Raw genomic sequence first — 62,304 nt, forward strand, 5'->3', positions numbered from 1 at the left:
GTACTTGATGTGGTATTGGGAAATAAACCTGGTCAGGTGTCAGATCTCTCAGTGGGAGAGCATTTTGAAGATAGTGATCACAATTCCATCTCCTTTACCATAGCATTGGAGAGGGATAGGAACAGACAAGTTAGGAAAGCATTTAATTGGAGTAAGGGGAAATATGAAGCTATTAGGCAGGAATTTGGAAGCATAAATTGGGAACAGATGTTCTCAGGGAAATGTATGGCAGAAATGTGGCAAATGTTCAGGGGATATTTGTATGGCATTCGACATAGGATTGTTCCAATGAGACAATGAAAGGATGGTAGGGTACAGGAACAATGGTCTACAAAGGCTATTGAAAATCTAGTCAAGAAGAAAAGAAAATCTTATGAAGGGTTCAAAAACCTAGAAAATTATAAGGCTAGCAGGAAGGAGCTTAAGAATTAAATTAGGAGAGCCAGAAGATGACATGAGAAGTCCTTGGCGAGCAGGATTAAGGAAAACCCCAAAGCATTCTACAAGTATGCGAAGAGCAAGAGGATAAGATGTAAGAGCAAGTGTGACAGTGGAAGAGTGCGTATGGAACCGGAGGAGAAAGCAGAGGTATTTAATGGGTACTTTGCTTCAGTATTCACTAAGGAAAAGGAACTTGGCGATTGTAGGGATGACTTACAGTGGAGTGAAAATCTTGAGCACATAGACATTAAGAAAGAGGATGTGCTGGAGCTTTTGGAAAGCATCAAGTTGGATATGTCACCGAGACCAGATGACATATACCCCAGGCTACTCTGGGAGGCGAGGGAGAAGATTGCTGGGTCTCTGGCAATGATCTTTGCATAATCAATGGGGATGGAAGAGGTTCCAGAGGATTGGAGGGTTGCAGATGTTGTTCCCTTATTCAAGAAAGGGAGCAGAGATAGCCCAGGAAATTATAGGCCAGTGAGTTTTACCTCAGTGGTTGTTAAATTGATGGAGAAGATCCTAAGAGGTAGGACTTATGAACATTTGGAGAGACATTATATGATTAGGAATAGTCAGCATGGCTTTGTCAAAGGCAGGTCATGCCTTATGAGCCTGATTGAATTTTTTGAGGATGTGACTAAACACATTGATGAAGGTAGAGCAGTAGATGTAGTGTATATGGATTTCAGCAAGGTATTTGATAAGGTACCTCATGCAAGGCTTATTGAGAAAGTAAGGAGGCATGGGATCCAAGGACACATTGCTTTGTGGATGCAGAAATGGCTTGCCCACAGAAGTAAAAGAGTGGTTGTAAATGGGTTGTATTCTGCATGGAGGTTGGTGACCAGTTGTGTGCCTCAAGGATCTGTTCTGGGTCCCCTTCATGATTTTTATAAGTGACCTGGATGAGGAAGTGGAGAGATGGATTAGTAAATTTACTGATTCTACAAAGTTTGGGGGTGTTGTTGATCGTGTGGAGGGCTGTCAGAGGTTACAGCGGGACATTGATCGGATGCAAAACTGGGCTGAGAAGTGGCAGATGGAGTTCAACCCAGATAAGAGTGAGGTGGTTCATTTTTGGTAAGTCAAATATGATGGCAGAATATAGTATTAATGGTAAGATTCTTGCCAGTGTGGAGGATCAGAGGGATCTTGGTGTCTGAGACCATAGGACACTCAAAGCTGCTACGCAGGTTGACTGTGTGGTTAAGAAAGCATGCGGTGCATTGGCCTTCATCAACCATGGGATTGATTTGAAAAGCTGAGAGGTAATGTTACAGTTGTGTATAGGACCCTGGTCAGACCCCACTTGGAGTACTGTGCCCAGTTCTTGTCACCTCACTACAGGAAGGATGTGGAAACTATAGAAAGGGTGCAGAGGAAATTTACAAGGATGCTGCCTGGATTGGGGAGCATGCCTTATGAGAATAGGTTGAGTGAACCTGGCCTTTTCTCCTTGGAGCGACGGAGGATGAGAGGTGACCTAATAGGGGTGTATAAGATGATGAGAGGCATTGATTGTGTGGATAGTCAGAGGCTTTTTCCCGGGGCTGAAATGGCTAACATGAGAGGGCACAGTTTTAAGGTGCCTGGAAGTAGGTACAGAGGAGATGTGCGGGGTATTTTTTTTACACAGGGTATGGTGAGTGCATGGAATGGGCTGCTGACGATGGTGGTGGAGGCAGATACAATAGGGTCTTTTTAAGAGACTCCTGGAAATGTACATGGAAGTTAGGAAAATAGAGGGCTATGGGTAACCCTAGGTAATTTCTATAGTAAGTACATGTTCAGCACAGCACTGTGGGCCAAAGGGCCTGTATTGGGCTGTAGGTTTTCTATGTTTCTATGATCCACTCTCCTCTCCTATCAGTTTCCTTCACCTTTCCAACTCACCTGGCTTCACCAATCACCTTCTAGCTCTCCTCCTTCCCCTCCCCCCAGCTTTTTATTCTATCATCTTCCCCCTTCCTATCCAATCCTGATGAAGGGTCTCGGCTCAAAACATTGACTATTCATTTCGATAGATGCAGCCTGACTTGGTGAGTTCCTCCATCATTTTGCGTGTGTTGACTTGATAGATTGTTGTATTTCAAGGCACATCAAAAGGATAAATTGTATTTCCTTTTTGTTTCAATAGTCAAGATATTGTAAAGTTAATAGACTATGGGAGCAAATTCTAACTCAGGCTCTAATTGATCTTCTGTTGAGAAGATATAGCCATTTCTATTTTTCTTTATGAACATATATAATCTTCTGTAAAGTGGGGACATATTTCCAATAATTAATTTGTTTGTTGAGGTTCTCACTCGCCCATATTCCCCATCACTCCTATCTCTGCAACTTCCCCAAGGCCCAGAGCCCTGTAGAAACTTGCCTCCAATTCTGGTCTCTTGCTGTTCCCAAATTTATTTTATTGATTTATAGAAATGTACAGCACAGAAACAGGCCCTTCAGCCCACCTAGTCCATTTCAGACCATTTAAACTGCCTACTCCCGTCGACCCCCATAGTCCTCCCTATCCCTATCATCTGTGTACCCATCCAAACTTATCTTAAATGTTGAATTCAAGCTTGCATGCTCCACTTGTGTTGGCAGCTCATTCCACACTCTCATGACCCTGTGAGTGAAGAGGCTTCCCCTCATATTCCCCTTAAACTTTTCACCTTTCACCCTTAACCGATGACTTCTAGTTGTAGTCGCACACTATCTCAGTGGAGAAAACCTACTTGCATTTACACCGTGTCCCTCATAATTTTGTATTTCCCATCAAATCTGCCCTTAATCTTCTACATTCCAATGAATAAAGTCCTAATTGATTCAATCTTTCCTTAAAACTCAGGTGCTCCAGTCCCAGCAACATCCTTGTAAATTTTCTCTGTACTCTTTCAACCTCATTTACATCTGTTATTCTCAATACTGAGGCCAAATTTTCCACAGCCTTGACCATAAATTCTAGTTATGTTTCCACAAATCTTCATTACCCCACCTTCAATTCATTAATCACCTCAGAGTCACAGAGCTACACAGCACAGAAATATATCCTTCAGTCTAATTAGTTCATACTGACCCAAGCTAGCCCCATTTGCCTGCCTTTAGCCCATATCCTTCTAAACTTTTCCTAGCCATGTACTGTATCTGTCTAAATATCTTTTAAACATTGTAGCCGTATCTGCATCTTTCACTTCCTCTGCAAATTATTCCATATACCTGCCAGCTTCTGTATGAAGGTGTTACCCCTTTGGGGTTATTTCAAAGAGCAGGGTTTCCCTTTCACTACCATCAATGCTGCCTTCACTCATATCTTCTATCCAAAGATTTAGCAGGGTTTAGAAGGGCAAATATGTGGAGAGTTTGCGAACAGTCGCAAGAAACGTAAGGTTGTGATAGCAGATGATTGTAACTTTCCACATATTGACTGGGACTCCAACACCGTAAAAGGCTTGGATAGGATAGAGTTTGTCAAATCTATGCAGGAACATTTCCCTAATCATGCAACTGAGAGATACTGAGGTCAAGGTTAAGAAGAAGAAGGTACATACAGTACATTGAGGTTCCATCTAGAGAGAGTGTGATACTAGATCTATTAAGGAATGAGACAGGTCAGGTGACAGAAGTTTGCGTAGGAGAACACTTTGCAACTAATGAATCACAATAGCATTAGTTTCAATATAATTATGGACAATGATAGCTCTGGTCCTTGGGTTGTGATTCTAAATTGAAGAAAGATCAATTTTGATAGCATGTGTGGGTTGGGACAGATTATTTTCTGGCAAATGTGTATTTGGTAAGTGGAAGACCTTCAAAAGTGAAATTTTGAGTAATCCTGGCAGAATAAAAGGTAAGGATAACAGTTTTAGGCAGCCTTCTCACAAAGGCTGGTGGGAGTGTGGAATGAGCTGCCAGAACAAGTGGTGGATGCGGGATCGATTTCAACACTTAAGCGAAATTTGGATAGGAATGTGGATGAGAGTGGTACGGAGGGCTATGGCCCAGGTGTAGGACAATGGGACTAGGCAGATTAATGGCTTGGCACAAACTGGATGGGCAGAGGGCCCGTTTCTGTTCTGTAGTGTTCTATGACTCTATGACTTTAACCTTGGTTTTTGAGAGATACTGAAGCCAGGTTAAGAAGAAAGAGGTACATACATAGCCAGTATAGGCAAAAAGGAACAAATGAGGTACTTGAAGAGTGTAAGAAATTCAAGATAATACTTAAGAAGGAAATCAGTGAATTTGAAGGGCTTCTATGGATTCATTAAGAGCAAGAGGATTGCAAGGGATAAATTTGGTCCTCTTGAAGATCACAGTGGTCATCCATGCATGGAGCCAAAAGAGATAGGGGAGATCTTAAATGGATTTTTTACATCTGTATTTACTCGGGGGATGGACACAGAGTTTATAGAAGTGATGTCACGGACTGTATGCAGATTACAGAGGAAGAGCCATTTGCTTTCTTGAGGCAAATTTGGGTGGATAAATCCCCAGGGCCTGACAATGTGTTCCCTCGGACCCTGTGGGAGACAAGTGCAGAAATTGCAGGGGCCCCAGCAGAAATATTGATGCACCATCAATAACTCTGAGATGTGGGTTAAGGTAGGCTTTTATTGGCTGGAAGAAAGCACAAGCAGCAAGTGACCATCACACAACATCCTGGAGACTGAGGAAGGATCTGTGGCTCCAATGGCCTTTATACCGGGGTCTGTGGGAGGAGCCACAGGAGCAGTCAGCAGGGGGGCGTGTCCAGACAGGTATATGTAGTTCACCACAGATATTTCAAACATTCTGAGCAACAAGTGAGGTGCCGGAGTATTCGAGATAGCTAATGCACTCCATTGTTTAAGAAAGGCTCTAAAAATAAGCCGGGTAATTATAGGCCAATGAGTCTGACATCAGTAGGGGGTAAGCTATTGGAAGGTTTTCAAAGGGGAATGGATATATAACAACTTCGATAGACATGGACTGATTAAGAGTTGTCAGCATGGCTTGGTGCATGGTATGTCACATCTATAGAGTTTTATAGAGCATTTTGAGGAAGTTACCAGGAAAATTGATGAAGGTAAGGCAGTAAATATTGTCTACATGGACTTTAGCAAGGCCTTTGACAAGGTTCTGCATGGGAGGTTGGTCTAGAAGGTTCGGTCTCTTGGCATTCAGAATGGGGTAATAAGTTAGATTAGACATTGGCTTTGTAGGAGAAGACAGGGAGTGGTAGTAGATGAGTGCCTCTCTGACTGGAGGGCCTGTAGCTAGTGGTGGGTCGCAGGGACTGGTGCTGGGTCCATTGCTGTTTGTCATCTATATCGTTGATATGGATGATAATGTGGTTAACTGGATAAGCAAGTTTGTAGATGACACCAGGATGGGGGAGGGGTGTGTATTGGCCAGCGAGAAAGGCTGTCAAGGCTTGCGGTGGGATCTGGACCAGCTAAGGAAGAAGTCTGAGAAATGGCAGATGGAATTTAGTGCAGATAATTGTGAGGTGTTGCACTTTAGGAGGACAAACCAGGGTTGGATTTACATGGTGAGTGGTTGGGCACGGAGGACTGTGGTAGAACAGAGAGGTCTAGGAATACAGACCCATTATTCCTTGAAAGTGGCATCTCAAGTAGATAGGATCATAAGCAGAACTTTTGGCACATTGGCCTTCATAAATCATAGTACTGAGTAGAAGAATTGGGATGTAACGTTGAACTTGTATAAATCAAATCAAAACCAAATCAAATCAACTTTAATTGTCATTCAAACTTTACATGGATACAGCCGAATGAGACAGCGTTCCTCCGGCGCCAATGTGCAAAAACATCCATGCACATTTAAAATAACGAGAAGGGAAATAAAAGAACATTGTCACGTAAGAAAACATATTTTTAATCCAAGTCCCTAAGCAGCAATTCCTGCAAATGGATGGTTCCCTGAAGTCCAGCCTGTAACTCCATCGATCCAACACTGGAGGGCAGCACCAACAGGAGAGGGCACCCCCGACCGAACCCAGAAGCCACACTACAACGCAAGCCCGCAGCTTGAGGCCTAGTCTTCGCTACAACCGAGGCCACACTGCTGTCTCATCGCCTGTCTCACTACCAAACAACAGGAACAGGTCAGCGGCAATCAACGTCCAACAGGGTCTTGTGACTGCAAAAGGAACGTCCAAGACAGTCACTTTACCCATGAGAGAGTGGGCTGTATCCATTACTCTTGGTAGGCTTTTACATTCAAGCCAGTTGGTATTTTTATACCAGGCCAAGCTGCAACCCGTCAATATTCTCTCCACCATGCATCTATAGACTCGGTGAGCTGAATGGCCGAATTCTTTTCCTAAGTCTTATGGTCTCTGTGGTAGTAAGACACAAGATTTTAAAATTCCTGAGAGCACAGTTACACAAAAGATCAAGTTACAGTTTTATCGATTCATAAGGAAATGACAGCAATGATCACAATATAACAGGGTGTATGACCCTGAATAACTCTAATGATTTTCTCATGATGCATTGTGGCATTAAATTTTAAGCAACAAACACACAGAGGTCTATTTTTTGGCTGTGGACAACAAAGAGCTCTTAGCAGTTTTTTTCTTTAAGCAAAGCCTTGATGCAAAGAACATCAGGGTGCTTCTTGAAGAGTTTTCAGCCAGCTCCCAGACTTTTAGATTCAGGTTTAATTCAGGTTTACTACATATACGCCAGTGTGAAATGAAATTCCTTGCTTGTGTGATGTTCACAGAGCAAATGGTGCACATAATGATAATAAATGCCATAATGAATACAGCCATAAGATCAGTGTACTGGTTAGCACTTTACAGTGCAGGTGACCTGGGTTCAATTCCCTCTGCTGTCTGTAAGGAGTGAGTTTGTACGTTCTCCCCGTCACTGAGTGGGTTTCCTCCAGGTGCTCCAGTTTCCTCCCACAGTCCAAAGATGTACCGGTTCGTAGGTGATTAAGCTAGGATTAAATCGGGAATTGCTGGGTAGCAGGGTTGGAAAGACCTATTCTGTACTATATCTCAAAAAATAAGTAAACACATAAAATGCTGGAGAAACTCAGCAGGTCAGGCAGCATCCACAGAAATGAAAATAACAGCCAGCGTTTCAGGCCGAGATCCTTCTTCAAGACTGAAAAGGAAGGGGCCAAAACAAAAAGGTGAGGGAGGGGAAAGAGTACAAGCTGGAAGGTGACAGGTGAAGCCAGGTGGGAGGGAATGGTAAAGGGCTGGAGAGCAAGGAATCTGACAAAAGAGGGGGCCATCGGAGGAAGGGACCCGAGGGAAGTGATAGGCAGTAACAAAGAGGTAAAAGACCAGAGAGGGGGATAGAAGAGGGGGGGAGGGGAAAAATTTTACCAGAAGGAGAAAGTGATTGAAGAACTGTCGGTTGACGGCATGGATCAAGTGGAGAATGAAATGTCGGAGAGGCCCATGACAGGTGGAGAGAGAGGCCCAGAGCTATGGCAGAGAATGAGACAGGTCACCAGGTATCTTTGCGAAGTGGAAAGAGTGGTGTGTATCCTCAGTGGGTCATTATTTCATTATGTGTAGGGATTGGAAAATACTCCCTATCCTAATTACTTCAGCACATTACTGAACCAATCACTCATGCAGATGTACCTCACTCAACTCTTCCTTGCTCAGGATGAATGTCTTATTTCAATTAGTCATGGTGTCCATTATTTAGACTAATACTTCAGATAAAAACAGTCTGTTGGTGACAACTTAATTGATTCCACTATCTTCTTTCCTTCATTGTTATCCCAACCAGCATGACAGGCTCATTTCATTTCTCGGGTCCTACAGATAGAATGTAGTGTTGCTGACTTATCCAGAAATCTTTATCTCCATCAGTTCCAAACTCAATCAGCACTGCCATAATATTAGTCTAATTTCATTTTTTTTATTTAGACAAGTGGAAGATAACTCCAGCTCACGTAAAAACATCTACAACTTTTGTGGCTGACCCACAGTAAGACTGATGAATCACCTCAGGATTCCTCATAAGACCATAAGGCATAGGAGAAGAATTAAGCCATTCAGCTCATTAAATCCACTCCGCCATTTCATCATGGCTGATCCAAGATCCCATTCAACCACATACACCTGCTCTCTCTCCATATTCCTTGATGCCCCAACCTATCCACTTCTGTTTTAAATGTATTCACAGACTTGGCCTCCACCGCAGTCTGTGGCAAAGCATTCCACAGATTCACCACTCTTTGGCTAAAAAAAGTCCTCCTTACTTCTGTTCTAAAAGATTGCCCCTCAATTTTGAGACTGTGTCCACTAGTTCTGGATACCCCCACAAGAGGGAATATCCTCTCTACACCCACTTTATCTAGTCCTTTCAACATTCGGTGGGTTTCAATGAGATCCCCACACATTCTTCTAAATTTCAGTGAGTACAGGCCCAAAGCTGCCAAATGCTCCTCAAACATTAACCCCTTCATTCCTGGAATCATCCTTGTGAACCCTCTCTGGGCTCTTTCCAATGACAATACTTCCTTTCTGAGATAAGGGGCCCAAAACTGTTGACAATACCCCAAGTGCAGCCTGACTAGTGTCTTATAAAGCTTCAGCATTATCTTCTAGTTTTTATATTGTATTCCACTTGAAATAAATGCCAATCTTGCATTTGCATTCTTTACCACAGACTCAAGCTATAAGTTAACCTTCTAGGAGTCTTGCATGAGGACATCCAAATCCCTTTGCACCTCTGATCTTTGAATTTTCTCCCCAATTAGATAATAGTCTCTTTTTCTCAGACAATTGGAGGGTGCAATAGTTCGATCTAAAACCAGTGTATTATGCCTAAACAATGGCAACTACAATGGGATGAGGGAGTACTTGGCTAGTGTAGACTGAGAACACAGACTATATGGTGGGATTGTTGAGCAGCAGTTGAAGACATTCAAACAGATTTTTCGCTGTGCTCAACAAATATATATTCCAGATAAAAGCAAGGCAATAATGGTGGGGAGAGCCAGCCTTGGATAACTAAGGAAATAAAAGGAGGCATTAAGCTAAAAGCTTGTGCATATGAAGTCACCAAGAGTAGTAGGGAACTGGAAGATTGGGAAAACTTTAAAAAGCAACAAAGAATCACTAAACGAGCAATTTTTTTTAAAAAAGGGAAGCTAGATTATGAAAATAAACTAGTACAAAATATAAAAACAGTTAGTAAAATTTTTTATAAAGCGGAAAAGGGTGGCTAAAGTGAACGTGGGTCCCTTGGAGGATGAGAAGGGGGAATTGATATTGGGTAATGAGGAATTGGCAGAGGTTTTGAATGACTATTTTGTGTCAGTCTTCACAGTGGAGGACACATCTAACATGCTAAAGATGCAATGGGAGATGAGGACTACAATACAATAGCTATCATTAAAGAGGTCATGCTGAGTAAAATTGTGGGCCTGAAGATAGATAAGTCTCCTGATCCTGATGGAACATATCCTAGGGGTACTGTAAGAAATGGTAGAATTTGTAGTAGAGGTTTTGGTGGTAATTTACCAAAATACCCTGGAATCTGGGCAGGTCCTAGCGGATTGGAAGACAGTGAATGTCACAGCACTGTTCAAGAAAATATGTAGGCAAAAGGCAGGCAACTATAGGCCAGTTAGTTTAACATCGGTAGTTGGGAAAATGCTTGAAGCTATTATTAAAGAAGAAATAGTAAGACATCTGGAAAGAAATGGATCCATCAGGCAGATGCAGTATGGATTCAGCAAAGAGAGGTCCTGTTTGACAAACTTACTGGAGTTCTTTGAGGATATGAGCACAGTGGATAGAGGGGAACAGATGGATGTTATTTACTTGGATTTCCTGAAGGCATTCGATAAGGTGCCTCATAAAAGACATCCATAAGATAAGGATTGCATAGAGTTGGGGGTGATGTATTAGCATGGATACAGGATTGGTTAACTAATAGAAAGCAGAGAGTGGGGATGTACAGGTGTTGCACTGGTTAGCAATCAGTGGTGAGTGGTGTGCAGCAGGGGTCAATGCTGGACCTGCAACTGCTCACGATATACATTAACGATCTGGAAGAGGGGACTGGGTGTAGTGTATCTTAGTTTGCTGATGATACTAAATTGAGTGGAAAAACAAATTGTGCAGAAGATATGGAGAGTCTGCAGAGAGATACAGATAGGTTAAGTGAGTGGGCAAGGGTCTGGAAGATGGAGTGCAATGTTGGTAAATGCGCGGTCATCCACTTTGGAAGGGAAAATGAAAGAGCAGATTATTATTTAAATGGTAAAAATGGTAAATGTGCAGAGGGACTTGGAAGTGCTTGTGCAGATTATCAAGAAGGCAAATGGAATGTTGGCCTTCATTGCCAGAAGGACTGAATTTAAGAGCCCACTCTTACCACCTGCCGGCAATCTGACTGGAAGTCCAGGATCCAGCTGCACAGGGCCGGGTGAAGGCCGAGGTCTCTGAGCCTCTTGTTGAGCCTGGAGGAAATTATGGTGTTGAATGCTCGACTGTAGTCCAATAACAGCAATCTCACATAAGCATCCTCCTTCTCCAGACGTATAGAGTTATGGCTATTGCATCATCTGTCGATCAGTTATTGTGGTAGGCAAATTGTATGGGGTCCAGTGTGGGTGGTAGCATGCTGCAGACGTAGTCCTTGACCAGCCCCTCAAAGTATTTGCTTATTATTGAGGTGAGTGTGACAGGCGCCAGTTGTTTAGACATATTACCTTGGTCTTTTTAGGTATAGGAACAATGGTGGATCTTTTGAAGCAGGAGGACACTCTACACTGGAAGAAGGAGAGACTAAAGACATTTGCAATTTTCCAGTCCTCTGGGACCATGCCAGAATCATGTGATTCTTGAAAGCTCATGACCAATGCATCCGTTATCTCCTCAGCAACCTCTCTCAGGACTCTGGGATGTAGTCCATCTGGTCTAGGTGATTTATCTACCTTAAATCCTTTCAGTTTGCCTAGCACATTTTTCTTTGTAATAGCAGTGGCACTCACTCTTGTTCCTTGACACTTGTGGACCTATGGCATATAGCTCATGTCTTCCACAGTAAGGACTGAAGTACCCATTAAGTTCTTTGTCCCCCATTACTACCTCACAGCATCATTTTCCATTGGTCTAATATAAACTCTCACCTCCCTTTATTTCTTTACATAACTGAAAAAACTTCTGGTATCTGTTTTATATTATTGGCTTGTTTGCCCTCATATTTCATCTTTTCTCTTCTTATAGCTTTTTAGCTGCCTTTTGTTGGATTTGAAAAGCTTCCCAATCATCCAACTTCCCACTCACTTTTGTCACATTATATGCCCTTTCCTTTGCTTTTATGCAGTCCTTAAATTACTTTTTCAGCCATTGTTGCCTACCCCTGCCATTTGAGAACTTCTTCCTCTGTTGGATATATCTACCTTGCGCCTTGTGAACTATTTCCAGAAACTTCAGCTATCTCTGCTCAGCCGTCATCCCTGCCAGTATCCTCCTCAAATCCACCTGGGCAAACTCCTCTCTCATGCCTCAGTAATTCCCTTTATTACATTGCAATACTAACACATCTGACTCCCTCTCAAAATGCAGTATGAATTCATTCATATTGTGATCACTGCTTCCTAAGGTTTCCTTTGCATTAAACTGACTAATAAAATTGGGGTTATTACACAACACCCAATCTAAGATAACCTTTTCCCTAGTAGGCTTGAGCACAAGCTACTCTAAAAAGCTATCTCATAGGCATTAACAAATTCCCTCTCTTGCAATCTGACACCAACTGATTTTCCCAATTCCCTTGCATATTGAAGTTCCCCATTACAATTGTGACATGTCCTTTCCAGCTCCCTTTGCAATCTCAACCCCACATCTTGGCTACTATGTGGAGGCCTATATATGATTCCCATATGGTTTTTTACCCTTGCAGTTTCTTAACTCCTCCCACAAAGATGACAAGATAGGCCAAAGCCAGCATGGTTTTCTGAAAGGAAAATCCTGTCTGACAAACCTACTGCTTTTCTTTGAGGAAATTACAAGCAGGGTAGACAAAGGAGATGCAGTAGATGTGGTGTACTTGGATTTTCAGAAGGCCTTTGACAAAGTGCCACACATGAGGCTGCTTAGCAAGATAAGAGTCCATAGAGTTACAGGAGAGTTACTGGCCTGGGTGGAGCATTGGCTGATTGGCAGAAAAAGAGAGTGGGAATAAAGGGATCCTATTTTGGCTGGCTGTCGGTTACCAGTGGAGTTCCCCTCAAGTTGGTTTTGGGACCACTGCTTTTTACAATTTATGTCAATGATTTGGACGATAAGATTAATGGATTTGTGGCTAAATTTGCCGATGATACAAAGATAGGTGGAGAACCAGGCAGTGTTGAGTAAACAGAGTTTAGGTGAATGGGCAAAGAAGTGGCAAATGAAATACAATGTTGGAAGGTATATGGTCATGTACTTTGGTGGAAGAAGTAAATGGGCAGACTATTTTTTAGATGGGGAGAGAATTCAAAATGCAAAGATGAAAGAAGACTTGGGAGTCCTTGTGCAGGATACCATAAAGGTTAACCTCCAGGTTGAGTCAGTGCTGAAGAAGACAAATGCAATGTTGGTATTCATTTCTAGAGGTATAGAATATAAGAGCAGGGATGCGATGTTGAGACTCTATAAGGTACTTCTGAGACCACACTTGGAGTATTGTGTGCAGTTTTGGGCTCCTTATTTTAGAAAGGATATACTGACGTTGGAGAGGGTTCAGAGAAGATTCACAAGAATGATTCCAGGAATGAAAGAGTTACCATATGAGGAACATCTGGCAGCTCTTGGGCTGTATTCCCTGAAGTTCAGGAGAATGAGGGGGGATCTCATAGAAACATTCCTAATGTTAAAATGCCTGAACAGATTAGATGTGACAAAGTTATTTCCCATGGTAGGGGAGTCTAGGACAAGAGGGCATGACTTCAGGATTGAAGGACATCCATTTAGAACAGAGATGCAGAGAAATTACTTTAGTCAGAGGATGGTAAATCTGTGGAATTTGTTGTCACGAGCAGCTATGGAGGGCAAGTCATTGGGTGCATTTAAGGCAGGGGTTCTTGATTAGCTCGGGCATCAAAGGGTATGGGGAGAAGACAGTGGAGTGGGGATGACTGGAAGAATTGGATCAGCCCATGATTGAATGGCAGAGCAGACTTGATGGGCAGAATGGCCTACTTCTACTTCTATACCTTTTGGTCTTACGGTCTAATGGTCTTATATCCTTTGTTAAACTCCAAACTATGACCTTCTTTCAGCTACGACTTAGTGATGCCCACAACATCATACTGACCAATCTCTAATTGCGCCTCGAGTTCATCTACCTTTTTCCTAATGCTACGTATTTAAATACAGCACCTTCAGTCCTGCATTCTTCACCTCTGCGGTACAACTTAACTCTTTACTCCGTCTGCAATTGTACCCAATCATTGGCTTGTCCTTGCTTACATTCATATTACATAGTACGTCATCTACTTGTAAGCCAGCTAGCTCATCTGCAGCTCTATCATACTGGTTCCCATTCCCCACCCCCCACCCCCACCATTTCAGTTTTAACCATTCCCAACAGCTCTAGCAAATCTGCCCGTAAGAATATTGATCCCCCTAGGATTAAAGTGTAACCTATCTCTTTTTTACAGGTCACAACTGTCCTGAAGAGGTCCCAATGATCCATAAATAGGAATAACTGCCCCCTGCTCCTATTCTTCAGCCACGCATTTATCTGCCACCTTATTCTATTTCCATCCTAATTGTCACGTGGTACAGGCAGTAATCCCAAAATTACTACCCTTGAAGTCCTGCTTCTCAGCTTCCTTCCTAACTTCCTATATTCTGCTTTCAGGACCTCCTCCCTTTTTCAACCTGTCATCGGTACCAATACGTACCATGACTTCTGACCGCTCACCCTCCCTTTCAGGATATTATGGACCCGTTCAGAAACATCACGGACCTTGGCACCTGGGAGGCAAACTACTATCTATGTTTCTTTTTCACAACCGCAGAATCACCTATCAGTCCCCCTAACTACAGAGTCTCCTATTACTGCTGCCATCCTCTTCAGTTTCCTGCCCTTCTGACCCACAGTGCCAGAGGCACAGCCACTGCTGCTTCCCCCAGGTATATCTCTCACCCCCCCCCCCCCCCACACTCAACCATACTCAGAATGGAATACTTATTGTTGAGTGGAGTGTCCATAGGGTGCTCTCCACTATCTGACATTCTGCCTTCCTTCTCCTGACAGTCACCCAGTTATTGGTCTCCTATAGCCTTGATGTGACTACCTCTCCGTAGCTGCTGTCTATCATCTCTTCACTTTCCCTAACAAGCCAAAGGTCATCAAGCTGCAGCTCCAGTTCCCCAACACTATCTCTAAGGAGCTGCATCTCAATGCCCCTGGCACAGATGTGGCCACTGGGGAGGCTGGAAGTCTCCTAGAAATCCCACATCTGACACCCAGAACAGAACACTGGCCCCGCAGACACACTCCCTTTTCTCTCAAGAGTTAATCCAGGAAAAAATAAATAATAAATAAGGAATGAACTTACTTACTTACTTTGCCTCTGTCTGTTCTCGCCAAAGCCTTGTTGAACCAACACCTTACTACTCTGACTCAGACTACTCAGACTGCTCCTACTCCAAGATGACTGCTCCACTGGGTGGTACCTCTATTTTATAGACACTTGCTTTTTAAAACTCTTCAACAGACCTGCGCAGAAATTCTGCTGTTGCATTTGCGCAGAAGTCCAATCAACGACTTCCATCAAGAAACTTCCTACTTTTTATAGCTCTTTGCCAGACTTCATGGGAACACTTCTTTTGTGTGCGCACAGTACTCCAATCAACTCCTCCATGGCGATTGTCCTCAAAATTTGAGAGACTGACATTAGCATAACAACTTAATGGCCTTAAGGTTAGGTCTTGTGATGTCAGACCAGCCACCTGTAAGACAGGCAAGAAAGGAATGGTTGGATTCCTGACCAGTCTATCACAATCCATTTTAATGTTTTTAGTGGCTCGTCTCATGGCTTTCACTTTCCTCTGGGTTTGGCAGTCCGCTGTTGTAAACAACGCACCACCGTGCCCATGATTGCAATGAGCAGGTGGGAAATTTTAAGATGACAGCTATTCATTTAATCCAACACCTTCAGAGGCTGTTTAATAACATTTTGACAAGCTTGAGTGAAACTGCCCTGGGGAATACCCAGGGCTAAACTCATATGCCAAGAAGCAATATATTTTCTTGTCTCTCGAGGCAGTATCTCAAAATAGTATTAGACATGACTGACAGACCTTGTCATATTCTACACCTTGGAAGGAAATTAGTGCTCTGCCATTCATTATATTTTACTTTTATACTCTTGATGTTGGCACAAAATAAAAGCTTGAAAACAATTATCTTGACTTTGTAGTGTTTACATGACAATTTCCTACACATTATTTGGGAAGGCTGCTACATTCAAGTTCCAGTTGCAGATAATCCTGAAGTGGAAATAAGGTGTTCCATTCTTCTTGTCAGATTGAATGATAAAACCATAAGACATAGGAGCAGAATTAGGCCATTTAGCCCATCGACTTCTCTCCATGGCTGCTTTATTATCCCTATCAACCCCACTCTCTTTCCTTCTCTCTGTATCCGTTGACACCCTTACTAATCAAGAATGCCCGCAAGAAAATGAATCTCAAGGTGGCATATATGTGCTTTGATAATAAATTAACTTTGAAGTTTTAAACTTTGGACCTATTAACATCCACTTTAAATATATTCAATGATTTGGCCTCCACAGTCTTCCGAGACAATGAATTCCACAGATACACCACACTCTGTTCTAAAGGGGTGCCCTTCTATTCTAAGACTGTGCACTCAGCTCCTAGACTCCCCAAACACCACTTAACATCCACTCTAAACAGACCTTTCACGTCCTTTCAGTATTCAGTAGGTTTCAATGAGATCCCCTCTCATTCTGCTAAACTCCAGGGAGAATGGTCCAGAGCCACTAACTACACTCATACCTTAACCCACCTGTAGTCATCCTTTGGTGTGTTGGTTGTCAGCACAAACAATGCTTTTCACTCTATGTTTCGATATAAGTGTGATTTCAATCTGAATCTGAACCTAGATATGAATCTAATTTCTTTGCTGTTAACCAATTTACTACTGCACTCATTGTGTGTGGTGAACTACATATACCTGTCTGGACAGGCCCCCCCCCCGCTGACTGCTCCTGTGGCTCCTCCCACAGATCCCGGTATAAAGGCTATTGGGGACACCGCCCCGGCCTCAGTCTCCAGGATGCAGTGTGGTGGTCAATTGCTGCTTGTTCTTTCTTCCAGCCAATAAAAGCCCATATCTCGCCTCACGTCTCCAAGAGTTATTGATGGTGCATCACTGTGAAAGATTAAATCTATTTTTATGTGCATGTACAAGGGACATTGTATGAGCATCCAAAATTGTGTGTATCTATGTCTGTTTGTTTTCCTATATAGAACTTAGAACAGTCAAGCTCAAGGACAGACCATTCAGCCCACAATATCTATGGAAGGATAGGCAATTGGAAAAGATATAGAAAATAGATGTGATCAACAAGTGAATTAACTCTGGACCGCTGATCATGGAATTTCGTGGAAGTCCAAAAGATGGCTCATGAGGCTGTCCATTGGTTGGATTAGTTAAATGCAAACACTATTTCTCCATTCAGTCCCAATATGGACATATTTGTTGGTGTAGATGGGCACAGCAAACATCTTTGCATGGCATTTTGTGATAGAGTTTCCATGATTTCTATATTAATGGTGATCTTTCAGGCAAACCCATTCCCATTGATGCCTTTCGTTCATTTGTTATGTGCTGTGTTGTATGACGTGGGGATTATGATCTTTCCATGACCATGTTTGTTATTGGGCAATTTTTCTACAGAAGTGCTTTGCCATTGCCTTCTTCTGGGCAGTATCTTAACAAGGTGGGTGATCCCAACCGTGATCAATACTCTTCAGAGATTGTCCGCCTGGAGCCAGTGGTCGCATAACCAGGACTTATGATATGCACCAGCTGGTCATACGACCATCCACCACCGGCTTCCATGGCTTCATATGACCCCGATCGAGGGGCAAAGCAGTGCTATACCTCCTATAAGAGGAGTGCCTTATATCTCCTTTGCTAGAGACGTATCTCCACTTTGCCACCCACTCATTGACATAATCTTGCTCTAAATTCTTTATGCTGTTGTTATGAGATGTGACTAAGCTGCACTGCCTCGCCAAACTGAATGGCTGACCCTTTGGAAATTTAAATAAGTTGAGCTATTTTTCATTGTAATAAACTGGGAGATACACTTGTAAAACCAATATGTCCCACAGAATAGCTGTGTCAATCCTGGTGACCCCATCAGGAAAACAAGTTTATCTTACCTTACTACTGTGACTTCCTAATGAAGCCCCCATAATGGAACAAGATAGGACATCTGGTTGAGTGATGCGGCAACAACAATCTCTAGTTTAACATCAGCAAACCTAAAGAGAAAATCATTGACTTTGGGAAGGAGAAGATGGATAAACAAACACCAGGTCTACAACCATGGATTGGCAGTGGTGGAGGTCTGCAGCTTTACATTCCTGCATGTTATCATGTCAGATCACACGTGATTAGGAAAGAGGAGTTAGAATGCACGGTAGTTATGGAAAAGATTGAAGGGAAGAAAGCAAGAGGAAGGCAAAGACAAATGATGATGGAGACAGCAGCCAGAGAACTGGAAATGAATACCAATGAATTGATCCACTTAACCCGAAACAAGAGTGTGTGGGCCGTGGCAGTCAAAGCTCAGACTGGGCATGGCACCTGATGATGACGAGTAGGTTATTATGGATATTATTCTATAGACTTATTGAGTATGCCCACAAGATAATGAATTTCAGGGTTGTATATGGTGACATATAAGTACTCTAGCAATAAGCTTACTTTGAACTTACTGCCTGTAATTGAGCTGACTGAGTTTACAACCCTCAGCAGATTCTTGTGATCCTCTGCATTGAGCCTGCTTATCAGGTGGTGATGCAACTATTCATAATGCTCAATATGGTGCATCTGTAGAAGTTTACTAGATTATTTGGTGAGATACCAAATCTCCTCAAACTCATAATGAAGTATAGCTGCTGCTGTGCTTTCTTCATGCTTGTAGCAAAATGCTGGGCTCAGGGTAGATCATCTAAGGAGCTGTTGCTCAGAAACCAGAAGCTGCTCACCCTTTCCACTACTGATCCCTTGATGAGGACTTGTGTGTGTTCTCCTGACTTCCCCTTCTTGAAGTCCACAGTCAATTTCTTGCTCTTGCTGACATTGAGTGTAAGATTGTTGTTATGACATCACTCAACCAGCCAATCTATATCTCTCCGGTATGTCTCCTTGTTGCCATCTGAGATTCTGCCAACAACAGTGGTGTTATCAGCAAATTTATAGATTGTGTTTGATACATATGTGGCTGAACTTGTACAGCAGTGCCATTATCTACATTACCCAACATCTCTTCCTTCCCTCCAAATCCAAAAACATTAATGGATCTTGAACAAACATTTGTGATGTGGTGTCAAAGAATGTAAGGAGAAGACAGGAGCAGGGTACTGTATTGGATGATTAGACATGTTGGCATTGATGGTAGAACAGACTTAAAGGGTTTGACACACAAAATGCTGGAGGAACTCTGCAGGCCAGGCAGCGTCTATAGAAAAGAGTACAGTTGACGTTTCGGGCTGAGACCCTTCGGCAGGACTGTACTCTTTTCCATGGATGCGCCCTGGCCTGCTGAGTTCCTCCAGCATTTTGTGTGTGTTGGTTGGATTTCCAGCATCTGCAGATTTTCCTTGTTTGTCAAAGGCATTGATACTGTTTCTATTTTCTCTGCTTTACTTAAGCTCAACAACATACAGAATATAATGTCCCACTTAATAGACACCTCATCCACAACCATTCGATCTCTCAACCTCTGCACAGTAGGAGCAGTTTCAACTGTCTACTGGATACCACTACTACATCAACTCAGGCCCAGGGGGCCAGTGTTGGGCATGATGACGGACTCTCCACTCCTCCCTCTCCCTCATCAGTGTGTTCAGTTCATTTACATTAGCCGCACCGCTATCTTCTAGGAGCGTGTTGACCATAGTCTTGGGAGGGTGCCCAGGGTTCACCCTCCCATGCTTGGCTCCCATGTGATGACTAGGCTGGCAGGAAGCTCAGGGTGGAGTAGACAGTGCCCTGCTAGTTGCAGTCTTCTCACCTCGATTTTAGTAGTGAGCATCGGTAGGTCGTCATAAAGCTCGACGTTCATCAAGTGCTGTTGCCAACTCACATCGAGCCATCCGGAGCATTCGTGTATAGCAACCATCTAGTGACTTTCGCATGGTCTTGGTGAGTGTCCACATCTCGCATCCATACGTGAGAATGGACTCTATGACTGCTATGAAGATCCTCTTTTTGAGCTCTCTGGTCAGGTTCAACGTCCAGAGTTCCTTCATGTTGTTCATAGCCCTCCATGCCAGCGCCTTCCATATCTTTATGTCCTTCTCTGAACTCATCATTCTTGACCCGAGGTACTTGAAGTCTAAGACTTTCTTAATGGTTTCATTTTTTACGGCCTTGAGAGTACCTTTGTCGCAGTTGAACGCCATGTACTCTGTCTTTTTAGCGTTTAGGTGAAGTCCAACTTTATTGCACTCAAATTCCACTTTTGTCAGTAGCTGCTGTGCTTCCTCCATCTGGTCAGAGAGCAGGACTATGTCATCTGCAAAATTGACATCAGTGAGCATAACTGGTCTGACCCTTTTGGTTCATCCTGGTCTTATGGTAAAGCCAAGCTTGTCATGATCTTTGGTAGCTTGAAGTAGAGCGTAATCAAGGACGATTATAAAGATGTAGGGTGCCAGAGTGTATCCTTGTAGCACAACAGCTAGGAGCTCGAACACTGCTGTTTCTCTGTCTGGTGATACAGCTTTCGCCATAGTCTCAGTATAGCTGGACTCTATTACTCTCAGTAGATGGTCTGGCACTCCGTAAGCTCTCAAGATCTTCAGCATTTTACCTCGGCAAATGGAGTCAAAAGCTTTGTGAAAATCGATGAAAGTAAGCACAGCTGGTAGGTTGTTTTTCTTGACTTCCTCGATGATTCTACGGAGAGCAAGAATTTGCATTACTGTTGTGCACTTCTGCTGAAAACCATTCTGACTGAATCTTAGCTTAGGATCAAAGGCAGTGTGAATCCAGTTCAAGATCATCCGATTGTATGGCTTTGCTAAGATGCAGGTCAAGCTGATACCACGGTAATTATCTGTCTTCGTGAGGGATCCAGACTTGGGGACAGGGATAATGTTTGAGAGTGACCACTGTTCTGGTTTGTCGCCTTTCATCAGTGCCGTATTACATATGTCCAGCAAGATGTCGTCCAGGTCGCAGTTCTTCAATTATGTGCCAGTATTGAAGTGACAGCTTTGTGAAGTTTACCGTAGAAGGTCTCCACCTCCTTCACCTCGCTGCAGTGGTGCAGGGAGTAACAGATGATGACAGAGGTTGCCGGGTTTCCGTCGAGTTCCGCAGTAAGAATTCTGTCACTGACTGAGACTATGCCCCTCAGTGACTTCTTCACCTTGCGGTTCAACATCAGCCCTACCCCGCCTTGTCGGCTCTCTCCATGCGGACGAGGTGATGAGGTGCACATGACGGTGTTCTTGCATCTCCAGGATGGAGATCTCGTATCTGCTTGCCTGTGATGCCAGCTCTGTGCATCAAAGCAAAAGGTGGATGGTTTTTGCGTTGAAGGTTGAGATGATCGTTTTTACCTTACAGCGCAAAAGAGGTGCACTTCGCTCGGCCCCCTTGCCGGACTCAACCCTCCCCGTGGGGTCTGAGGTTGTGTCTTCATACTGCCTGTCTAGGCCGGGGTCTGGGCGTTCCGCAGAGTTCCTGAGCACTCCCGGCTCTGGAAGTATAGGGTTTGCTGGGTTGTATGTCATCATAATGCCTTACAAGGCGCGAAACGAAAGACTGTGTGCCACGCCACTCCCCATACTTCAGTAGGTGGCCGTTGACTCATGAGGAGTTCATCTGCCCTTTGACAGGTTTTGTTTTTAGTCCTGCTGGGTGCCTACACACCTTCCTCCCTGGTTAACCGAAGTGCACCGGGGGGGTGTGCCGGCTGAGTCGCCGACAACCCGACCTGAGACAGGTAGTACTGGGCTACGTGGTACTACTAGGAAGGCAAGGCCTTAACCTGACAGTCTCATAAGAACAAAATGGCGTAATTGTGTGATCAACGCAGAAGCCTACAGAACCTTCAACTCGGTCAGTTCTGACCACAGAGTAGTGTCAATGCAAGTGAGACTGAGCCTGCAGCAGTCTAAAGCCACGGGTCCCAAGGAAAAGATAGACTGGAAGGCATTCTCCTCACAACCTATTCTTCAAGCCCAGCACACTGTGAAAGTGAGAAATCACTGGCCCACTGGAGAGGGAGGAGGAAGAGACTGCCACTGACCGCTATCAACGGGTCATAGATGCACACACAGATGCAACAAAAAGTCTGCCTACTGTGAAGCGTATCAAAAAGAGCCGGATCTCGAAACATCCTGACATCGTCGCAGCAAGAAGTGTGGTCAATGTTTGTCATGCCGAACTTAGAAGGAGCGAAACAGAAGAGCGAAGAGACAAACAACACACACAAAATGCTGGTGGAACACCGCAGGCCAGGCAGCATCTATAGGGAGAAGCACTGTCGACGTTTCGGGCCGAGACCCTTCGTCAGGACTAACTGAAGAGATAGATACTAAGAGATTTGAAGGTAGTGGGGGGAGGGGGAAATGCGAAATGATAGGAGAAGACCGGAGGGGGTGGGATGAAGCTAAGAGCTAGAAAGGTGATTGGCGAAAGTGATACAGAGCTGGAGAAGGGAAAGGATCATTGGACAGGAGGCCTAGGGAGAAAGAAAGGGGGGGGGGGAGCACTAGAGGGAGATGAAGAACAGGCAGGGTGATGGGCAGAGAGAGAGAAAAAAAACAAACAACTAAATATATCAGGGATGAGGTAAGAAGGGGAGGAAGGGCATTAACGGAAGTTAGAGAAGTCAATGTTCATGCCATCAGGTTGGAGGCTACCCAGCCAGTATATAAGGTGTTGTTCCTCCAACCTGAGTGTGGCTTCATCTTGACAGTAGAGGAGGCCATGGATAGACATATCAGAATGGGAATGGGACGTGGAATTAAAACATGTGGCCACTGGGAGATCCTGCTTTCTCTGGCGGACAGAGCGTAGGTGTTCAGCGAAAGGGTCTCCCAGTCTGTGTCGGGTCTCACCAATATATAAAAGGCCACACCGGGAGCACCGAAAGCAGTATACCACACCAGCTGACTCACAGGTGAAGTGTCGCCTCAGCTGGAAGGACTGTCTGGGGCCCTGAATTGTGGTGAGGGAGGAAATGTAAGGGCAGGTGTAGCACTTGTTCCGCTTGCAAGGATAAGTGCCAGGAGGGAGATCGGTGGAAGGGATGGGGGGGGACGAATTGTCAAGGGAGTTGCATAGGTAGCGATCCCTGCGGAAAGCAGAAAGTGGGGGGAGGGGAAGATGTACTTGGTAGTGGGATCCCGTTGGAGGTGGCGGAAGTTACGGAGAATTATACGTTGGACCCAGAGGCTGGTGGGATGGTAGGTGAGGACAAGGGGTACCCTATCCCGAGTGGGGTGGTGGGCGGATGGGGTGAGGGCAGATGTGCAGGAAATGGGAGAGATGTGTTTGAGAGTAGAGTTGATGGTGGAAGAAGGGAAGCCCCTTTCTTTAAAAAGGAAGACATCTCCTTCGTCCTGGAATGAAAAGCCTCATCCTGAGAGCAGATGCGGTGGAGATGGAGGAATTGTGAGAAGGGGATAGCCTTTTTGCAAGAGACAGGGTGGGAAGAGGAATAGTCCAGGTAGCTGTGAGAGTCTGTAGGCTTATAGTAGATATCAGTAGATAAGCCGTTTCCAGAGATGGAGACAGAAAGATCAAGGAAGGGGAGGGAGGTGTCAAAAATGGACCAGGTAAATTTGAGGGCAGGGTGAAAGTCGGAGGCAAAGTTAATGAAGTCAACGAGCTCAGCACGCGTGCAGGAGGCAGTGCCAATTCAGTCATCAATGTTGTGAAGGAAAAGAGGGGGACGTATAGGCTTGGAACATGGACTGTTCCACAAAGCCAACAAAAAGACAGACATAACTGGGACCCATGCAGGTGCCCATGGCTACACCTTTGGTTTGGAGGAAGTGGGAGGAGCCAAAGGAGAAATTATTGAGAGTAAGAATTAATTCCGCTGGACGAAGGAGAGTGGTGGTAGAGGGGAATTGGGCAGATAAATCTCCTGGACCAGATGGAATGCACCCTCATGTTCTGAAGGAAGTAGCTGTGGAGATTGCGGAGGCATTAGCAATGATCTTTCAAAAGTCGATAGATTCTAGCATGGTTCTGGAGGACTGGAAGATTGCAAATGTCACTCCGCTATTTAGAAAGGGGGCAAGGAAGCAAAAAGGAAATTATAGACCTGTCAGCTTGACATCAGTGGTTGGGAAGTTGTTGGGAGTTGATTGTCAAGGATGAGGTTATGGAGTACCTGGAGGCATATGACAAGATAGGCAGAACTCAGCATGGTTTCCTTAAAGGAAAATCCTGCTTGACAAATCTAATGCAATTTTTTGAGGAAATTACAAGTAGGCTAGACAGGGGAGGTGCAGTGGATGTTGTGTATTTGGATTTTCAGAAGGCCTTTGACAAGGTGCCGCACATGAGGCTGCTGAACAAGATAAGAGCCCATGGAATTATGGGAAAGTTACATACATGGATAGAGCGTTGGCTGATTGGCAGGAAATAAGAGAGTGGGAATAAAGGGATCCCATTTTGGTTGGCTGCCGGTTACCAGTGGTGTTCCACAGAGGTCCGTGTTGGGGCCGCTTCTGTTTACGTTGTATATCAATGATTTGGATTATGGAATAGATGGCTTTGCGGCTAAGCTTGCTGATGATACAAAGATAGGTGGAGGGGCTGGTAGTGCTGAGGAAACAGAGAGTCTGCAGAGTGACTTGGATAGATTGGGGGAATGGGCAAAGAAGTAGCAAATGAATTACAATGTTGGAAAGTGTGTGGTCACTTTGGTAGAAGAAATAAATGGGCAGACTATTATTTAAATGGAGAGAGAATTCAAAGTTCTGAGATGCAACTGGACTTGGGGGTCCTCGTGCAGGATACCCTTAAGGTTAACCTCCAGGTTGAGTCGGTAGTGAAGAAAGCGAATGCAATGTTGGCATTCATTTCTAGAGGAATAGAGTATAGGAGCAGGCATGTGATGTTTAGGCTCTATAAGGCACTGGTAAGACCTCACTTGGAGTACTGTATTCAGTTTTGGGCGCTGACATTGGAGAGTGTTCAGAGAAGATTCACCAGAACGATTCCAGGAATGAGAGGGTTAACATATGAGGAACGTTTGACCACTCTTGGACTGTACTCCTTGGAGTTTAGAAGAATGAGGGGGGATCTCATAGAAACATTTCGAATGTTGAAAGGCATGGACAGAGTGGATGTAGCGAAGTTGTTTCCCATGGTGGGGGAGCCTAGTACGAGAGGGCATGACTTAAGGATTGAAGGGCGCCCAATCAGAACAGAGATGCAAAGAAATCTTTTTAGCCAGAGGGTGGTGAATCTGTGGAATTTGTTGTCATGGGCAGCAGTGGTGGCCAAGTCATTGGGTGTATTTAAGGCAGAGGTTGATAGGTATCTGAGTAGCCAGGGCATCAAAGGTTTTGGTGAGGTGGGGGAATGGGACTAAAGGAGAAATTGGATCAGCTCATGATGAAATGGTGGAGCAGACTCGATGGGCCGAATGGCCGACTTCTGCTCCTTTGACTTATGGTCTTATTACATAAATACTCTGAAGATTTCAAAAATAAAATGTACTCCTGATATTTAAATTGCCTTGCCTCTCATTTGTTAGGTGAGTATTGTTCCTGATGCAAAATGGGGTTGGTCTTACTGCTTGTAAGCTATTGCTCAGGGGAAGCTACATATCTATGTTTCGGGCTGTGACCTTTCATCAGGAACTGTAAGTTCAGCTGCTTCATAGATGCTGCCATGATCTGCTGAGTTTAGAAACATAGAAAATAGGTGCAGGAGTAGGCTATTCGGCCCTTTGAGCCTGCACTGCCATTCAGTATGATCATGGCTGATCATCCAACTCAGAACCCTGTACCTGCTTTCTCTCCATACCCCCTGATCCCTTTAACTCCCTCTTAAATATAGCCAATGAACTGGCCTCAACTGTTTCCTGTGGCAGAGAATTCCACAGATTCACCACTCTCTGTGTGAAGTTTTTCCTCATCTCGGTCCTAAAAGGCTTCCCCTTTATCCTTAAATTGTGACCCCTCGTTCTGGACTTCCCAAACATCGGGAACAATCTTCCTGCATCTGGCCTGTCCAATCCCTTTAGAATTTTATATGTTTCAATAAGATACCCCCTCAATCTTCTAAATTCCAGTGAGTATAAGCCTAGTCAATCCAGTCTTTCTTCATATGAAAGTCCTGCCATCCCAGGAATCAATCTGGTGAACCTTCTTTGTACTCACTCTATGGCAAGAATGTCTTTCCTCAGATTAGGAAACCAAAACTGCACACAATACTCCAGGTGTGGTCTCACCAAGGCCTTGTACAACTGCAGTAGAACCTCCCTGCTCCTGTACTCGAATCCTCTTGCTATGAATGCCAACATACCATTCGCCTTTTTCACCACCTGCTGTACCTGCATGCCCACTTTCAATGACTGGTGTACAATGCAACGCAGGCCTCATTGCACCTACCCTTTTCCGAAATGGCCACCATTCAGATAATAATCTGCTTTCCTGTTCTTGCCACCAAAATGGATAACCTCACATTTATACACATTAAATTGCATCTGCCATGAATTTGCCCACTCACCTAACCTATCCAAGTCACCCTGTATCCTCTTCATAGCTAACACTGCCGCCGAGCTTCGTGTCATCCGCAAACTTGGAGATGCTGCATTTAATTCCTTTGTCTACATCATTAATAAATATTGTAAACAACTGGGGTCCCAGCACTGAGCTTTGCAGTACCCCACTAGTCACTGCCTGCCATTCTGAAAAGGTCCCATTTATTCCCACTCTTTGCTTCCTTTCTGCCAACCAATTCTCTATCCACATCAATACCATACCCCCAATACTGTGTGCTTTAAGTTTGCACACTAATCTCCTGTGTGGGACCTTGTCAAAAGCCTTTTGAAAATCCAAATATACCACATCCACTGGTTCTCCCCTATCCACTCTACTAGCTACATCCTCAAAAAATTCTATAAGATTCATCAGACATGATTTTCCTTTCACAAACCCATGCTTTGTCCGATGATTTCACCGCTTTCCAAATGTGCTGTTATCACATCTTTGATAACTGACTCTAGCATTTTCCCCACCACCAATGTCAGGCTAACCAGTCTATAATTCCCCGGTTTCTCTCTCCCTCCTTTTTTAAAAAGTGGGGTTATATTAGCCACCCTCCAATCCTCAGGAACTAATCCAGAATCTAAAGAGTTTTGAAAAATTATCACTAATGTATCCACTATTTCCTGGGCACTCTGGGGTGCAGCACCCCATCTCCAGCACTTTGTGTGGGTTGCTCTGGATTTCCAGCTTCTGCAGATTTTTAGCTGCAGAATCTCATGTTTACATAACTATGTGACATTTCTTCTCCATGTTCATCAACTTTGGACCAGATTGAGAGTCTGTGCTGTTTCTGTGACATATTTTGAAATCTGCTTTTTAAGAGAGTTTAACAAGATTGAATGACTGATATAGGGAATGGCAGATGCTGGAATCTGGACCAACAAACAAATCCTGATGCAGGACTTCGACCCGAAACATTGACAATTTCTTTCTTCCCATATATGCGGCTTGACCCACTGAGTTCTCCCACAAGATTGAATGGCTGAACCTTTGGAAATTTAAGTTACCTTAGCTATTTTTCATTGCAATAAACTAGGAGATGCATCTGCAAAGACAACTAATCCTTCAAGTATAGATTCATGAGGAGATTAAATAAGATGAAAAAATATGTGTGATGCAGGTCAAATTCAAGAAAAAAAACTGATTTAATGTTTCAGATTGTAAATATTGTATCAGAAACAGAATCAGAATTAGGTTTATTATCAATGACATTTGTCATGAAATTTGTTGCTTTGCAGCAACAAGGCATAAAAGTTACAAAATAAATAGTGCGGAAGACAAAGAGTGAGGTAGTGTTCATGAGTTCATAGATTGTTTAGATATCTGATGGTAGATGAGAAGGAGCTGCCCTTAAATCACCAATTGTGGGCCTTCAGGCACCTGCACCTCTTCCCCGATGGTAGTAAAGCAAAGAGGGTATGTCTCAGATGGTAAGGGTCCTTAATAAGGGATGCCACCTTCTTGAGGCACTGCCTCCTGAAGATGTCCTCGATGGTGGGGAGGACTGTGCCTGTGATGAAGGAGGCTAAGTTTATAATCCCCTGCAACCTCTTGCAATCGTGTGCATTGTAGCTTCCAGGCTGAGATGCTACTACTATATATCCATAGAATGCTCTCCACCCTACATCTGTATAAATTTGCAAGATATTTTTATGACATACCAAACCTCCTCAAATTCATAAGTAGAGCAGTTAGCGTGCCTTCTTTGTGATTGCATCAATGTTTTACGCCCAGGATAGATCCACTGAGATACTGATGTCCTAGAACCTGAAATTGCTCACCCTCTCCATACCTAACCACTCAATGAGGACTGGTGTGTGTGTTCTCTCGACTTCATCTTCCTGAAGTCCTCAGTGAAATCCTTGGCTGGTTGTTGTTGTTACACTACTCAACCAGCCAATCTATCTCACTCCTTTGCGATACAACAGGGTTCTGAGCAAGTAGAGGCTTGAAAAATGGGAAGGATAGTATAAATCAAACTGGAAGATGTGTGATCAGACGGCAGGCAAGAGAGATAAATGACTAAAGGAATGATTGTACGAGGCTAAAGTGGTGGTGACAGGGTTCAGAACTGCAGGTAAATCTGAAGTAGATTTGAATGGAAGGTAGATTCATGTAATTGTTACCAGTCATCTGCTAATAAAATGGAACTGGCTGTTACAATCTGAATTTAATGAGCTCCATTTTCAGTCCAGATGATTGTGAAATGGAGTATCACTGTTTCTCAGGCCTCTTTCGTGCTTCATTGGAATGGTGTGGAGTGCCAAGGGAGAGGTCTGGAAAGGGCCTGGGGGGGGGGGCAGTGGGGCAAAAGATTAAATGTTAAGCTACTGGAAGCCCAGGATCATGCTAATGCAGGGGTTCCCAACCTTTTTAATGCCATGGACAAATACCATTACGTGAAGGATCCATGGATCCCAGGTTGGGAATTCTTGCTCTAATGGATTAAGTGAAAGTGCACCACAAAGCAATTATTCAATGTGTGTTTATTTTTTTTCCTAATGTAAGCTTCTGTGAACAGTAAAGAATTTAGTACGAGTTCATATCACCGTGTTTTGAGTGGAGAGAAGTTAATAACTTTCTTAAGGGCTCTTTTTATACTCTAATTGTCATACAGTTATAGGTAAATACAGTGTGGATACAGGTCCTTCAGCCCATTCCAACCATAATGCATCATCAACATAGACGATCTAAGTAGTTCCAATTGTGTTCCTTCTTGTAAAATTGTCTATAATTTATATCTGTTTTTCTTGTGAATACTGCATTTATGATGCCACATACCTATAATGCTGCTGCAGATAGATTTTTCATTGCACCTGTATACACATGTGCTTGTGCATAAGACGATAAAGTGGACTCTGACAATTAGAAGAGTGCTTATGAATATGAAAGATCTTGGTAGTGTGATTTGACTGGAGAGGTGGTAACCTTAGGATGTGTTGGAGTCAATTGGCAAAATCTGGAGGGGGTAACTTTTTGTAATGCAGCGATGTTTTTGATCTGACGTGCACAGCCGGTAAGTGCAGCAGAGGCAGATTGAAAGTGCCTTTCAAATGGATGATCATAAAGAAATGAAATTCTACAGGACCGTGAAGAAAGGGAAAAAGACTGGAGTTAACTGGGAAAGACTTCCTAAAGGGTTGGTACAGGAATTGTGGACTCAATATCTCTGATACTAGAGTAGTGTGATCAACTAAGTCAAGTATGATGTTCTCCGAAGGGGGTGACAATTGGTGGGTCCTCAGGTGGCTGTAGAGGCCCATCGGGTATCCACGTATTATGGTGCAATGTGGGCAGGCCTAAGTGGTGGCTGGAGTTAGGTCATTTGGTTGTTTAGTCTCTCCTTTCGCAGATGCCGCTTATTTTCTGTGGCACAGCAAAGGTTACTCTCGTGTAGCACAGAATTCTTTCATATGTATTTATTGAGTGCAAAGTCTTCCCAGTTTTTAGATTATAAGTACCTGGGGAAATCATGGCGATACCCAGCCAACATCAAGACATTCATCCTTTTCTTCTATGTATTAAATACAGGTTGCTTATCAACTTTGCAGCATAAAAATAGTGGAAGATTTCACTGCTGGAAGGTGTAGTGCTGACACCAAATCAAATAAGCTTTAATTGAAGTTAGATTTCACCATCATTGATATTTCTGTGAGCAGTATCACCACTCAAATATGACTCTTGAAGGCAGCAGTCGCAATTCATTACAGCTGCTGTCTCTTTACTGTGTAACAGACAAAAGAGGGTACAAGCTCTTAAAGATATGGTCTCCAAGACAACCAGACATCAATTATACAAATTGTGGGTGTCATGGAGAAGAAGCTGGAGAGGGCATTCAGAGAGGACCAAAGGCTTCTGAGATGGAAACAGGCCCTTAGATCCAACTGGCCTATGCTGACCAAGACACCCATCTAACCTATTCCCATTTGCCTGCATTTGGCCAATCTCTCTCTAAACCTTTTCTATCTGTATACCTGTCCAAGTGCCTTTTAAATGTGGATAACGTACCTGCCTCAACAATGTTCTTCAGCAGCCCATTCCATGTACAGACCACTCTCTGGATGAAAACAAGTTGCTCCTGAGGTTCCCATTTAATCTCTTCCTTCTCACTCTAAGCCCATGTCCTCTAGCTCTTGATTCCCCAATCTTGGGAAACAGAGACCACTGAATGTTATAGAGAATATATTAATGCTAAGAGGGAGAATCGATGTACTTTATAATGAATTCCAAAAAGAAGTGTCACCAGAGTTGTAAAAATGCTGGCTTGTTCATGCTGATCTGTAGACACATGCTTCACATAACACTTCCCACACAATGCCCACAAACGTAGGATATGGTTATTTGGTTCATGTTCTCCACTGAGGCAGGAATCACCAGGCATACAGGGAGACGGTACAAAGCTGCCAACCCCATTTGAATTTATTTCTTCAGTTTTTGCATCAATTCCAATATCTGACTGGGAAGGGCTTCTGAGCCACTTTGCAATATGAATAAGGTACTGGTTTTGTGCTGCAATTCCAATTTACAATTTCCAGGCTTTGCTGATGGTGAAGGCTGATTTTCTTCTCCCCCAGTACTCATACAGCTTGGTCACCTGGACATTCCATTACAGTGTGCACCTTGCTCCTGACATAAACCTTAGACTAGATGGTGGACGTTACAAGTACCCACACAGAGAATCGTAGAGCAATACAACACAAAAACAGGTCCTTGAGCGCACCTAGTTCATGCCAAACTATTCCGCCGAGTCCCATCAACCTACACCTAGACCGTTGCTCTCAATATCCCTCCCATCCATGCACTTATCCAAACTTCTCTTAACTTTTGAAATTGAGCCCGGATCCACTACTCTTGCTGGTAGTTCTTTCCACACTCTCACCATCCTCTGTGTGAAGAAGTTCTCCCTCATGTTTCCCTTTAAATATTTGCCCCTTTACCCTTAACTTATAACCTCTAATTCTAGTCTCATCCAACCTCAGTGGATAAAGCCTGCTTACATTTACCCTGTCTAAACCCCTCATGAAATCATACCACTGCAAACATACACAATGCAACTGAAATGGTTGACTCAAAGGGCAGCAGAGCAGCTTATCAGTTAGTGTAAGACTACTACAGCGCTAGTGAACTGGGTTCAGTTCCATCGCTGTTTGTATACTCTCCATAACTGTGTGGGTTTACTCCCATATTCCACAAACACACAGGTTGGTAGGTTAATTGGTCAAATAAGTATAACTAGGCAACATGGACTCATAGGGCCAGAAAAGGCTGTTACAATACTGTAAGTCTAAATAAATAAAGTAATTGATGAATGATTTTCCTTGGACCAGGTATTTGGGGTAGATTTTCCACTGGAAGCATTATTTTGTTTAAACCACTAACTCACAAGCAACACAAACTAGTCATGAAATCAATTAATAGGTGACAGAGATGACATTGAAGCAGAATGAATGCAAGAATTCCTTCTGTAAGTGTTGCGATGTGACTGGTTTGCCACATGATGTGCTGCGTGAGACTGTTCAATTGACTACCAACACTGAGAAGAGGCAGTCAGTGGAAGATCTCCCACAATTTCCTATGATAGCACACTTTGCAACAAATGCCTGTGTTCTGGGAGACAACTGAACCCAAGGTGGAAGATCAATTCAGTAGACAAGTTACTTTTAGTACAATTGAAAAAAGACAACAGGCTGTGTGATAGTTTAAGTATACGGATAACTAAAATAATTTATTATTTTTCTGTGTGTGTGATGTATATATTTTATTAAACAGAGAATGTTCCTGAGATACCAATCCACAACATGTCAACAGCAGTTCTAAACAAACTGTGGTAACATCAATCCACAGCATGTCATCAGCAATCCTAAAGAAACTATGGTAACATTGTAAAAGATTCAATTTAATTAGTTGGCAGTTTACAACAAAGAATCAGCGCGGAAAACATGGAAAATTAAACTAAAAAGTGCAGAAATTGAGGTGATAGCCCAAAAATTATATGTTGAAGTAAACGATTAAAATGGCCAATGTGGACCAACTTACACGTGAAACCACAAGATCTCATAAAATATATTAACCCGTCCTCTTGAAGACAGAAAGAGGGAACGTACTGAACATGCTCATAACTTACTAGTTGCATACTTTGCCAAGAGATATTTTTCCATACTTGCCATTGGATTATCAATGTCAAAATCAACCTTAAACAAGGGCTTTTGTCCTAGGGCTAAATAGCCCACGATAATACAGATCTGTGCAGTGAAGCCCCATATAGTGAATGACTTTTGCAGATGCCGATCTTTAAACGTAAAGAAGTGCAGCAACATCCCTGAGTTGTATGAAGTAGAAGAGTGCTCCTCTGACTTTAAGAAGTGGTACAATGGAAGGATAAACACGTCACTCACTTCATCAGCATTGGGCTGTGGCTGGAAGGTATCTGAGATAAATGCCACCACCGGCGTCACCAAAATATCATCCTGTGGTGGGTCAGAAAGATAAATATTATAATAATGTATATATATTCTTTGACTCCCTGCCCATGATGATTATTTCCCCCCAAAAGCTGGCCAAACCTAATCATACACTATCGAAGTGACTTGTGAAATTCAGTTTCCATCTCCATCTCCCATTATCTCTACAGTCTCCTTCCTAACCAGCCTTTTGATATACAGAATATCAATCAACAGACATGAAGGACAAATTACTCACAATTCAGCCCAACTTGTCTATGCTGATGAAGATCCCTATCTGAGCTGGTCCCATTTGTCTCTGTTTGGTTCCTTTCCTATCCATGTCCAAATGCCTTTTCAGCAGCTCTACCACTTCCTCTTGCAGCATGATCCACCTACCCACCACTCTGTGAGTGGAAAGGTTTCCCTCAAGTCATTTCTTACCTTACAATAAATCTACGCCATTTAGTTTCCAGCTTTGGGGAAAAAGTCCATGACCATTCACCTTTTTATGTCCTTCGTGGTTTTATACACCTCAATAAGATCACCCCTCAGCCTCCTACACTTCAAGAAAGAAAGCTTCAGCCTATCCAATCTCTCCTTATAACTCAAGTCCCCTCGATCCCGGCAACATTCTTGCTGACTCTGGCAAAACTGCTTTCTATAGCCCTTTAAGTGCCACCTAGACTTCCTCGCATTTATAACCCTTATTCTGGCATGTAGAGTTAGGAGTTACGGTGAGAGTAATTAGTTTGACCTGTGAGTTTATTTCTCCTCTCTACCAGAGTAGCACCCCTGTACTATAATTCACTAAGAACTAGCCATAGTCTAGCTCTGGTCCAGATGCCTGTAAAAGCCACTGTTACCTTGTTGATGACAGGGACCAGCTTGCAGATAACTTCCACCTGATCTGGAGGAAGGCCGATTTCTTCTTGAGCTTCACGGAGAGCTGTATCTATGTCACTTCTGTCTTTCTTTTCCTGCTTCCCACCAGGAAAGCAAACCTCCCCTTGGCTGCTGTGCAACTTTAACACAAAAACTCAGTTAGAGAGAAATATCTTTGGGAGCTATTTTAGAAGTTTCCTCCACAGTATAATGATTATTATAATCTACACATCTGCACAATAATATTAAGCATAACAGACTATAACTGTATTTTTCTCATACATTGCTAGTGATGTAAATATTTAGCTGTATCATTTATTTCTGTCACTCATTTCCTAAATTCAGTTGGTCTTACAGGGAAATGTAATTGAAGAGCACACACAAAATACTGGAGGAACTTAGCAGGTCAGGCAGCAGCTCTGTAAATGAATAAACAGTTGACATTTCGGACTGAGCCCATTCAGCAAGACTGGAAAAGGAGAAGGAAGATGCTAGAATAAGGTGGGAGGAAGGAAAAGAGTACAAGCTAGAAGGTGATAGTTGGAAAAGATAAAGGTCTGGAGAAGAAGGAACCTGACAGGAGAGGAGAGTCGACCATGGGAGAAAGGGAAGGAGGAGGGATACCAAGGGAGGTGATAGGAACGTGAGGTGAAGAGGTAAGAGGGGAGCCAGAGTGACAAAATGAAAAAGAGGGAAGTGGGAAAAGGGAAAAATGACCAGCATTTGGAGAAATTGATATTCAAGCCATCAGGCTGGAGGGTACCTGGACAGAAAATAAGGTGTTGGTCCTCCACCCTGAGAATGCCTCATCATGGCAGAAAAGAAGGCAGAATGCAACTGAGGGTTCAGTCTTTAATGTCTGAACCAAACTAGTGCAACAGGACCAAGACAAGATTACTCCTCTATAGTGTCTGTAGCTGTAAAGTTGGCCAGCTTCTGGGTGTGGAAAAGGCAATTAATCTGAAGTTCCAAAGTTTGAAGTAAATTTATTATCAAGGTACATATATAGTACGTTACACTACAGCAAACTAGTTATGTGCTTTACCTGTAATCTGGAGGGCATATTTAACGAGCCTGCACTGAGCTTAAATCTAGTCGTGGTAAATTGGGGATTCAAATTCAGTTATTCTAGTAGTGGTGATAATGAAGCTGTTAGTTTGTAAAAAATAAATCTATCAGGTATGTTGATATCAGGGATGGAAAACATGCCATCTTACCCAGTTTTCTGCAAAAACTGCTTAAGACCACAGCAATGTAGGTGTTGTGTACCATAATTAATGAATAAAGTTCATGGACAGTGCACACTGGTAGGAACAATCAAAAAAGTTTTCTTTCTAATATTCTATTACCAGTTCCATATTAACTAAAACTCTATTTTCTCATTCTTTTTCAGAATCTGTTGTTGCTGAAGCAACATAACTAGCACAGAATTACGCTAGTTACAAGGGATTAGTGCTCATTACTGAAAATGGCACAGAATCATCCTTATGGCTTGCAGAGCGTTGTAGACTCAGACAGTTCCAACACAGGTACAACCCCCACCTCACCATCAAAGACATCTTCAAGAGATGATGCGTCAGGAAGGTGGCATCCATCTCTAAACACCTTGTCATCCAGAATATGTTCTCTTCTCATTACTACCATCAGGAAGGAGGTACAGGAACTTGAAGCTCTAAACACCTTGTCATCCAGAATATGTTCTCTTCTCATTACTACCATCAGGAAGGAGGTACAGGAACCTGAAGACAAACTCTTAATAATTCAGGAACAGCTTTGCCATCAGATTTCTGAATGATCCATGAACCCATAAACAATACTTCATTTTTCCTTAGCACATTTTTTTTGTAATTGACAGTAATTTTATGTCTTTGCACTGTATTGCTGTTGCAAAACAACAAATTTCATATCATAAGCAGCATGGTAACGTAACACTATTACAGTGCCAGCAACCTGAGTTCAATTCTACCACTGTTTGTAAGGAGTTTGTAAATTTGCCCTGACAGTGTGGGTTTCCTCCCAAATTCCGTACATATGTGTTAGCAAGTTAATTGGTCACATAGGTGTAATTTGCTAGTGTGGGCTCATTGGGCCAGAAGGACTTATGGTGCTGTATCTCTAGATATAATTATCAGTCTGTAATAATAAAGTTGATTCTGAATCTGGATTCTGCACCACCCACTGCCAACACTGCAATGGTGCAACCAACGAGTGCACTATTATGAAAATTGTCAGTCTGACACTGGCTGATGTTGCATCACAGATATTATACAGCAATAATTAAATGCTCTCTTCACTTTTTAGCTGTTTGTTATCTTCAGATATGCAACTTGGACATGTTTTTTCTGGAAACTTAAAATACTGGTTGTTGGAAATTACAAATGAAACACTTTTCTATGGTAGACAGCAATACCATATGACTGTAGGAAATAAATCAGGTGGCAATTTTACTGCAGGTCGTACTTAATCATGCAAGTTTTCTACTCTACCCTGAAAGCACCATCATCAGCAGAAAATGATCCAAACTGCACATCTCCTGAATTCTTGATATAAAATATATGCTTCAAATGCTATCTGTAACTCTCAAGTGCTGTTGCCTTTAAATGTCTCCAACCTGCAGTTTACATTAAGATGATAAGTAGTTAGGTTTACAGACTGAATGCAACAAAACTGTCATTATATGTAGTCAACACCCAGCCAAACTACAGCACTTTTTGGATTTCTGCTGGCACGGTTGCACACAAGATCCCATCATGGGCTATGTGTTTTGAGTGTGGATTTGGCAATGGAGATGAAGAAGAGCACACCAACTTAGACTAAATGCTCATGGTCTAAACTTGCCAGGTATTTCTGCTCAAGGTCCACAAATATGCAAGGTGGATTCTTCTGTAATGGGAGTGGATGAATGTGAGAATCAGAACACTTTAAAAATAATTTTTTTACAAAGTTTATTTCCATCTCTATAGCTTGTTAAGTTTAACAATTGCAAGGATCTGAGAAGATGGCAGCACAGGTAGTTTAGGTGGTGAAGAAAGCATATGGGATGCTAAGGTATTGAAGATTATGGGCTAGGTGTTCCAGTACCCAGGGCATGCCCTTTTCTCACTGTTATCACCAGGTAAGAGGTACAGAAGCCTGAAGGCACATACTCAGTGATTCAGGAACAGCTTCTTCCCCTCTGCCATCCAATTCCTAAATGGACATTGAACCTTTGGATGCTACTTCACAGTTTTTAGAAAACAGTCTTTCTGTTTTTGCATGTTTTTTAAAATCTATTTGATATATGTAATTGATTTTCTTGTTAATTTGTTATTTTTTTTCTTCTCTGCTAGATTCTGTATTGCATTGAATTGCTGCTACTAAGTTAACAAATTTCATGTCACATGCTGGTGATAATAAACTTGATCCTGATCTGATCTGATTCTGATCTAACATGGGATTAGCACTGGTAGGTATTTGATGACCATGCACTGAAGGGCCGTTTCTGTGCTATTATGCGCATCTAATAGATTAACTTTTTAAAGTGCTTATAGATTTTTAAAAAGCATTTTAAAGTGTTAGAAGTGGTTTAAGTTTTATAATTTTTTCACTAAATTTAAGACTCTGAATGCATCATTACTGAAAAGGCAGTTCTGACATTTTCATCAGACACCTGTCAAATTGTCTAAGACTGCAAGAAATCAGAGTTATGAACACAGCCCCAGACCCTCAGGAAAATGGTACTCTCCTTCAGTGATTTGGTCTACACTTCCTGTTGCCTTGGAAAATCAGCCAAGGATCCTCCCACCATTCTCTCTTCTCTCCCCTCCCACTGGACAGCAGATACAAAAGTTTCTGAGAACACATAATACCAAGCTCAAGGGCAGCTTCTAACCATTGTTGTAAAACTTTTGAACAGACCTCTCTTGCTATAAAACTTTTGATCACAATCCCAATCTAGATTGTCATGATCTTTGGAGGTTATTTGCATTTCATCTCCTCTGTAACTATAACACAAGATTCTATATTCAGCTTTTTGTACTTTTTCAGTGTACTTATATATGGCACAATATGTCTAGAAGGCATGCAAAGGAGAGCTTTCCACTGTATGTGTGCAGCAATAAACCAATTATCAATTCCAAATTTTCTCATTTTTTGACCAGATTAGGGTTCGATCACCCCACACACCACTTTCTTATTCTGCAAGGCCCATAGAATTTTCCAGCTGGAAAAAGCCAAGTATTTTTTTCTTATCAAAATCCTTTACAAACACAGATGATTCACCAATACTCAAGTCTTTCCCACAGAAACTGGGAAATAATGTTTTTTTTAAATATTGATTTTAATAATTGGGAAATCTGTGCACTTTATTAAACATCTTTACTCACGATTCAAACCATCCATTTTATATGAAGTCAAAAACTATAATCTACTGGAAAAAGATCACATACAAAACTCACCTTTTTGAAATGCATAATAAATACATCTAAATTATGGCACCAACTTTTCTAATTTAGTTTCTGAGTTAAGATCAAAAGCGCTGCAATCTAAATCCTCTTAATGGGATTACCTGCTGACTTATCAACTGACTAGTTCTAGTAATTTTATGATTCACATCTGTAATATTCTATTAACATTTCTCAACTGACTCATCTTGAAATTTATTCAAACAGTAATATACCTGTGAAATTTTTGAACAATCCACACTATTCAAATGTTTAAAAATATACATCGTAAATTAGTACACATCTTGCGCGCAAAGATCTTGTTTTAATTTTATGTTAATTGAACACCAGCTCAGCTTCCTTCTTTAGATCATTTACAAAACCTCTACAAATTAAGAGAAAACTCAGCTAGACCTTTAGTTAATAACCATTATAGCTCAAAAGCAAAATCAATGTAACAGCAAATTCAGGAGGAGGTTATGACAATGTTGACAGGTGAATACTAAGCAGAGGAGGTAATGCCTTCAGTGCAGAAGGCTTCTGAAAAAGTATGGAACACATCAACCTTAGATGGTCAGAGGGGAACATAGATTATTTAAAATGCAAAAATTCAACATTTATCCAGTTGGGATATAGATCAATCAGGCAGAATATGAGATGTTGTAGTTCAAATTTGCATGCAACGTCATGATGGTAGTTGAAAAGGCAGAAATGGACAGTCAATGTAGAGAAGGCTGAGGACAGACAGGCCTGTGGAAATGCTGGACAAAATGGTCAATGTGGAGAATGTTGAGAATGGACAGGTCAATGTGGAGAAGGCTCAAGACAGACAGGTCAGCATGGTGAAGGTTGAGGATAGACAGGTCATTGTGGAGATGGAGTACAGATAGGTCAGTGTAGTGAAGGCTGAGGACAGCTCAGTGTGAGAAGGCTGAGGACAGACAGGTCAGTGTGGAGGTGGTGGACAGACAAGTCAGGGTGGAGAACCTGAGGTTAGACAAGTCAGTGTGGAGGTGGAGGACAGAAAGGTCAGTGTGCAGATAGCTAGATAGTCGTTCATTAGATTCTCTCTCTTCACAGACGGTGCCTGATCCAATGAGTACTTCGAGCATTTCCTGTTTTTATTCCAGCTTTCCAGAAGCTGCAGTATTTTGATTTCACCTTAATAGTGGTCTATCCTGATGTATAATTATATATTTTTAAGTGATTTCTAAAAAAGAAATATATAATGACACATAAAACATATTTCTACAATTAAAGAGCCTGTCAGGGATTAGAAGGCTCACTGCCCATCCATTAAAAGTGTTGGAAATGCAGGCTACCGCACCGGTGAATTAAATTGCTTATCTCTGTGGCTGACTGGCCACAAATGCCCTATCATATTAACTCAGACATTGCTTACACTTTCTATTCACTTGTACATTACCTTCATGGATCTGACTGTGAGCAGTACGTGGAGCTCCTCGTTTCTTATCAATAGAGGCACAAGCACTGAAGCTCTGGGAAGAGTCAAGTCTGAGTATTTACTTCCTATATCGTACAACTTCAACGCGTGCTTGGCCCTCTCTTTAATAGAGGTTCTAATGAAAAATAAAATAAAAATAGTCATGCTGAATCCTGAATTGAGTTTTAAGTATCTGACTAGAAGCTATGGATTAAGGCAATGATATTGTGAAGAGGATCTTCTGAAGAGGACGAATAGAAAAGCTTTCTGGTTCCAATGATAAATACGGTTTGAGAATATAAATCAAAACTGTGGATATATCTGCTGTTGGAGGTGGGAATGAAAAGAAATGGGACTGCTGGGAATGTTTTGACAGCTGGCATGGATCCAATGGGCCAAATAGCCTCCTTCAATGTAAGAGAATGTGAGAAGCATGATTGCTGGCAAAATCCATTCAGAGTTTTACATATAGCATTCAGGCAGAAATCAGAGAGAGACCCATACAGATGAATCTTAAGCATGTCAGATTAGTGCATTCAGTTTGTCAGAACACCATATAAAGGAAGCATTTTCATGGCTCTCATGTCATTGGGGAGCGGGGGTGTTCAGCTAATTGGTCCAGAATGCAAACATTTTGCTTTAAGCAGTAGTTATCAAATAAACTCATCAGTTAATGATATGGTAACAATTACCCTGCTGTTTTCTAGCATTTCAAATATACAATTAGAGACAGCACTCTGGAATTTTAGTATCCTCTGCAATCTTAATCTGCAACTTTCTCCATAAAAGTGTTAATACTGTGTTTAAAGGTTAAAGCTGGTGAAATTAAATATTGGCTGTGCACTTCAGCAAGAGAATAGTCTGGTATCTGAATTAAGTATAATTTCTCCATCCTCTTGGAGCATGGAGTCATTAATCTTTCTGACTGAATACCGTTGTAACACCAGGGACGTGGTATAAAGGAGAAGTACACAGCGGCTGTTATTCTCACCAAAACTGTATGTAGAGAAGCTGAAGTTAAACAAGGGATGGTTCTCAAACTTACAGTAGAAAGTAGAGGGCTACGTAGGAGAAGGATTAGATTGATCTTAGAGTCAGTTAAAAGATCCGCTCAACATCATGGGCTGAAGGGCCTGTACTATGCTGTAATGTTCTATGTTCAATGCTGTTATCATTTTTCATTTGATAAATATAAATATAATGGTGGTGGAATCTTTGCCTCATTTGAAGAGCCATTTACTTCCTTGCACTTCAGGGTATACCTTCTGATGGTCAAGATAAAGACCTCTGCCACTTACTGCCAGCAGCTGTTTTCCCCAAATGAAAGTAAGTTCCTTGCAGTTACCACACTTTGAAATTAGGAAAAGTCATTGATTACAGAGTTGGTAGGTCTCAGAATCAGAAAGATCTGGGTTTAAGTCCATTTCCAAACACTTTACTCTGATTCTACGATGTTGTAATAAAGAAGGACCATAATATTGTGTTGGCTGTCTTGTACGAGACTCGAATTCAATTGTTAAGTGGCAAGCTCAATAGCAAATGTACACATACTCTTAATGATGCGCTGATTTACAATTATCCCTCACCTAATATTATTTTAAAAATTAACTCTTTGAGATAATAACTAGATTATTTCTTGGTACCTGCTAAATCATTTCCTATAATATATTGCTGACCACTCTGTAACTGGTTGTAATTGGGGTGACACTATAGCGTAGCAGTTAACATAATGCTATGCAGCACCAGTGATCTATGTTTAATTCCCACTGCTATCTATGAGTCCTGAAGAAGGGTTTCAGCCTGAAATGTCAACCGTTTACTCATTTGCATAGCTGCTGCCTAACATGCTGAGATCCTCCAGCAATTTTGTGCATGTTGCTATCTATAAGGAGTTTCTACGTTCTCTTCGTGACCACATAGGTTTTCCCTGCCATTGCAAAGACATTCAGGCTAGGGTTGGCAAGTTCTGGGCATGCTACCTTGGCACTGGAAGCATAGTAACACTTCTGGCCTGCCTCCAGCTCATCCTCAGACTGTGTTGATCATGGATGCAAATGACACATTTCACTGTATGTTTTGATGTACATATGTCAAATAATGCTAATTTTAAAAAATCTTTAACATGCTTTGACGTGTTCTAGGGGTGTAAAGGCAAAGTGTATTTGCAAAACAAAATTGAATAGCAACATTTTGATTGTTGAAATGCATTTCCCACAAAGTAACAATCCTCTGCCACTGAAAACGGGATGGATTCACTTCACAAGCCAGTTCAATATGAAGTAGTACTAGATAATGGTGATGATTTTAAACACTTCATCATTCCTCAAATTTTTATGACTACCAGAATTTCTAATCATTGTCATCCATGGTTATTCTCCAGTGTCCTCAATGAACTCAAGCTATGGAAAATGGTAAACATTGCAGCTCTAGCAGAGTCCGGTATGAAGAACAGCAAACATGAAGATGAGGGTTTCAGTAGCAGGTGGGTTGAGGCAGGGGTAGATGCAAACACAATCAGGAAGAAGATAAAGGAGTCACCCACATCACCAGGTTCAGGAAGTTATTATGCTCAATCATCAGGCTTTCAAATCAGAGGGAATAACTTTACATGCCCCATTGCTGTACTGTTCCTATAACCTATGGACTCACTTTCAAGGACTCAGCTCATGTACTTGATATTTACTGCTTATTTATTTATTATTAGTTTGTTTCTTTTGTATCTACACAATTTAGTGTCTTGCACATTGGTTGTTTGTCCGTCCTGTTGGGTGCAGTCTTCCACTGATTCTATTATGTTTCTTGGATTTACTGAGTATACCAACAAGGAAATGAATCATTGTGTTGTATATGGCAACATGCAGTGCCTATAAAAAGTATTCCCTCCCCGAACTTGGAAGTTCTCATCTTTTATTGTTTTACAACATTGAATCACAATAGATTTAATTTGGCTTTTTTGACACTGATCAACAGAAAAAGACTATTTTGTGGTCAAAGTGATCTAAATTGATTACAAATATCAAACACAAAATAACTGATTGCATAAATATTCACCCCCTTCAAGTTAGTATTTAGTAGATGCACATTTGGCAGCAATTACAGCCTTGGGTCTATATGGATGGGTCTCTATCAGTTTTGCACATCTGGACACTGCAACTTTCCCCTATTCTTCTCTGCTCAAGCTCTGTCAGATTGCATGGAGATTGTGAGTGAACAGCCCTTTTCAAGTCCAGCCACAAATTTTCAATTGGATTGAGGTTTGGATGCTGACTTGGCTACTCAAGGACATTAACTTTGTTGTTTTTAAGCCATTCCTGTGTAGCTTTGGCTTTATGCTTGGGGTGATTGTCTTGTTGGAAAACAAATCTCCCAATTCAGTTCTCCTGCAAACTGCCTCAGGTTTTCCTCCAGTATTTCCCTGTATTTTGCTGCATTCATCTTACCCTCTACCTTCACAAGCCTTCCAGGGCCTGCTGCAGTGAAGCATCCCCACAGCATGACGCAGCCACCACCATACTTCATAGTAGGGATGGTGTGCCTTTGATAATGCTTGGTTACGCCAAACATAGCATTTAGTCCGATGGCCAAAAAACTCAATGCTGGTTTCATCAGACCATTGAATGTTCTTCCAGCTGACTTCAGAGACTCCCACATGCCTTCTGGCAAACTCTAGCTGAGATTTCATGTGGGCTTTTTTCAACTGTAGCTTTCCCTCTGCCACTCCCTCATGATGCTGCGACTGGTGAAGCACCTACGCAAGAGTTGCTATATGGCAGTCTCTCCCATCTCAGCCACTGAAGCTTGTAACTCCTCCAGAGTTGTCATAGGGAGACCTTGTGGTCTCCCTCACTAGTACTCTTCTTGCATGGTCACTCAATGTTTAAGGACAGCCTGCTCTATGCATATTTTCTGCTGTGCCATATTCTTTTAATTTCTAGATGATTGACTTAACTGTACTCCAAGGGATATTTATTGACTTGGAAATTTTCTTGCATCCATCTCCTGACTTTTTTGCAGAGTTGCTTGGGCTGTTCTTTTGTCTTCATGGTGTAGTTTTTGCCAGGATACTGGTTCACCAGCAGTTGGACCTTCCAGATACAGGTGTATTTTCACTACAATCAATTGAAACACCTTGACTGCATACAGGTCTCCAAAAACAGATCTCCATTTAACTAATTACGTGACTTCTAAAACCATCTAGTTGCGTCAGTGATTTAGTGTGTCATATTAAAGGGTGGGGGGGCGTGAATATTTTGCAATCAATTATTTTGTGTTTTATATTTGTAATTAATTTAGGTCACTTTGTAGAGATCTTTTTTTCACTTTGACTTGAAAGAGTCTTTTTTTGTTGATGATTGTAAAAAATAAAGCTATATTAAATCCACTGTGATTCAATGTTGTAAAACAATAAAACATGAAAAATTCCAAGGTGGGTGAATACTTTTTATAGGCACTGTATACTTGCATGGATAATAAATTTACTTTGAACTTTGATGAAGAGGATATGGGAAGGAAAGATAGTTTCAGTGAAAAAGACTATACAGGGAACTTGCTAGTTTCTCTAATATGGAAGGAATTAATGGGATAGGGATAATCTACCCAATGGAAGAAAAGCAAAACAAAACTTCAGAACTAAATTATGGTGAACGTAAAGATATAATTGCACAGATACTAAATAATAAAAGAAAATTCAGAATATAAAAAAGATGATAGAGAATTCCAAGGGCAAACACAAAATACTGCAGATAGTTACATATTTCAGGGAGATTAATGTTCAAAGTTCAAAGCAAATTTATTACTGAAGTAAGTGGTGGGCTAGGTAGTAAAAGAAATAATGATATTTAAGACAGAAAGCAAGGAGGCACATATAAGTAAAAGACAGGTAAACCTGTGATAAAGGAATATAGTAATATGTTAATTTGAATTAAATGAAGTAGACTAAGAGGAATTCCACATACACTAACACTGGCATGGATGTCACAGTTGTGCTGTATATGTACTACAGAATCAAACTCAGCTAGGACTAAGCCTTCAAACCAGATGCTACCCATAAAAAATAAAGCGATAGCAGATATAATCTCATTCACAAACAGATTACTGAGAATAATGCCAAATCATAGTCTGAGTGCTAACATAATTCCTTTATTCAAGAGACAGACTAAGTCCTCAGAATTATAATTATCTGATCATCAATGGCAAAAATAATGAAAGAGACCAAACAATTTAAGATATAATACAAAAAATCTAGAAAATTAAGATATACAAGAGTAGTCAGTGTAGAACTTTTCAAAAATAATTATTTCTAGTAATAAATTAAAGAACAAACAGTAGAAAGGAAATGTAGTAGTTGTAAAATATGTTTTTTTCAGAATACCTTGATAACATACCACATGCATGATTATGGTAAAGTTGTGACAATAATGACTATTGTCCAGAGGAAAGATATGACCTTTCATCCAGAGGCAGCAGTTGAACTCTCACCACAGCTGCTGGAGATAAACCTAAATTTCAGACTAGGAAAAGGTAATGAATGGTACATCCTGGTGATGGAATCACAGTCTTCAAGTTTTACATTAGCAATTTGGCCTCAGGAATTTGAAGTACAACTTTAAAATTTGTAGATCAGTAGATTACCGTAGATTCCGGACTACAGAGCGCACCTGATTTTTAGCCGCTGGCACTAATTTTAGAAATAAAATCATTTTTTTAAATGTAAAGGCCGCACCGGATTTTAGGCCGCACCGGATTTTCGGCCGCAGGTGTCCCACGTTGTAATATGAGATATTTACACAGAAAGATATTACACGTGAGGATTTTTTTAACTTTTAATTAAATCCATATGGTAACAAAAACAAATACATATTGCAAATGCTTTTTTTCGAACCGTGCCCGTACGCGGCTACTTTTAAATATACGTTGCGTATACTTCTTTACTGAACAACATTCCAATATCTCCTAACGACTGGTAAAAAATATATATACTGCAGCCTACCAGGAAAAGTTATTGATACCTTTAACTTAAAAGCAGAGTTCGCTCGGATCCAAAGCCGCTCGCGTAATGCCGCTCCCCCCCTCCTTTCCGTTTCATCGCAAACGGCATTTAAAAGCAGATTTCGCTCAGATCCAAAGCCGCTCGCGGAATCCGCTCCCCCCCTCCTTTCCGTTTCATCGCAAACGGCATTTAAAAGCAGATTTCGCTCAGATCCAAAGCCGCTCGCGTAATCCGCTCCCCCCCTCCTTTCCGTTTCATCGCAAACGGCATTTAAAAGCAGATTTCGCTCAGATCCAAAGCCGCTCGCGTAATCCGCTCCCCCCTCCTTTCCGTTTCATCGCAAACGGCATTTTCCCACAAGACGCCGCGAAACCGGGTGTGTCGTCATAGCATCCCGCGATGTAGTACAGAAAACAAATATAGTTTAAACTAAGAGGGTAGGTAGCACAATGCTTCGAGTGTTTTCCATGTTGATGAGGGTGAGTACAAATGACTGATTTACAATAATTTAATTGTGAAAGTGCGCTTGATTTATCGTACAATTTCATTGGACCTCTGTGAACTACTCATCAATTTTATTGGTCTACTGTTACGAGGCAAAATGTTTACGAGGCGGCATGAAAAAAACCTTGCATTAGCCGCTCTGGATTATTGGCCGCAAAGTTCAAAGCTGTTCAAAATGTGGGAAAAAAGTAGCGGCTTAAAATCCGGAATCTACGGTAACAACTTGTTAGATGGAGTATAGGAAAAGATATTGTTAATATGAAGGAGGACTTTTTAAAATACTAGGTATTAATTTTATATTTAAAGGAAAAAGTATTATTAGTTGTATTGAACCTTAGACCAGATTTAAGTGCATAGTTCCAATCTCCATTTATTAAGGAATTGCAGAAGGTGCAAAAAGACAGCAAGGACTATCAAAACAATAAGATGTGAGTCTCAAGGAAAAATGAACAGATTCAAGCTGCTATCTTTGATCTGATGGATGTCTTTATGACGATGAAGGAGACCTATACATCGGAGGGCACAAACGTAGACTGTGAGGCTAGGCTTCCAGTTGTCACTTTAATTCTCCATCTCACTTCCAAATGACTCACCTCCTATACTGCTCCAATGAACTCCAAAATCAACTTGAGGAAAAGAATCTTATTGTTCACCTAGGCATGCTACATATGCCAGGGCTCCACAATGAATTCACTACCTCAATGTGACAGAACTGCCCAGTTTTGACACAAAATCAACAAACTCAACATTCCTCTTTCCACAGATGATCACTGACCAATTACCAATTTCCACTGTCCTGACATTGTTTTCTCTCCCTTTCATCTCCTGCCCTAAAAAGATCAGTTGCAATGAACCAGTCCTCACCAACTTCACAGAGCACCAAACAACACCATGTGTGTCACTCAGTGTCTCTTAGTCTAGACACACTATTGCAGACACTCCTTTTGCTCTATCCAATGGTCTCCTTTCTCTGCTGCTTAAACCTTGATTGCTTTCCAATTTTGACTAGTTCTGATGAAAGGTCAACAACATGAAACTTTAATCTTTACCTAGAGTGTACTTACAGTATAGAACTCGCTATTAAAGGGAATGTTTTTAGTAAACAGCATAGACATATTTCAGCAGAAGGTAGAAACAAATATTTGTAAGCAGAATGAACAAGAAATGTCCTCAGGAAAAGGCTTGGCCCAAATCATCGACTCTTTATTCCCCTCCATAATGCTACCTGACCTGAGTTCCTCCAGCATTTTGTGTGCATTGCTCAGGATTTTCAGCAACTGCAGAATCTCATGTTTGCGAACAAAAATGCTGACCAACGAAGGTGAAGGAAGTTCATGTGCAGCATGTATCCAATGAACAATATCGTCTGATGTAAGCTATTCCCTCTTGCAGAGAATTAAAATTAGATCTAGGTCATTCAGAATCAAAATCAGGAAGCACATTTTTGTGGGCACGTGGGATTTTATCTTAAAAAGGTTAGAAATATAGAAACATAGAAAATAGGTGCAGAAGTAGGCCATTCAGCCCTTCGAGCCTGCACCACCATTCAGTATGATCATGGCTGATCATCCAATTCAGAACCCTGTACTTGCATTCTCTCCATACCCCCTGATCCCTTTAGCCACAAGGGCCATATCTTACTCCCTCTTAAATATAGCCAATGAACTGGCCTCAACTGTTTCCTGTGGCAGAGAATTCCACAGATTCACCACTCTCTGTGTGAAGAAGTTTCTCCTCATCTCGGTTCTAAAAGGTTTCCCCATTATCCTTAAACTGTGACCCCTCATTCTGGACTTCCCCAACATCGGGAACAATCTTCCTGCATCTAGCTTGTCCAATCCCTTTAGAATTTTATACGTTTCAGTAAGATACCCCCTCAATCTTCTAAATTCCAGCGAGTATAAGCCAAGTCGATCCAGTCTTTCTTCATATGTAAGTCCTGCCATCCCAGGAATCAATCTGGTGAACCTTCTTTGTACTCCTTCTATGGCAAGAATGTCTTTCCTCAGATTAGGGGACCAAAACTGCACACAATACTCCAGGTGTGGTCTCACCAAGGCCTTGTACAACTGCAGTAGAATCTCCCTGCTCCTGTACTCGAATCCTCTTGCTATGAATGCCAACATACCATTCGCCTTTTTCACCGCCTGCTGTACCTACAGTTGCTTCATTCTTTCAAATGTGTAAGGTTGAGACTGACACTTTTTTGTTGGATGGGTAAAAGGGATCAACGGGATAAGAGACAAAGGCAAGTAGAGTTGAAGTCAACCGAAAGAGTGAATGGCTTCCTCCTAATACTAGAGTTTAAAAATAGACGTTTCACCTTTACATTTCACCTCTACAACTCCTCTTTGCATTCCACATCCTCTTGACTTTTCAACCAACTTATACCTACCTCCTATACCAGCATGTATAAAGCATGTCTTGCTCCAAATTGCGATCAACCAAAATTCCCTTATTTTCAATTGCTTTCACTTGCATCATTGCCAATGATTACAATCTCTTTTTTTTATTTGCTCTTCCGTCAATTCCATACCCGACAAAGGCTTTTTATGAAGAACTGCAGTACTTGATCAGCAAATCATCCTAAACAAGCAAATGTCAAGAAATATCACCATCACCCTCTTTATACTGAATCACCCAACAGGAAAAGGTAATTTGGCCCATCATTCCTGCGTTGGCACCTTGAAAGAATTATTCCATCTTGCTCTTTCTATAGAAACATCCCAATTTTTAAAAGCCTAGATAAACTGGGATGTGGAGAGGATGTTTTCAATAGTGGGAGAGTGTAGGACCATAGGGCTCAGCTTCAGAACAGAAGATCACTTTAGAACAGAGATGAGAAGGAACTTCTTTAGCTAGAGGTTCGTGAATGTATGGAATTCATTTCTACTGGCAGCTATGGAGGCCAAGTCATTGGGTATTTTAAAGTGGCTGTTTATAGGTTTTTGATTAGTAAGTGTGTCAATGGATACAGAATGAAGGCAGGTGAATGGGGTTGAGAAGGAAAATAAATCAGTCATGATCAAATGGTGAACACACTTAATGGGCTGAATGGCTTAATTCTGCTCCTATGTCTTATGGACTTTCTCTGTAACCTCAGAAATCTTTTTCAAACACATGCAAATCCACTTTGAGAGTTGTAATAAAATCTATCCTTTCAAACGGTTTAAAATATTTTATTTATAAGAGCCTTTCCCTCCCTTTACTGTTTCTTGTTCATTTCTCCAGGCTACGACAACATATACTTCATCTAAAGCTAAAGAGCATGCAGCTTCATAACACACGTTGCATTATATTTATGTTATATTTCAGATATCCTTCCCTTTAAAATCAGTGTTACTACAATGGATTATGGATTTTTTGTTTTAAACACTATGTGTGTTGATATCTACTTTGCCAGGATTAATACTGATTCCACTTCCAAAAGCGTCAATACTATTTGGAACTGCTCCTGAAATTCAAAGTACAGTTGGTCCAAATGGGACAGTCATTACCCTCACACCAACTTCATTCTTGACAACGTCTGTTCATAAATTTCAACCCTAAGATTACTCAATGAGTCAAAAATACAAGAGACAACAATAGAATAATAGAGCTCAATATTAATGCTCTCTCTGTTCCAATAAAGCTGAATTCAAGTACTATGCCAATTCTTTTCTTACTTATTTAGTTGGAGATTAACATGCATAATTCAGCATTAAACCAATTAAAAATGCGATGGTTTCTTTTTAAGAATGAAGCTTAAAAATGGCTTCATCTAAACATATTCGAAGCCTAAAATCAAAAATTCATGCTGCCTGAATATTTAAGTAAAATATAACTGATGTTTTTTTGACTATAAAAATAGGAGCTTTTTAAAATTATACATCGTATAATAACATATAACATATCCAGACATTATTCTCACTCTATTTTTGGCATATTGTGTGTGTCATAAATGTGAAGAATTTGCTTAAAACGTTCTACTGGTTGTTGAAAAGAAGAACAATAAGAATTCTAGAGCTTTTCATTGACATGATCTCTTATTCTTTCTGTTTCATGTTTTGAATCTGTCCTATCATTCATCCCTTTATTGTTTCGACTATGATCTGCATTCCAGCAACTTATCTCATTCAATCATTCACAAACTATCAAACTGTACATTGAAATAACTACATTTAGATAGGGTTCCTGACCTGGGGTCCATGAACCATGGCATGGAAAAAGGTTGGGAACCCCTGATTTAGATGAATAGACACTGATGTTAAATTAGATATGCACTGCAAACTGAACATTGTACTTTTATACTTGAACAAAATGTGTTTAATGTAGCAGAATATCCTGAGGCCTTTCAAGTAAAGACACTACAGCACACCAGAAAATAATAGAAAAAATGATGAAAATCTTGATCAGTTTTAAGGAACAAGGTGGTGAATTACTTGCCAAAATAAAAGTTGTTTCTGACCTTACAAATCTGCTACCAGGCTAGTCTAGTTATGCTGAACCCAGAAATTTAACGGCGGAAGATCTATGAGTGTATAAGAATCTCATTATCTAGCTCTTGACTGTCAAGAATATTAATTGTCATTTTATCAGTCCAGGCTTGGTTGAAATCTAAGCAAAATGCAAGCACAGACTGCCTCATTTTCTGAAGATCTGTAAATAGAATAGAACAATCTACAATCCTCAGCTAATGTACCCACAATTGAATTTGTGATGTAGCAAGCTCAGCAATGAAGTAACTTAAGATAATTACATATCTGTTCAATATACTGAGGAGGTTTCTCAGCTAATTCAGAATATACATCAGGATTAAAACTTTAGTTTATGAAGTCATAAGCAGAACAGAACGGATAAACATAATACAGTGGCTTCCGGTTAATTGGGTCTTCGGTTAATCGGGGCAGCTGCTTATTTCAGACAACTCTTAAAGAACAAAAACAAATCAAGAAAATAGTCAGCATTCCCTTTGTTTATTTGGGAAACTATTTCACTTAATTGGGGCAGGAGACTATTGCCAGTTTCTAACTACAATCAGTCACATGCACTTACTCGGCAATGCTTTGAGCAAACAGTTTTTAAATAACATCAACTTGAGTTGCATGCGTTTGTGTTCAAAAAGCAACAATTTTTGTCACTGATAGTTGGCAAGAAATAAGCAGTAAGACAACTCAAAACCGTTTTGCTCACTGCAGTTTCAAGCATTCAAGCTTGGAGATGCCAGAAATGGTCAGGAGTGAAAATGAAATTATTCCACTAGGTCAACAAGTTTAAGAACTATGAAGAATTTAAAGGTACAGTACTGGCAATCATCTTCAACGTTACAATCAAAATGAAGATTCAGAGGAAGCAATCGTCGACAATTGAATGAAGGCAGTCCATTATCTACACTAGGTGCCTGTGCTGGTTTTTTATTTACAGTCAAAAGAACATGATGTGGATGGATTCCTCCATTGGTAAGTATTAGGGACTAATACAGTTTTACAGTACAGTAGTATTGATAGTGTTCTAATTTGTGCTGTATTTCTTTAAATACATACATTGTTACTCAGTTTGTCTTTTTTATACCTTTTTAACTACTTCCATGAAATTTCAGCTAATTGAGGCAGCTGTGTAATTGGGCCAAAATATACTGGTCCCAATGCATCCCAATTAATCAGAATCCACTGTATATTCTTTTGGAAGGAATGTTTTCAGTGAATTGTGGGTTTTATGGGTATCAATAGTGATAAGCTTTATGTTCCAACTTTTACTGGAAACTAATCTTAATTTCCATAGCTACCATGCTGAGATTTGATATCATGTTTTCCAGCCATCAGCTCAGGTCTCTGGAGTTTTAGCATCAGACCACTACTGCTAAGAAAACGTAGCTACAAGGAGAGAAGCAGAGACCTTGGAAGGGATTTCCAGGTCTTTCAGTTTTGGCAGATAAAGATGTGACAATCAATGATGTAATGATAGACTTGGCGATGATTTGGGCCAAAATCACAGAGCTTAGACATTTCACAGCCAAGCTAAAATGTATTACAATAGATGGATGAATTATTTATTTATTCAGATATCCAGCATCTTAAGTTTTGTTTCATGTTCTAGTTCCGAGAAGGCTTGATAGACCAGCTGCTCATCACTTAATTTTAATGATTTTAGGTTCCTGAAGTTTAAATCGAGGAAGGGCAGCGTGACATGAGGGGGAAGGGTCAAGTCCACAAGTGACCAAAGCAGGAATGATAGTAGCCACAGGTAGGCTAACGTGAAGGTGCAGTACAAAGGTGAAATGTGATTTCCTTTTTGCTAAAGCAGTTATGTTCCAAGGTTTTCCTCAGGTTCAAACCTAATACCATGTTTGCAAACAACCTGATTTAGTCTCAAGAAGAAACTGGCAAGAAAAATAGAGTCAGTAGCTCTGAACCGTATTTTGTGCAGGGGATAAAGAGCAGCTTTAGTATTCTTCAGGTGGATAAAATGTCTACAGGACAGTGGAAATACCACTGGAACAAATGGAGAGGTAGAGAGAGAGAAAATATACGGAAACTGATGCTGAATTTCCAGACGATTTCAGCAGAGGCTTCCACTTGGTGATGTGAGCCAATTTACATGATACGACTGATATTGAAATGCATAAATTTAATTTAACCTCTAAGCACAAAATTCAAATATACTGAAATGAGCATCTACTGTTGAATCAATGTAAATTTAACTTAAACAAGTAAAATATATTTACATAAATGATTAGTTGACCACAGGCATAGATTTAAAAAAAGGTCTTGGTGAAATTATAATGAGCCTGGTGAGGAGAAAACGTATCAATGCGTCTTGCCTTCCAGAAAAAAACCAGAAAATATTAAAAGCATTCAGATTAGCTCATATGTGCAAGAAGAGATAATAGCTAAAGTTTCAGAATAAAGACCCTTCATCAGAACTGGGAAGGAACCAAAAGAAATCTGGTTTTACATGAATGAAAGGGTTAACGTTTGAGTAGTGCTTGATATCTCTGTACCTGACCTCTATGAATGCAGGGGCAGGAACATTGAAACATACTGGACACTGAAAGAGTAAATACTGATAGAATGAAATGAGGAGAGGATGTTTCCATTAGTGGGAGTCTCTGATCCAAGGGCACAGTCTCAGGATAAAGGGATGTCCCATTAAGACAAGGATCAGGAGAAATGTCTTTAGCCAAAAGATGGTGAGTCTGGAATTCATTGCCTCAGAGGCCAATTCACTTGTATGTAGGTAGAAATCCATAGGTTCTTGATTGTAAAGGAGTTAAGGTTTATAAAGAGAAGGCAGAACAATGGTGTTGAAAGGCAAACACAAGGAAATCTGCAGATGCTGGAAATTCAAGCAACACACACAAAATGCTGGTGGAACGCAGCAGGCCAGGCAGCATCTATAGGGAGAAGCGCTTTCGACGTTTCGGGCCGAACCCTTCGTCAGGACTGACAAAGGGTCTCGGCCTGAAACGTCGACAGTGCTTCTTCCTATAGATGCTGCCTGGCCGGCTGCGTTCCACCAGCATTTTGTGAATGGTGTTGAAAATCAGCAGCCATGATTGAGTGGCACAGCAGATTCAATGGGCTGAATGGCCTAATTCTGACCCTGTATCTTGAGAAAGAAAGTTGTTTCACTTCAGAAAAAAATGGGTTATGCTTTTGATAGAATACAACCAGTATGACCATTGGAGTAAACTATAAACAAGAGCAATTTTATCGGATTTATTCCTGGGAAAAGGGGACTGCACTAAGCAATGGGCAATGATTAAGACTGGTCTTTACTGACTGGATTTATAAGTTCTTATTAGGACATTCAAAATTCTGAAAGGTAATCAATCGGGAGACGTTACGAGGTTTTTCCTGTGATTGGAGTTTTGTACTGAAGGGCCGACCCAAACCCAATATTTCCCTCTACAACCCCAGACTCCTCCCACTTCCTCACCCTCAAGTCCTTCCCTCCATCACTTCAAACCGGTCTCATGCCAAATCCCCTCTCTCCAAACTCACTGCCTTTACACCCCACTACCTCTTCATTCCCTATTCCCCCGTGATCTCGGTTACCGGGCCTGGTGACCAGCCCTCCCCTAGCGGCGCCCGGTTATCCGGCTCGGGTTTTCCCTCTTCTCTCGCCCGCGGCTTCATAAAGCAACGCCATATAGATATAAATAGACAGAGGAGACCTTGCCGGCTGGTACTCGGCCATCCCTTCGCTAACCCTCTCTTCTCTTCCTCCACAGCGACTCCGAGAAGCACACGGGGGACAAAGGGACTACCGTGAGGGAGCGCCGACTCCAGCCGCAGCGCCCCTCCCGCTCCAGCAGAGCATCTCAACAGCCCTTGATTGCATAATGACCCTCTCTGACAACCCCCCCCCCCCCGTGCCTCAAGGTTATCTCAATGATATTCCCAAAGTAATATACACCATGACGCTGCTGCAGAATTCACCCTTTTGTCTCCAGATGCTAATACCTCAATGCCCACTTAAAGAGAGTCCTCCATTAAATCTCATGCTCAGATGATAGTACCTCCCTTACAACCCCCACCTCTTGCAGCGGGTGCTTCAACTTAGGTGTTTTTCTGATCTCCTATGTGCTCAAGTCTGAACTGCAATTTTAGAAGCAATCCAAGATTAACAATTAAATTACATAACCTGATAATTAGACATTTAAAAACCCAAATTCTCGCTTTACTAAATTGCTAATTGTTCAATTCAGATTATAGTATTTATATAGCTTTAATCGTATTTATACTGAGAGGATCGGAGTTGACGACATTGATGTTTATGTATTCTTGTGATATATTATAAACAGCCCTTTTTTTTCCTTTTTTTAGTTTTTTTTCTTTTTTTGTTTCCTTTTTTTCTTTAGACACTAGATTAGTAGGTTAGTTAACTTTGCATATATATATTTTTTTCTTTTTTATATTATATATTATGAAATTTCTAGATATACCTGGCTTACATATACACTATATGGTTCATGTTTCGGGAAAACTTATTAATACTGTATTCATTGCTTATGTATTCTTTCACGTGCAATGGGAATTTGTATGTTTGTAATCCCTTTATTAATATATCAATTGTTTTTTGTTCATATTACTAATACTAATAAAAAGATTGAAAAAGAAAAGATTATAGTGGAATCAGAACTCCCAGTAACTTGAGCTCTCAGAAGAATTTAGAAACTGAACAAGGCCATGCAAACTGAAGAAAGATAATGGTGGAGAGTTAGTTGCTTTTTGTCATTGCATTGAGAAGGCAAGAACAGTGGTATGAGTTCCCTCTGCTGGGCACTAAATAAATAGTATCGTTTGCTTCATCAATAGGCCATGGAAACAGAATCATTTCAAATTCAACTTTATTATCAATGTATACAGTACACATCCCTGAGATTCCACCTCCCACAGACAGCCATGAAACAAAGAAAACCATGGAACTTGTTCAAAGAAAAACATCAAAACCCCATCATCCAAAAAAAGAACAAATCGTGCAAATGGTAAAAAAAAGAGCAAAAAAAAACAGAATATAAAACATCAAACCATAAGTCCTTGAAACAGTCTAGGAATGCTCAGTTTATTTCAGTTCAGTTCAATTTAGCACTGTGTTGTTCATTGACTGCAGGCCGCTTCCCCGATCAGAATTGCAGTTCTAAGGAAATTTATTATTATAGTAAGTATTTTTACCATATACTACCTTGAGATTGAGTTTCTTGCAGGCATTTACAGGAGAAAATATAAGAAATACAATAGAACTTACAAAAAAACGATAAACAAAGACTGACAACCATTGGGCAAAAAAAAACTGTAGAAACAAAAATACTGAGAACACGAGTTGCGAAGAGTCGTTGAAAGTGACTCTATTGGTCATAGAATCAGTTCAGAGTAGGGGTGATTGAAGTTATCCACACTGGCTCAGAAGTTTAATGGTTGTACGGTAATAATTGTTAATTAACTAAGGCTTTGAACCTCCTGCCCAATCAAGTTTATTATTACTGTATAAGTTGTGAAATGTGTTGTTTTGTGGCAGCAGTACATTGCAAAACATTAAAATATCACGATATGTTACAACAATAAATAGCACAAAAGATGAATAATGGGATATTGTTCATGGACCATTCAGAAATCTGATGGCAAAGCTGTTCAGCTGTTCCTAAAACATTCTGGCCCCTGTACCTGCTCCCAGATGGCAGTAATGAGATGACACGTCCTACGTGGTGAAGGTCCATAATGAAGAATGCTGCCTTCTCGCGGCACTACCTTTCAAAGATGTCCCCAATGGTTGGGAGGGTTGTGCCCGTGATGGAGCTGGCTACACCTTTAATTCCCTGCAACCTCTTTTGACCCCGAATGTCCTATTCCCTTGTCCACTTTTCCAGTTAACCTAGGTCCTGCTGTAACCTTAGACAACCTTCATTGTACACTATACCACCAATTCTGGTGTCATCTACAAAGTTACAGATCATAGCACCCACATTCCCACCTAAATCAGGAATACAGATTACAAGCATTAGTGGACCCATCACCAGTCCCTGTGCCACACCACCGGCCAGGGTATCCAATCTGAAAATCTACAACAGATCCAATTGTGTATACAATTGGCTAACTCACCACAGGTCCAACCTTTTGTTCTAGTCTACAGCACAAGGTCCTGTCAAAAGTCTTGCAAAAATCCACATATAAAGCCTCTCGTGGATCCTCTTGGTCACTTCTTCAAAACACTCTCATATTTGTGAGATATGGAAAGCCAATGCAAACAGCTCTTCACACCTGACCTAGGCATGTGCAGGGACCATTGGCAAAAAGTTGGATCCAGAACTGTACATAGTAGAGTACCTAGTACAGCCCATAAAGTTGTGCCGAACCAATTAAACCAGTAACCAAATGGACAATTAAACAACCCTTTCTGTCTACACAATGTCCTTATATTTCCATTTCCCTCACATACAGGTGCCTATATAAACATCTCTTAAGAGTCCCTAATGCTTGTGTTTCTACCATTACCCCAGGCAGCCCATTCCAGGCACCTTCCACTCACTGTGTAAAATACTTACCCCTCACATCTCCTTTGAAATTACCCACTCTCACCTTAAATGCATGCCCTCTGGTATTTCAACCCTGGGGGAAAAAAAGACATTTGTCTACTCTCTATCTATGCCTCTCATAATCTTATAAACCTCTATCAGATCTCCCCTCAGCTTTTGCCGCTCCAGAGAGAACAACCCAAGCTTGTCCAGCTTCTCATTATAGCTCATGCCCCCTAATCCAGGCAGCATCCTGGTAAACATCTTCTGCGTCCTCTCCAAAGCCTCGACATCCTTCCTATAATGGAGCTATCAGAACAGTATGCAATACTCCAAATATGGCACAACAAGTGTTTTATAAAGCAGCAACATACTGTAACTTCCTGGCTTCTGAATTCAGTGTCTGAACTAATAAAGACAAGCATACCATATGCCTTCATAATCAACCTGTATAGCCACTTTCAGGCAGCTATAAACTTGGTCCCCAAGATCCTCCTGTTCATCAACACTATTAAGGGTCTTGCCCTTAACAATGTAATGTCTCTTTACATTTGACCTACCAAGGAGCACCACTTCATGTCCAATCGGAGTAAGCTCCATTACTCCGGCCCTATCTGTAACTGATCTATATCCCACTGTATTCTTTGCCAGTCTCTCCCCAACACCATCAATCTTTGTATCATCTGCAAACTGACAAACCAACCTATCTACATCCTCATCTTGGTTATTTATATACATCACAAAGAGCAGATGTACTATACCCAACTGAAATGTACTGTGCTTTAGTTGTGGCCCAACTACTGATATTTACTGATTGACCTCATTCTGTAGCATCTTAAGCACTCTGCATATTCGTCCTGCTGCCTTTACAAATCCACATACGTGCTCAAGATCTCACCCTTTTCACAATTCTCACTATTCTCTCACAAATTGTGCTTTTCCTTCTCTTAAATGTATGGCGTTACAATGTTAGGCAAGATTGTCCATTTTCAGTCGCTCTCACTAGACTAAGGGTAGCACGATAGCATAGCAGTTAGCATGCATCTCTGAGGAGACAGTATGTCAAAGACTCACAAATTTCTACAGATGTGTGTGGAGAGCATTCTAAGTGGTTGCATCACTGTCTGGTATGGAGGAGTCGCTGCACAGGATCTGAAGAAGCCGCAGAGGGTTGTAAACAGCCAGTTCCATCATGGGCAGTAGTAGCCTTCCCAGTATTGAGGACATCTTCAAAAAGTGATGCCTCAAAACGCTGGCATGTCATTGAGACCCCCCCCCCCCCCCACCCCACTTAGGACGTGTCCTTGTCTAATTGTTACCATCAAGGAAACAATGAGATGGTACAGGGGCCTGAAGACACCCACTCACTCCTTCTCCACCACTGTCAGATTTCTAAATAGAAAATGAAAAACTACCTCATTTCTTATTGTAATTTAGTATCTATTGCAATGTACTGCTGCTGCAAAACAACACATTTTTTGAAATACACCAGTGTTATTCAACCTAATTCTGATCCTGAGTTTAATTCCCTCCACTGTCTGTAAGGACTTTGCGGGTTTCCTCCCACATCCCAAAGATGTACAGATCAGGGTTAGGGTTAGTAAGTTGTGCTCATTCTATGATGGTGCCGGAAGCATGGTGACATTTGCAGGCTGCCCCAAGCACGTTCCTCGGACTGTTTTGTTCATTGACACAAATGACGTGTTATACCTTACAAATCTTTAAACCTTTTGACCACTGATATCTTTTTGCTGTCCATTCAGTCACCCACTAATTTTGAATTCATTTAAATTATGAGAGTGTGAATGCTTTAATATTTTACCACGTTTCCCTTAGCCATGTCACTATTGCCAAGCACTGGAATTCTGCTAGTCTACCCTCTTCACTTGCTTTTGTGGTTGGTGAGGAAATTTGCTGGTTAAAATAATAATAATTCTTCAACTAAGTGTAGGATCATCAATTATAAACAATAATCATTGCTTATAGGATGACACTGCAAATTGAGCCCATTTAGCCCACTGTAACTATGCTAACTTTTTTTTTGAAGAACTAACTCAATCACTCCTATAACTTTACCCTTGTCAACATCTCTGCATCTTTGCCCTCTTCAAGGACTTGACCAACTCCCTTTTCGAAGTTAAGGTTCTATCAGCTTCCACCACCCTTTTTTTAAGTTCATGGTAGACTATGCCCGCTCACTGCATGAAGTACCAGGCTGTCTTTTCTGAATGAGGCTCCACACCACTGCAATATCCAATTCAGTTTAAAACTGGAGAGAAGAAAAAAAAATCCTTCAAGAAATCACGAAAATTATAGAGTGAATGCTTTAATATTTTATCATACTTCCCTTAGCCATAATTTTATTTATTCACTTAATGCATTGTCCTTCAGATGAGATAGAACCATAGTATACAATATACATTCCCTTGTCTCAATTGTTGTTGCTACAGGGCAGAAATAAAGACCTAGCACTTCTAGTGTTTTCTTACTCCTCGTGTCTCCAAGTACCCTCAGGCAATAAACTTCATCATGAAGTTACTTTAGTTCTGAAAAGTCACTTTGCCCAGCAATACCTATGTGAGATGAATGACCAGTTAATATTACTATTGATAGTAGATGTGCAAGGGACACTGGAGATCTGCCATATGATTGGTCTGGTTTTATATTTGTCCATGTTAACCAGCTTAAAAATAACACACTGGAGTTTCACAGTCAGATTTAATATCACCGGCATGTGTTGTGATATTTGTTACCTTCAAGGCAGCAGTACAATGCAATACATGATAAATATAGAAAAAACTGAATTACACTATGAATGTATATATTAGTGTAAAAGTGAAAGAAGAGATTTTTAAAAATAGCGTGATAGTGTTCATGGGTTCAATGTCCATTCAGAAATCAGATGGCAGAGGGGAAGGAGCTGTTCCTGAATCACTGAGTGTGTGCCTTTAGGCTTCTGTACATCTTTCCCGATGGTAGCAATGAAAAGAGGAAATGTCCTGGGTGATGGGGGTTCTTAATGAAGGACACCACCTTTTTGGAGGCACTATAGATGTCCTAGATACTAAAGAGGCTAGTGCTTACGAGGAGCAGACCAATTTTACAACTCTCTGCAACTTACTTCGATCCTGTGCTGTTGCTGCTCCTCCACATATCACACTGATGCAGCCAGTCAGAATGCTTTCCAAAGTACATCTGTAGAAATTTGCAAGTGTTTTTGGTGACACATCAAAAATCTCCTCAAACTCCTAATGAAATATAATCTCTGTCTTGCCTTCCTTATAGCTGCATCGATATGTTGGGCCCAGGTTAAAAGGACTAAATCCAGTCACAGTAACAATTTCCAGCCATAATGCATTTACAAAGACATAAGAGCTGCTATATTTCATTCAGAGTTTGAGGAAACTTGTTATGTCACCAAAGACCCACAGATTTCGACAGGAATATACCGTGTGGAACTTTCTAATTGGTTGCATCACTTCTGGTATTGAGGGAAAACTGCACAGGTATGGAAATAAGCTGCAGAAACTTGTAAACTCAGCCAGTTCCATCATTGGGCACTAGCCTCCCCAGCATTGAGGATATCATCGAAAGGCGATCCCTCAAGGCAGCGGCATCCATTAAGGACCTCCATCACCCAGGACATGCCGCTACTCAATGCTACCATCAAGGAGGAGATAAAGGAACCTGAAGACATGCACTCAACTTTCCAGGAGCAGCTTCTTAAGCTCTGCTATTAGATTTCTGAATGGACATTGAACTCATGAACACTAGCTCATTGTTTTTTTGCTCTCTCTTTTCACTACTTAATTTTATATACTGTATATATTATTGTAATTTATAGTTTCATTCTGCATCATACTGAAGTGCTGCTACAAAGCAAATTTTACAACATGTGCCACTGATATTAAACCTGATTCATCTGAGAAACTGAATCTAAACCGCAATCAATTTAAGGCACGAGGAAGATTTTTATTCGAATAACCAAGTGATGAGCATACAATCTCTGGGCGGCATGGTAACGTAACGGTTCGCATGATGCTTTACAGCGCCAGTGATCAGGTACAATTCTCGCCCTCAGCAAATTTTGGACTGCGTTGGTGCTTATGCAAACAACACATTTCACTGTGTTTCAATATACGTGTGATAAAGCTAATCTTTCTCTCTTAAGTCTTTTCCTGCAGCCTGCAATTCCTTCATGTGCACATTTGCAATTACAGAAACGTTGCTGTTGTTAGAAAGAATAAAAATAATTGGTTGTGAAACTGAGCAGTTATTTCCTAGCCAACTCCCGACACAAGTCAAACTTCCAGTTGGCTTCTTTGGCAACAGTGACCCCCCGAGGACGTATTCTGACACTGCACCCAAGTTCATTAAATAGCTACTTCAGCAGTAGAGTGGGAAACTGCTTTGAATATTTATCCATGTCTCTATTTCTGTCAAACTAGAAGCCACATCCATCACTTCCAATGGCAGCTCATTCCACACCTGCACCACCCTCTGAATGAAAAAGTTTCCCCTCAGGTTCCCCTTAAACATTTCACCTTTCAACCTTAATCTATGACCTTTAGTTCTATCTCACCCAAACTCAGTGGAAAAATCTTGCCTGCATTTACCTTATCTATACTCCCATAATTTTGCATATTTTTTGATTTTATATTTTATTTTTACTTAGAGATACAGCTCAGAACAGGCCCTTCCAGTCTACTGAACCGTGGCACCCAGCAACCCACCTATTTTAACCCTAGCATAATCACAGGACAATTTATAATGACTGACTAACCTACTAACCAGTACAACTTCAGACTGTGGGAGGAAACTAGAGCAGAGCACCCACTTGCACATGGGAAGGAAAACACAAACTTGCTTAGAGGACACTGGAATTGAACTTTGAACTCCGACACTCCGAGCTGAAAATAGCATCACACTGACCACAATGCTACCACAGCACCAATCAAATCTCCTCTCATTTTCCTATGTTCCAAGAACTTGGCCCATCAAAGCAGAAAGTGAAGGACAAGGTATTCACAAACAGATTCTAGTTCCAACCAAGCTGTTGCACTGGGATCTGAGGTGGACACAGAGAAAAAGATGCTGCTTCAAGAGCAGGAATGCGTTCTCAAAGGGAACCTACCGCACTGGTGGTATACAGCTGTTAAACCTGTGATCCTTTCAATGGATATCAATGATCTCA

At 41.3% G+C, this 62,304-nt stretch overlaps 1 protein-coding gene across 1 annotated transcript; it reads right to left on the reverse strand.

Annotated features, from left to right (window-relative positions):
• Positions 1–32,138: 32,138 nt before the first annotated feature.
• On the reverse strand, positions 32,139–54,402 carry nudt7 (nudix (nucleoside diphosphate linked moiety X)-type motif 7). The gene is made up of 4 exons (XM_073070408.1): positions 54,273–54,402; positions 39,607–39,760; positions 33,741–33,899; positions 32,139–32,901 (listed from the first exon to the last, which is right to left on the reverse strand). Exons 1-4 carry the CDS (start codon positions 54,293–54,295, stop codon positions 32,548–32,550), a joined length of 690 nt encoding a protein of 229 aa, XP_072926509.1. The 5' UTR covers positions 54,296–54,402; the 3' UTR covers positions 32,139–32,547.
• Between the last annotated feature and the right edge of the window lie 7,902 nt (positions 54,403–62,304).

Source organism: Hemitrygon akajei, chromosome 17 (genome assembly GCF_048418815.1).
Source record: "Hemitrygon akajei chromosome 17, sHemAka1.3, whole genome shotgun sequence".
In the NCBI taxonomy this organism is placed as follows: domain Eukaryota; kingdom Metazoa; phylum Chordata; class Chondrichthyes; order Myliobatiformes; family Dasyatidae; genus Hemitrygon; species Hemitrygon akajei.

Excerpts from the sequence above, each read along its gene's own strand:
- nudt7 (XM_073070408.1), bottom strand. The coding sequence starts at position 54,295 with ATGGCCGAGTACCAGCCGGCAAG. Across the intron at positions 39,761-54,272 it reads GCCGAGTACCAGCCGGCAAG|AACCTCTATTAAAGAGAGGG; the intron begins GTCTCCTCTGTC and ends ATTTTTCATTAG. Across the intron at positions 33,900-39,606 it reads TCACAGTCAGATCCATGAAG|TTGCACAGCAGCCAAGGGGA; the intron begins GTAATGTACAAG and ends TTTGTGTTAAAG.